General features: G+C 43.1%; 3 protein-coding genes across 5 annotated transcripts; 1 reads left to right on the top strand and 2 right to left on the bottom strand.

Annotated features, from left to right (window-relative positions):
• Window positions 1–10,550: 10,550 nt before the first annotated feature.
• LOC311142423 (uncharacterized protein) lies at window positions 10,551–13,241 on the bottom strand. Of its 3 annotated transcripts, none has more exons than XM_084178069.1 (3): window positions 12,247–13,241; window positions 11,777–12,136; window positions 10,551–11,557 (listed from the first exon to the last, which is right to left on the bottom strand). In XM_084178069.1, exons 1-3 carry the CDS (start codon window positions 12,848–12,850, stop codon window positions 10,977–10,979), a joined length of 1,545 nt encoding a protein of 514 aa, XP_084034195.1. In that variant the 5' UTR covers window positions 12,851–13,241; the 3' UTR covers window positions 10,551–10,976. The 3 variants fall into 3 exon arrangements, with proteins under 3 accessions (XP_084034195.1, XP_084034193.1, XP_084034194.1); XM_084178067.1 differs by having other exon boundaries at window positions 10,615–11,554; window positions 12,247–13,205; XM_084178068.1 differs by having other exon boundaries at window positions 10,615–11,497; window positions 12,247–13,205.
• An 11,942-nt stretch (window positions 13,242–25,183) lies between these two features.
• On the top strand, window positions 25,184–41,007 carry LOC311143103 (insulin receptor substrate 1-B; the record flags this gene model as incomplete). Its single annotated transcript, XM_084178905.1, has 3 exons — window positions 25,184–25,541; window positions 27,286–30,579; window positions 41,000–41,007. The coding sequence occupies 3 exons, from the start codon at window positions 25,184–25,186 to the stop codon at window positions 41,005–41,007; spliced, it is 3,660 nt and encodes a 1,219-aa protein (XP_084035031.1).
• An 11,535-nt stretch (window positions 41,008–52,542) lies between these two features.
• On the bottom strand, window positions 52,543–54,958 carry LOC311142564 (uncharacterized protein). Its single transcript, XM_084178240.1, has 6 exons — window positions 54,799–54,958; window positions 54,552–54,650; window positions 54,227–54,265; window positions 53,739–53,881; window positions 53,481–53,570; window positions 52,543–53,371 (listed from the first exon to the last, which is right to left on the bottom strand). Exons 1-6 carry the CDS (start codon window positions 54,944–54,946, stop codon window positions 53,231–53,233), a joined length of 660 nt encoding a protein of 219 aa, XP_084034366.1. The 5' UTR covers window positions 54,947–54,958; the 3' UTR covers window positions 52,543–53,230.
• Window positions 54,959–71,016: the final 16,058 nt, after the last annotated feature.

Below are 71,016 nucleotides of genomic sequence, written 5' to 3'. Positions count from 1 at the left end.
TTTTGTAAGGACTGCAACGTAGATCTTGTGTTCGTTCAAGAAACACACATTCATGCAAAGAGGACGATAATTTTTGGAAAAATCAGTGGGGCAGTGACATTTTCTTGGCCCAGGGGACTAATCATTCAGCTGGGGTTGCAATTTTAGCACACAATTTCAAAGGGCCAGTTTTGTTTATTCAAATGGACACCAATGGACATTGGCTAGTAGTGGTCATCAACCACATGGACAGATTATTAGTGTTGTGTAATGTATATGGATACTGTTCTAGTCCTCCAAATGACTGACTTCTAGAGGAAATTTAGGAAATTCTTAAAAGTCTACTGAGAAAATATGAATCCAGTCAGATTATAGTTGGTGGGGATTTTAATATGGTTTATTATAATGAGACTGATAGATTGCCCCATAGGCCTAACATTGGTGTGAACAAATTGGTAAATTTCTGCCAAAGCCTGGACTTAATTTATATATGGAGAGTTAAAAACCCTGGAGAGAAACAGTACACATGGAGTAATAGAATAAAGAATTGACTTGTGGCTGATAACCTCTAGTCTTGAGACCAACACTGTAGAGGTAAAAATACTGCCTGCAGTCCTGACGGATCATAAAGTCATATGGCTGACTGTAAGAATGTGCAGTAATGATGATAAGAAATACTCTGGTGGTTATTGGAAATTGAATAACTCATTGTTATTGCATGATGACTTAAAACATTTGATTAAGAATCTAATTTCTGTTTACTGGAATTTAGCTTCCTCTAATGCAGAATATGGGAAATATTGGGAACTTCTGAAATAAAAAATCAGCTCAGCCTATATTACTTTGTGAAACGGCTTGCATTAAGAAGGAGATGTGAGGTAGCTGACCACTCTAAGAAAATTGCTGATACAGTGGGGAGAACAAGTATTTGATACACTGCCGATTTTGCAGGTTTTCCTACTTACAAAGCATGTAGAAGTCTGTCATTTTTAACATAGGTACACTTCAACTGTGAGAGACGGAATCTAAAACAAAAATCAAGAAAATCACATTGTATGATTTTTAAGTAATTAATTTGCATTTTATTGCATGACATAAGTATTTGATACATCAGCAAAGCAGATCTTAATATTTGGTACAGAAACCTTTGTTTGCAATTACAGAGATCATACGTTTCCTGTAGGTCTTGACCAGGTTTGCACACACTGCAGCAGGGATTTTGGCCCACTCCTCCATACAGACCTTCTCCAGATCCTTCAGGTTTCGGGGCTGTCGCTGGGCAATACGGACTTTCAGCTCCCTCCAAATATTTTCTATTGGGTTCAGGTCTGGAGACTAGCTAGGCCACTCCAGGACCTTGAGATGCTTCTTACGGAGCCACTCCTTAGTTGCCCTGGCTGTGTGTTTCGGGTCGTTGTCATTCTGGAAGAACCATCCATGACCCATCTTCAATGCTCTTACTGAGGGAAGGAGGTTGTTGGCCAAGATCTCGCAATACATAGCCCCATCCATCCTCCCCTCAATACGGTGCAGTCGTCCTGTCCCCTTTGCAGAAAAGCATCCCCAAAGAATGATGTTTCCACCTCCATGCTTCACAGTTGGGATGGTGTTCTTGAGGTTGTACTCATCCTTCTTCTTCCTCCAAACACGGCGAGTGGAGTTTAGACCAAAAAGCTCTATTTTTGTCTCATCAGACCACATGACCTTCTCCCATTCCTCCTCTGGATCATCCAGATGGTCATTGGCAAACTTCAGATGGGCCTGGACATGCGCTGGCTTGAGCAGGGGGACCTTGCGTGCGCTGCAGGATTTTAATCCATGACGGCGTAGTGTGTTACTAATGGTTTTCTTTGAGACTGTGGTCCCAGCTCTCTTCAGGTCATTGACCAGGTCCTGCCGTGTAGTTCTGGGCTGATCCCTCACCTTCCTCATGATCATTGATGCCCCACAAGGTGAGATCTTGCATGGAGCCCCAGACAGAGGGTGATTGACCGTCATCTTGAACTTCTTCAATTTTCTAATAATTGCGCCAACAGTTGTTGCCTTCTCACCAAGCTGCTTGCCTATTGTCCTGTAGCCCATCCCAGCCTTGTGCAGGTCTACAATTTTATCCCTGATGTCCTTACACAGCTCTCTGGTCTTGGCCATTGTGGAGAGGTTGGAGTCTGTTTGATTGAGTGTGTGGACAGGTGTCTTTTATACAGGTAACGAGTTCAAACAGGTGCAGTTAATACAGGTAATGAGTGGAGAACAGGAGGGCTTCTTAAAGAAAAACTAACAGGTCTGTGAGAGCCGGAATTCTTACTGGTTGGTAGGTGATCAATTACTTATGTCATGCAATAAAATGCAAATTAATTACTTAAAAATCATACAATGTGATTTTCTGGATTTTTGTTTTAGATTCTGTCTCTCACAGTTGAAGTGTACCTATGATAAAAATTACAGACCTCTACATGCTTTGTAAGTAGGAAAACCTGCAAAATCGGCAGTGTATCAAATACTTGTTCTCCCCACTGTATCACAGAGGTTGAGCATCTTGATCTTAATGAGAAAGCTAAATTGAATGATTTACAGAATCAACTAGATACATTTTATGAGGAAAAGGCTAGAGGAGGCTTCATAAGATCCAGAAAACAATGGCTTCAAAATAGGCGAAAAGAACAGTAGATACTTTTTTAATTTGGAAAAGAGGAGTGGAGAACTCAACACACTTCGGAAATGCAAGATTAATGGGGTAACCTCTGAGGATAGAGAGCTGTTATCAGACTTTACCACTAAGTTTTATGAGAATCTTTGCTCCTTAGATAACAGTTTGAGTGACTCTAAGGATCTCCTTGATTCTATAGAGAATGTTAACTAGGTTAGTGAAGAATTCAATCGGTCTTGTTGTCAAGATTTATCCATTATGGACATACAATATGGGGTTGCTCAATTAAAAAATAACAAATCTCCAGGTTGTGATGTATTAACCTCTGAATTTTACAAAACCTTCTCTGAAACCTTTAAGGAGGCTATAAAGAAGGGAGAACTACCTGCCTCTCTGAAGCAAGGGGTTATTACTCTTATACCTAAACCACACAAGGATCTCTTAATTATTGATAATTGTCGTCCAATCACAGTCCTAAATAACGACTACAAAATTATAGCCTCAATCTTTGCGAAAAGGTTAAAGTCATGCTTGAATGATCTGATTGATGAATGTCAATCAGGTTTTATGAAAGGGCGCCATATATCTAATAATCTGAGGCTGGTGTTAGATTTGGTTGAGTACTGTGATCTATTGGATGACTTGCCTGTTATCCTATTTTTGGATTTTCAGAAAGCATTTGATACCGTAAGTCACAATTCTATCTTTGATTGTCTTAAGCATTTTAAGTTTGGTAATTATTTTGTTGATGCTATTAGAACTCTGTATAATGGTGGCAATAGCTGTATCAAACTCTGTCATGGAACATCTTCAAGGTTTAACATTTACAAAGGAATATGACAAGGTCGTCCAATCTCACCTTTTTTATTTTTGTTAGTATCTCAAACCTTAAGCTCATTAGTTTATCAAAGTCAATTTGAAGGCATTACATTCCAGGCTAGAGAGATCAAGATATCCCAACTGGCGGATGACACCTCACTTTTTTAGAAAAATGTGTCAGAAGCTAGATTAGCATTGGATATTGTGAAGCAGTTCTCCAAAATCTCAGGTTTGGTATTAAATCTTTCCAAATGTGAGATGTTTGTTCTGAAAGGAGCTGTCAATCCAGCATCTCTGAAAAAGATACTGTAACCTACCTCGGTGTAAAGATCACCAAAAATCTTAAGGCTGTGAATTATCTTAATTTGAATCCTGTAACTGGATAAATTATCCTCATGGTTAGGGAGGAATTTAAGTATTCAAGGGAGGGTGCTTTTCTCCAAAGCTGAGGGGCTATCTCGTGTATCCTATCTTTTTTCATCTATTGACATTCCAAAATCCACTTGCTGTACCTTAGATATGCTATTGTACAACTTCATATGGAAAAACAAGCCACATAAGATAAAAAGAGATGTTATCACCAACAGGGTTTGTGATGGCAGTCTAAATGTCTTAGACTTCACTCTCTTTAATCAGATATCAAAAGTGAACTGGGTTAAAAGGTACTTAGAAAACCCTCATCGTTTCTGGAATATTATACCTCATTTTGTTTTTCAGATGCTCGGAGGGCTTAATTTTTTACTACAATGCCCCTATATTGTGGGTAAACTTGTGAAATTGGCGGCTTTTCACAAACAGGCTTTAATGTGCTGGGCTTTGCTGTATAAACACAACTTTTCACCTCATAAATTTTTTATATGGAATAATGGGTCGATATTACATAGAAACAAGATGTTATTTTACCGTAACTGGTTCTCGAAAAACATTGTCCTTGTCAGCCAATTAGTTAGTATTAGTGGGAATCTATTTACGCAGAAAGAATTTATGGACAGATACAACTTTGAGGTTTCAAGCAAGGAATATGACACTGTTATAAAAGCTATACCTAGTGGGATAAAATCTTTACTTCAGAATAATGCATATTTTGGAACATCTCCTATTGTAAGCGATATCCAGGTGAATGGCATAGGTTTACTAGATAAGAAATTCAACAATCGTTTATTAAGGGATATTTTCTACAGGAATTCTATTCATTCTGCTATATTTTGTTGGGCTTCATCGTTTGGTGTAAACTGGCGCCGTGCTTGGCTCACTCCACACAAATTTATGGTGACCAATAAAGTAAAGGAGACACTAACTTTACATGACACAATTCTAGATATAACAATGCACAAACAGTCTATTTTCTGGCAATTTATCTGCTCACTTTACCAGCATTGATTCGCGGAAACGGCAGAAAAATAGACTTCCTTTCTAATTTGATGCGCATGACTCTGTTCTCTCATTCACTACCATGCATTGTAATTCCAGCGTATACACGCTTGTAAAAAATGTGGGCTTAGGCCTACATTACTGCCTCTCCTTTACAGTGGCGACCCATCATTCAGGACAGGTGGGGCAGAGCCCCACATTTTTTGCTTGCCTGTTTTGAATGTTATTTTGGCATTAATACGTGTCACATATCAGTTTGCAAAACATATAAAAAATTTAATAAAATATAATTGAGTTAATAAAGCCACATACAAACATGGTCTATTTTTTGCTTTCTTAAGTAAGGCAGCTCCAAAATGCAGGTGTTTCAGCCTAGCTCAGTGCTTTCTGTGGTGGTGGGGCAGCCAGCGGAAAATACGTAGGTGTTGGTAATGTTCTCAAGTTGCGCCGTGATTGGCTCAGTGTTCTGTCACTCATGGGGACACTACATCACCACCAAGTCTAAGGGTAGAACTCGAAATTTCAAGCCCCTTGGGTGCTGCCATAGAGTTACATTAGAAGTGCCCATCCAAGAAGGCTCAAGGTCATTGGCCACAGATAGAATGACGTCAAATGACGTTATATCTACAGTAGCTTTGATTGGACTGATCATGTCAACGTCATACTTTCAAAATCTTAGCTAGCAGTCATCATCATGAATCAAGTCGATAATCTACTGGCAAATCCTATTTAATCCTTGTCATATGAAGAGAAATAATAAAGAGAAATTATAGATAAAACGTATCAGTGCTCATAAACATTACACAACAGGTTGGAAATCGCAAATTCAACAATGAGTGGTTTGGAAAGAATCAGTGGCTAACTGCAAGCATTGCAAAGCAATCACTAGCCTGCTATTCAGTGGAGTGGCTGTGTAGTCCCAAGTCTGGGATTAAGGGTCTCTTTTCCAAGTTTAAAATGATAAACATTCAACATTGGCCATGCTGTCAATGAAGCATGATTAGTGCCGCACTCAAAACAACTGAAAACTTGACTTCAGTGAGTTCACGACAACTGGGAACTCGGGGAAAAAACTAGTTCCGACTGGGAAAATACGTTTTGAACGGTCATCCAACTCGGAATTGTAAATCCGGAACTCGGGCCTCTTTCTAGAGCTACGACCTGAAGATCATGATTGCACCATAAATCCAGAGAATGACAGACTTTGATGACAAAATTTGCCCACGAAGGACCGCCGCGCCACCTTCCTGTTCAAGTCAGCACAGCACAACAAGGTGATTCCAGAAATGTATTGTATGCTGCTGCATAAATGATGTAATATGCCAGGGAGATATGTATACTGTAGCTAAGAAAGTAATACTAAGTGTATGTTGTGTAGTAAGCTGTTAGTAGCTCATGTGCCTCACCCTAATAATTTGGTATATTTTCCCCTCTTAATTTTGCCTACTGTTCTGACTTGGTGGTGCACATGTATAGCCTATAACCTGTTTTAGAGAAATGTAATCATCAAATATTGTAAGAGCTTTCATTGTCTGCTTATATTCCCCCTTTATTTATCCTACGGTTCTGACTTGGTGTACAGGGAGAACACTGTAAGAAAGGCCCATGTTCTGAATTATGTCGCTGTATGTTTCAAAAGTGCTAAACAAATAGTTATATTGACTCTGTCCGTCCTAGCTCGCTCATTAATGTCTTAATCAAAATTACGGATTGCCTCTTCTCCTTTTGTCTTCCCCTTATGCCATAGTTTGTACATCTCAATTGTCAGTAGAAACCACATTTGTTTAAGCAAGTCAGCCATATCAGCTATGTTTTTCTAAAAGGCAGTAAATTAGGCTGAATGAACTGTTTTGCTGTTAGACAAGGCTCTGCTGATAGCCAGGTGTAGCAGTGGTAAGATGTTGGGACTGCTGTTGGGACTCTGCTGTTGGGACAGCTTTATGTAAGCCATAACAGTTTGTGGGCACGGTTTGTCACCGTTATAGGGCGTTTCATGTATTGTTTAGTGTTGTGGCTTTGCTGGCATGTATCCCACAATTTTATTTTGTTTGCCCCACCAAGATTTACATGCTAAAATCGCCACTGCTCCTTTATCCAACTCTCCCACTTCAGCTACACTACACGCATCGCCATCAATGTGACTTTCTACCTGCTATACAAAACCTAACCAAAATCAACTTTATTTATCTTTATTATTTAAATTCACAAGACAAGATAGAATGTACGCGCGCGTCAGCCATCGAGAATTGAACCTCGGCGATTTCTGCGCTTGGATGCTGCCATTGGACGCACCAAGAGCAGTAGCAACTTTCATTGATTTCAAAGGAAGCATTCCCTAATGGCATAGCTATAGCTGATGGCAATGCGGGACGACCGATGGCTGTAGTCAGAGAGGAAGAGGCGAAGCGAGAGTGGGGTTTCTCCCGTCAAAATCTGTCCACGATAAGCAGACCGCCTGCCTTCCCGCCTTTGGGACATCGACTACCTATAGGGCAGAGACAAACCTATAGGACATCTCGTCAATCTCTGCTGTAGTGTAGCAGGGCCGTCATAAACCACGTTTCCATCCAACCATTTAATGCGGATGAATTATGCCTACGTAACGCATGAAAAAAATCACGACTGGGCTGATGGAAATATAAATGCCGGTACAATTGTATAAATGCCGACAGCCAATTTGTTCGTTCAACATGGAGGATCTTTTTTGTGTCGGTAAAATTAATTATGCGAGAAATGGCGGTGGAAACTCCTTTATGCGCAAATATTGATATAGCCTAGTAACCATCATATCGAAGTAAACTTGGAGTCACGCGATGATATGTTGTGTGGTCTTCCCACTTAGACTCGGGAAAGCATGCAGTTTATTCAACTACAGATTAAATAAATTATGATGAATTTCACAGGGTGATGAATGTGCAAGGTGATGAGCTTGGTGCTCCTCTCCAATACATGTCGAGGGTCTTATTCTGGTGACATGATGATCGATGCTTGGCTGCCTTTGACAAATCCAAATAATATCGCTCTTATCCATAACAATCTCATAATGTAGGTAGCCTACCCTGTTGGTTAACGCACATGTGCCAAGACAAGAGTGGGCACATTTGCTATATAACACAACAGTTGTTGTGACAAAACCATCAGTAGAGTTGATCGAAATCCATTTAACTTGGATTTTTCATTTGGTAATTGGTAATTTAACGGAAAAAGTTATTTTTTATGTCACCACGTCATCACGCACAGTCTTTTAACTGCAAAAAGTCCGTTTCATGGAACCAATCCCTGTTGGAAAATGCGCATATTGTTTTATGCAGTTGTTGAATATTCGCATGAAAATCTGTGGCAAATTGGATGGAAACCTAGCTAGTGACAACATCAAAGCACTTCAGGTAATCATTGAACACATTGCTTCAGGTGGTTCAGAGACATTGCGTTGTGGAGCATCCTGATCTAAACAAGAGGGTAAGCAATAGGCTAATCAGATTTTTGGTAATTTCCCTATTCATATCATGAAAGTTCAAAAAGAGGGTCGGGCAGGGCCAAAAATTACTTTGTTTGTAAAACCTTTCTAACCCTCCCTCCCTGTATTCCAGTGCCTTTCCTGTTCCTCCACTCTGATTCGCCTCCTGGGCAGAGATGGAGTCCCCAGTCAGATCGCCCAGTGTCCCCAGTGCCCTCTCTCCACGGGTCTGCTGGTCCTGCCTATCCCCCTGGGCCTGGCACTCTACTACTGAAGCTACATCTGGGTACTGCAGCAACAGGTCCTGCCAGCTGGTGTCCACCCTCCTCATCTGTGGTCTGGTGACAGACTCCAAGAGCCGTGCTCGGGGCTGCCCAGAGTTCCGTGCCTGCCCCAAGTGCTACAGTCTGATAATGCACACATCTGGATGTAAATACTTGAGCTGTTTCAGCTGCCTTCTGTTACATCTGCTTACAGCCCAGGGAGGAGTGCAGGAAGGATAAGGAGCTGTACTGGTCTCTGTCCTACTCTAAACCCAAAGCAGGCAGGTATTCACCATGTAACACTTGAATTATTGCATTTTAAGAATAAGAATACTTATAATAAACCTTCTGACCCAAATACAACTAGATGATATTGGTGGTGGTCAGTGGCAGTCGGTGCCATTTAAGATGAGGGAAGACGATACTTTTTTTCTCATTAGCATGGCCTTATTTCTATTACTGCATATTCGATGACTACATGATACTCAAATGTTTCCTATACCCATCATGAGGTTGCTACAACCTAGCCTATGAATGAAAGTTTACAACGTAGGTGCACACAGGTCGAGAGACAAATTTGAGGCGACAGACAGTGACATATTCAATACCGCCTTGCACACTCTTGTCTGCATCTAGCTGATCTAGGGTGTAATCATTAGTCCAACAGTTGCAAACGGGAGTTTCTATTGGACAAATTCAGGTATGTTTATCCCCAGTTTCGTTCTGTTTGCTTCCGTTTAAGAAACTATTGTCAACAGAAACGACCGAATGAATACACCCCTGATCACACGTAAACACAGTTCACTTTCATAGCAGCCACGTTGTATTCCTTCTCACATAAATGCGCTCTCCTCCACTCACCTTTTCCCTTCATTTGTGGACTTCAATGCACAACACATCAGCTGTATGTGACAACGTGAAAAAACCTTTCCAAGCCAAACCATATCATAACCGCTACACACAGACTACATAGTTGTCACCATATTAACTAAAGTAACATCATAGTCAACATAGCTAATAGAACTAACACTTTAACACTTTAGTAAACCTGCTCCAATCATTCAGTAACGTTAGTGTACAGTCATTAAGCTTAGCACTTACACCGGCGAGCCTCGGGGGGAATAAACCAAAAGCTTACCTTGACTTGGAAGAGTTCCAGTGTTGTGTTGGATAGTCACAGCCAGCTAGCTAACATAGCATCCCTCTGTTTGAGCAGGGTGTTTGAGTAGGCTAAACTAGCTAGCTGCATTTGCTAGCTAAATAAGTGAAACTGAAACAACTATTGTCTTTCTCTCTCTTTGAGTCAACTACTCAACACATTTTATGCACTGCAGTGCTAGCTAGCTGTAGCTTATACTTTCACTACTAGATTCATTCTCTCATCCTTTGATTGGGTGGACAACATGCTGGAGGACGTCCTCCGGACGTTGTCATAATTACTGTGTAAGTCTATGGAAGCGGGTGAGAACTATGAGCCTTCTAGGTTTTGAATTGAAGTCAATGTACCCAGAGGAGGACTGAAACTAGCTGTTCTCCGGCTATACCATGGTGCTACCCTAAAGAGTGCTGTTGAGACAACTGTAGACCTTCATTGCAAAAAAGTGTGTTTTTATCAATTATTTGGTGACATATGAATATATTTAGTAGTTTTATCAAAAATAAATAACTTTTTTAATGTTTTACAATTTTTACTGTAAAAATCCCCTTCCTCCTCTGAGGAGCCTTCACTGGTGGTGGTATAGCTGGATCCTTTAATTCTCCTGACCTTAATAGATTAAGACCTTTGCCATATACATGCTGAGGCATTTAGATCAACTAAAGCTGAATCATTGAGGAACTCCCAGATCAGTACAGTAGGTGGCAGTAATGCTCCTCTTGACCATGTTATTACATAGCTTAGCCAATGGTGTACATTAAGAAATGTTCAAAAATCATATTTCTGTATTGAAATCTGATTTATGACAGAATACATCTAGCATGAGATAATAAAGACAAAGGATACAAAATCTGTTTTAGACAAAGGATACAAAATCTGTTTTGTGAAGTTTTAATACATAAACATTTCAAGCTCCTTGGAACTCCTTCATTACAGTAAAATAAGCGAGGCCATAGTACAACGCCAGTTGATTTCATGTGTCTGGGAATAGATTGTCATTTAACAGGATATTTCAAGCCCTACATCTGTCTACATCATCAATGATCCATCTCACCTCACCTTGAATGAACCGCACTAACAACTGTGCTCCACTCAAAGTTCTGCCCCCTTTACCCCAATTATTTATGTTCCTTCCAGTAAAAGACAGGATAAATGTATTTTAACATTTACAGTAAGCTGTAATACATAACAGCTTACTAAATGTTTCCCTCTCTCTGTACATATCCCCAGTGCTTTTCTTGCTCCCGGTCTTTCCATCCATTACAGTCTATCATGAAGGCCTTATCAGCCGACCCCTCCCATTGAGTGAGTGCGTTGGTGAAAGCGCAGCCCCCCACAGTTTCGGAAAGTCTTCCCACACTGGCTGCAGGTGTAGGGCTTCTCTCCTGTGTGAATACGGAAGTGTCTCGTGAGAGCCCAAGAGTGACGGAAGCGTGCATTGCACACGGTGCAGGCATAAGGCCTCTCTCCAGTATGAATACGCTGATGGATCTTCAGGTGCTCCATGCGGTTGAAGTCTCGACCACACAGGGAGCAGTGGTATGGGCTCCGCCCAGGGGGGTAGAGGTTGCGCTTGGGGAGCTTGTTCATATCCTTTGGGTGTATAAGACTACGATGTCGCCGCAGCTCCTCAGACAAATGGAACTTCTCTCCACAGATCTTGCAGATATGCTGTGCTGCAGCCACATTCTTCACTTCACCTGTCTGAGGGCTGTACATCTGGTGTGAGTGAGAGGTGGAAGCCCCAGCATTCTCTCTGGGTGGGTACTGCTGCTGCTTACCAAAACCTGCATGGAGACCTGTAGCTGAAGATGACGATAGGATGTCAAAGTCTGGTATGTTTGGGGTGAAGGTGGGGGAGTCTGCTACAAAGTCAAAGAAGAGAAAATGTATTAACACTTGCAATACTATCATCATCACTGACATGAGATCAAAACCAATTTACTACAGAACTCCTTGGGCTGGTTTCCCAGACACAGCTTAAGGCTAATCCGGGACTAAACATTCTCTATTGAAATTGCTTTTTTAGTCCAGGACTAGGCTTAATTTGTGTGCAGGAAAGCGGTCCTTATTGCAGGACTTACATAGAGAGTGGCTGGTGGAGGGGGTGAATGAGTCTGGATCACTGAGTGGGAGCTGCAGTGCCTCTGGCCTCCAATCCTCCAGCAGCCTGGTTTGAGCAAAGGAGAGATCGTCTGGACAGTAATACTCTTCTCCTCCTCCAGTATGGGGACCAGAGTTCCTACTGCATCCCAGGTCTGCAGACTCCACCTTCACCTCAACCAGACACTTCACATCTGCATCCTTCATGGTACCTTCAGGGAAGGGCTGGCCGTCAGCATGGGTTCTTGATGTATCATTTCCTGTGGTTGGCTCTGTGCATGCTCGGTTAAAATCTTCATGGTTGTCTGAGTACATGTTTGAGAGAACCTCTTCTTTAGTCCCTGCGAATAAATATTGATATGGAGAACATGCATCATAGCTTTGCTGAAACAATAAGTTACAAAACATGTTAAATGTGAATGAACAGCAGTGAGTGACAGTCCCAACTTACCAGCTTCATCTTCATGATTTAAAGTCAATAAATCTGGTTTAATATCTTGAGTGCAGACCCGACCATCCTCACGGATCTCACAAAACGATTCGTTAAGAAATGCAGGGTTATCAACAACTTCTGATTCAAATTCTCCATACCTATCCTCAACATTTGTTGAACTAAGAGACTGATTGGATTCATGAACTCTGTGCTCTCCTTCGCATCCTGATTTGATTGTATTTTGTGAGACGTTTAGAGAATTCAGCTGCTGATGAACCTGTTGGATTCTACTATTGGTGCTGGCTTTTTCCCCTATTATTGATTGTACTTGATGTTCCTCTCCTCGCGCTGCACATAATTGAAGTTCGGCTGCTTGCAAGCGAAACTTAAGGGACTTATTGTCCAGCAGCGTCTCGTGCATTTGATCCCGCACGTCCCTCAACACTTGGCCGACTAGTTTTGTAATCTCAACCACCGCTATCTCCACAGCTACTCCTAATGCATTTTGAATAGTAGAAGTCAATTCATCCTGAAACGAGAATGATAATTCCGCTACTAAAGCAGTGTTTGGAGGACTCACGTTTGCCGACATTTTTTTGTTACCCTCGTCAAATTCTGACATCCAAAGTCATGAGTTATGAAAAATACTGATGTCCAGAGATGTTTTCAAACCATGTAAACAAGATAACTAGTATTTAAGTGAGTTAGCTTGGCTAGTTACATAGCTAGGCATGCATGTTAAACACCTGGCTGGCTGTGTGCATCTGGCAGTGAGTGTGCTCAATATTGTTTTGGTGAAAGATAATCACTCCCTCCCCTTGCCTCGGACTAAACCCTGTCCCTTTGCTTGTTCACTTTAATTACCTAGCGAGTAAAGAATTTAGTCTGTACCTAACACTTAGTCACAAAATAATGTAAAACTATAATTTCAAGGTAAATTTAAATAATTGTTGCATGCTTTCCATTTCGTACCTTTCCTCGACTCTAAACGGACGTTTCTTCTTCCTGTTTGCGGTTAGGGCCAACCGGTATCTGTACCTTCAAATTGTAGCCTACACCAGCAATAACTTTCTAGAGGATGTATGATAGATCATGTAACTACAATACGTTTAATAGAAACTCAAAATTTAGAGTATAAACGTTGAATGTTATGTTTTAATCAAGTCGTGTGAAAAGCAACGCAATGTTAAACTCTGGGCTGAGTCTTACTTGGCCATCTATTTCACATTAAATGGCCCTGTTCGAATACGTGTTTGCACAATGCATCCTTCCCTCCTTGAAATTATTACTATTGGCGATTAGTGAGTACACCATTGTTAGTGTGATCATTATGGGGAAAGAGGTAAACAAATGAGGAATTAATGCCCTTTTAAAGGGCGTAGGAATTATCTTTTTACGTACAGCTATGATAAAATAGGCGGTGTTTCTTATGCCTTTGTTAGACAAAATGCTATTATTGACTGTATGATTGATTGATAGATGATGAGGATGATGAGCAATTTATGTATTTGTTGTTGCTGCAAGTAGGCCTAAGGATGTTGTTGTCATTATCTACCTTTGCGTTTTCTTGCACATTTCCTTACAGCTTGCAGTAATGTTATCAAGTATTTTAGTGATTGCAAATAATTTTACAAATCTTAAAGGACATTTTCGTCATCTCCTGCACCACCCCAACGTCAACATATTTGAAAATGCCGCGTTTCTATGTTTTGCAATAAAAAAGATAGAGGAAGATGTGTTTCCAATGACGTCATCAACCAATTAGTAGACAATTAGTAGGCAATGCCTACTCATAATTGGTTAAAATCACACAATGCACACCGATGTCATTGGAAACATGTATCTTCCTCTATCTTTTTTACTACAAAACATAGAAGTGTGCAATTTTCACATATGTTGATGGGGTGGTGCTGGATATGATGAATAAGAAGTAGAACATTTTTGAAATTTCCCTTTAAACATGGAATCTGCAGTAGGCACTGTCCGCACCAAGGCCTTTTTATTGTTTTTGTTTTGTTGATGAAGGAGAGCTGGGGCGCATCAAGGTAAAAAAAGATGTTGTACATATGCTACTGTTCTATCGTGTGTGCAATGATTGTCAGAGAGAAAAAAACAGTGTTCGTTGTTTGCGGTAACTTCTTTGTTTTTGTAATATCACAAATGGACGTGGAAGTTTCACCATTACAGATTCCAGCTTTAAGGAGAAAGGGGAATTCCAAAGAGTCAACAGGCCCCCCACCTGCAGCCACACAACAACACAGGTCATTTAGAGCTGACCACGGTGGTGGTCAAAGAGCCAATAGATGAAGAGGTCCAGAAACTGTTTTTCCAATGGAAATCCCTGAACATGGCATCCCGAGTGGCGCAGCGGTCTAAGGCACTGCATCGCAGTGCTTCAGGCAGCACTACAGACCAGGGTTCGATCCCAGGCTGTGTCGCAGCCGGCCGCGACCGGGAGACCCATGAGGCGCACTATTGGCCCAGCGTCGTCTGGGTTAGGGGATATCCTTGTCCCATCGTGCTCTAGCGACTCCTTGTGGTGGGCCGGGCGCATGGACACTGACTTCGGTCGCCAGTTGTACTGTGTTTCCTCCGACACATTGGTGCGGCTGGCTTCCGGGTTCAGCAAGCAGTGTGTCAAGAAGCAGTGCGGCTTGGCAGGGTCGTGTTTTGGAGGACGTACGGGAGTTGCAGCGATGGGACAAGACTGTAACTACCAATTGGATATCACGAAAAAGGGGTTAAACGTTTGGTATGGAAATCCCTGAACATGCTTGTAGGCGATGTCATGGCAACATGCTAGCTAAGCTCATGCACAGAAAGATGTCATCGGGTCTAATGGTTGTGTTGCACCGAACTGCGCATGTGCAGGCCGTCAAATCAAAGGCACTCCTTCGATATGAAGTTGTTTTTGATGGAAATTCAAATGTGTCGGTTTGTCACTTTTTCACCTGGTTGTAATAATAATATGTTCAGCTACTTAAAGGAAAACTCCACCCTAATGAAACAAATACCAAAAGATAGTTTTGGGGTGGAATATTCCTTTAAGACATTGGCTCAAATCTAGATTGTGCCTTTAGATTTTGAGAAAATGTACAATTTAGGATACATTTTTCACTTCTCCCATTGACTTCCCAAGCCACAGTCTGGTCTGTCGAGTCTGTTGAGATGGCAGGTGGTGAAGGTAGGCAACAACACCTCCGCCACGCTGACCCTCAACACGGTGGCCCACCAGGGGTGTGTGCTCAGTCCTCTCATGTACACCCACGACTGCATGGCCACGCATGACTCCAACACCATCATTAAGTTTGTCGACGACACAACGGTGGTGGGCCTGATCCTCGACAGCGACAAGAGAGCCTACAGCGAGGATGTTAGAGCCCTGGCACAGTAGTACCGGGGAAACAGCCTCTCCCTCTAGGTCAGCAAAACCAAGGTGCTGATTGTGGACTACAGGAAACAGGGGGAGGAGCACGCCCTTATTGTCATCGACAGGGTTGCAGTGGAGAGGGTCAAAGCTTCAAGTTCCTCGGCGTGCACATCACAGAGAACCTGACATGGTCCAATCACACCACCAGCGTGGTGAAGAAGGCACAGCAGCGCCTTCAATCTCAGGCGCCTGAAGAAATTTGGCATGGGCCCTCGGATCCTAAAACAGTTATACAACTGCACAATCGAGAGCATTTTGACCGACTGCATCACTGCCTGGTACGGCAACTGCACTGTCTTCAACCAGAAGACACGGACTGTTCACTCTGTTACCATCTGGCAAGCAGTATCGGAGTATCGGGTCGCGGATCAAAAGGCTCAGAGACAGCTTCTACCACCAGGCCATCAGGCTGCTGAAAAGCTAAACCTAGCTGTCTCTCTGAACAGACCTGCACAGACTATTTGCACCGGAGAGACTATCTGCACCTTAGAAATTATTTGCACTGACTACCCACACATCCAACCCTTACACACAAACTTACACACACACACACAGTCAATGCTGCTGTTCTATTATACTATTGATTCCACTACCCAGTTAATTCACTACATGACCAAAAGTATGCGGACACCTGCGCGTCGAACATCTCATTCCAAAATCATGGGTATTCATATGGAGTTGGTCCCCCGTTTGCTGCTATAACAGCCTCCACTCTTCTGGGAAGGCTTTCCAATAGATGTTGGAACATTGCTGAGGGGACTTTCTTCCATTCAGCCACGAGCATTAGTGAGGTCGGGCACTGATCTTGAGCGATTAGGCCTGGTTCGCAGTCGTCGTTCCAATTCATCCCAAAGGTGTTCGATGGAGTTGAGGTCAGGGCTCTGTGCAGGCCAGTCAAGTTCTTCCACACCGATCTCAACAAACCATTTCTGTATGGACCTCGCTTTGTGAACGAAGGCATTGTCATGCTGAAACAGGGAAGGGCCTTCCCCAAAGTGTTGCCACAAAGTTGGAAGCACAGAACCGTCTAGAATGTATTTGTATGCGGTAGCTTTAAGATTTCCCTTCACTGGAACTAAGGGGCCTAGACTGAACCATGAAAAACAACCCCAGACTATTATTTATCCTCCACCAAACCTTACAGTTGGCACTATGCATTGGGGCAGGTAGCGTTCTCCTGGCGTCCGTCGGACTGCCAGATGGTGAAGCGTGATTCATCACTCCAGAGAACGCGTTTCCAATGCTCCAGAGGCCAATGATGGCGAGCTTTACACCACTCCAGCCGACGCTTGGCATTGCACATGGTGATCTTAGGCTTGTGTGCGGCTGCTCTGCCATGGAAACCCATTTCATGAAGCCCCCAACGAACAGTTCTTGTGCTGACGTTGTTTCCAGAGGCAGTTTGGAACTTGGTAGTGAGTATTGCAACCGAGGACAGACGATTTTTACGCGCTACACGATTCAGCACACGCAGGTCCCGTTCTGTGAGCTTATGTGGCCTACCACTTCATTGCTGAGCCGTTATTGCTCCTAGACGTTTCCACTTCACAATAACAGCACTTACATTTGACCGGGGCAGCTCTAGCAGGGCAGAAATTTAGCTCTAGCAGGACGAACTGACTTGTTGGAAAGATGGCATCCTATGACGATGCCACGCTGAAAGTCACTGAGCTCTTCAGTACAGGCCATTCTACTGCCAATGTTTGTCTATGGAGATTGAATTGCTGTGTGCTCAATTTCATTATGTCAGCAACAGGTATGGCTGATATTGCCGAATCCACTAATTTGAAGGGTTGTCCACATACTTTTGGCCATGTTGTGTAAATACAGTCCATTATTACTATGCATACTACCTGTCAAGGCGTGCTGAAGGTGGGTGTGGTGTATGAATCATGCGCAGGACGCAGAGGCTCAGTCCAAAGGCTTTAGTGCAATATATATCAAAGACGGAAGCACAATAAGCCCGAAGGCGAATACACGGCGCACACAGGCGACAAAACAAACGGCGCACAAACATGTGCAACATAACCTCTCCAAAACACTGGAGGGAAAAAGTAGCTCCAAACACGAAACAGAAGCGCAATCACACACAACGACAAGCACACACAACGAGAACTAAATAGGACACTAACGAGGACTAACAAGACACAGGTGTACAACATCCAGACAAAACCAAACGAACATGAAACATAGATCGGTGGCAGCTAGTACTCCGGGGACGACGACCGCCGAAGCCTGCCCGAACCAGGAGGAGGAGCAGCCTCGGCCGAAACCGTGACAGTACCCCCCCCTTGACGCGCGGCTCCAGCCGTGCGCCGACCCCGGCCTCGGGGACGACCAGGAGGACGCGGAGCAGGGCGCGCGGGATGGTCCCGGTGGAACTCCGACAGGAGAGATGGGTCTAGGATGTCCCTCCGCGGCACCCAGCACCGCTCCTCCGGGCCATACCCCTCCCACTCCACGAGATACTGGAGACCCCCCATCCGGCGTCTAGAGTCCAAGATGGACCGAACGGTGTACGCCGGAGCCCCCTCGATGTCCAGTGGGGGCGGAGGAGTCTCCCCTATCTCATTGTCCTGGAGTGGACCAGCTACCACCGGCCTGAGAAGAGACACATGGAACGAGGGGTTAATATTCTTATACTCAACAGGTAGATGTAACCTATAACACACCTCGTTCAATCTTCTCAGGACTTTAAAGGGCCCCACAAACCGCCGACCCAGCTTCCGGCAGGGCAGGCGGAGGGGCAGGTTCCTGGTAGAGAGCCAGACTCGATCTCCGGGTGCGTACACCGGCCCCTCACTGCGGTGGAGATCGGCGCTCGCCTTGTGACGAAGGACGGCCCGCTGCAGGTGGACGTGGGCAGCGTTCCACGTCTCTTCCGAGCGCCTCATCCAATCATCCACCGCAGGGGCCTCGATCTGGCTCTGCTGCCAAGGTGCCAGAACCGGCTGGTAACCTAACACACATTGGAAGGGGGTTAGGTTAGTAGAGGAGTGGCGGAGAGAGTTCTGGGCCATCTCGGCCCAGGGAATGTACCGTGCCCACTCCTCCGGCCGGTCCTGGCAATACGACCTCAGAAACCTACCCACATCCTGGTTGACACGTTCTACCTGCCCGTTACTCTCCGGGTGGTACCCTGAGGTAAGGCTAACCGAGACCCCCAAACGCTCCATGAACGCTCTCCAAACACGAGAGGTAAACTGGTGGCCTCGATCAGACACTATATCCTCGGGTACCCCGTAATGCCGGAAGACGTGGGTAAATAGGGCCTCAGCGGTCTGTAGGGCAGTAGGAAGACCCGACATAGGGAGAAGACGACAGGCCTTAGAGAACCGATCCACAACAACCAGGATGGTGGTATTCCCCTGAGAGAGGGGAAGGTCTGTCACAAAATCCACCGAGAGGTGGGACCATGGTCGTTGTGGAACGGGCAGGGGTTGCAACTTACCCCTGGGCAGATGTCGGGGCGCCTTACACTGGGCACACACCGAGCAGGAGGAGACATAAACCCTCACATCCCTAGCCAAAGTGGGCCACCAGTATTTAGTGCTAAGGCAATGCACCGTCCGGCCGATACCCGGATGTCCAGAGGAGGGTGACGTGTGAGCCCAGTAAATGAGTCGATCCCGAATCTCGAGCGGAACGTACCTCCGACCCTCAGGACACTGTGGAGGGCTGGGGTCGGTACGCAACGCTCGCTCGATTTCGGCATCGACCTCCCACACCACCGGTGCCACAAGGCAAGACTCCGGTAGTATGGGAGTGGGCTCAACGGACCTCTCCTCCGTGTCATACCGCCGGGACAGCGCATCCGCCTTACCATTCTGGGACCCAGGGATGTACGTGATTTTAAATACGAACCTGGTGAGAAACATACTCCATCGAGCCTGGCGAGGGTTCAGTCTCCTCGCTGCCCGGATGTACTCCAGGTTCCGATGGTCAGTCAAAATGAGGAAAGGGTGTTGAGCCCCCTCAAGCCAATGCCTCCACACCTTAAGGGCTTGAACTACAGCTAACAGCTCCCTGTCCCCAACGTCATAGTTACGCTCCGCCGGGCTGAGCTTCTTTGAGTAAAAAGCACAGGGGCGGAGTTTAGGTGGCGTGCCGGACCGTTGAGAGAGAACGGCCCCTATACCAGCCTCAGACGCGTCTACCTCGACCTGAAAGGGTAATGCGGGATCCGGATGGGCCAGCACCGGAGCCGACGTAAACAGGTCATTCAGTCTCCTAAAGGCCCTGTCCGCATCGGCTGACCACTGCAGGCGCACCGGACCCCCCTTCAGAAGGGACGTGATGGGAGCTGCCACCTGTCCAAAACCCCGGATAAACCTCCGGTAGTAATTCGCAAAGCCCAAAAACTGCTGCACCTCTTTTACAGTAGTTGGGGTTTGCCAATTACGCATAGCGGACACACGATCCACCTCCATTCTCACCCCTGACGCGGACAACCGATAACCCAAAAAGGAGACCGACTCCTGGAAAAACAGACATTTCTCTGCCTTGACATATAGGTTGTGCTCCAACAGCCTCCTCAATACACGACGTACCAGGGTTATATGCTCGGCTCGGGTAGACGAGTACACCAGAATGTCATCAATGTACACGACCACCCCTTGTCCCTGCATAAACCGCGCTCCATGCAATGACTCCGTCATGGTCGCAATCAGAGGGAGTGGATAACTGTATTTCACAGTAATCTGATTGAGACCACGGTAATCAATGCACGGGCGCAACCCTCCATCTTTCTTTTTCACAAAAAAGAAGCTCGAGGAGGCGGGAGAAGTGGAGGGCCGAATGTATCCCTGTCTCAAAGATTCGGCTATGTAAGTCTCCATAGCTTTTCTCTCCTCTTGAGACAAAGGATACACATGGCTCCGTGGGAGCGCTGCTCCTGACTGGAGATCAATCGCGCAATCCCTAGTTTTGCTAAACACGAGAGCTAAATCCCCATATTCAGGCGGAATGTGCAGTGCGGGCACTTGGTTTGGACTTTCCACCGAAGTCGCCCCCACGGAAACACCCAGACATCGCCCCTCGCACTGAGCAGACCACCCATCGAGAGCCCTCTGTTGCCACGAAATAGCAGGGTTATGGGTGCTTAACCAGGGAATCCCCAGCACCACTGGGTACGCAGGAGAGTCGATCAGATACAGCTGTATAGTTTCCTCATGACCCCCCTGCGCACACATCCGAAATGGCGCTGTGATCTCCCTGATCAACCCCGACCCCAACGGGCGGCTATCTAAGGCATGAACGGGAAAAGGTTTGTCGACAGGTAGGAGAGGGATCCCTAACTCAAAACAAAAACTTTCGATCAACAAAATTCCCAGCTGCGCCTGAATCTACTAGCGCCTTATGCTGGGAATGAGGTGCAACCTGTGGAAAACAAACAGGTATACAAAAGTGCGCAACAGAAAGCTCTGGGTAAGTGGGACGTCTACTCACCTGGGAGGCCCCCCCAGTGCGTGGCCTGTTGTCTTCTCCCCTGGAGAACCCTCCCCAGCACCTGGCCGCAGTGTGCCCTCCACGACCGCACTTGGTGCAGGAGACAGACCCCTTCGGGCTCCTCCTCCTCCGTTCTCTAGCGCCGGCACCCCCGAGCTCCATAGGGCTCGGCTCGGAGGTGCCGGAGGGCGGAATGGACGGACTCCCCTCGGGACGTCCACGGGTGGCCAGCAGGGTGTCCAGATGGATGGACATATCGACCAACTGGTCGAAGGTAAGATGGGTATCCCTGCAGGCCAACTCACGTTGAACGTCCTCTCGTATGCTACATCGAAAATGGTCAATGAGAGCCCGTGCATTCCACCCTGCATCCGCCGCTAGAGTCCGGTACTCTAGAGCGAACACCTGAGCGCTCCTCCTCCCCTGTCTCAAATGAACTAGACGCTCCCCCGCCGCTTTGCCCTCAGGTGGATGGTCGAACACGGCCTTGAAGCGGCGGGAGAACTCGGCGTAGGTGACAGTGCTGGCGTCAATTTTCCTCCACTCGGCGTTAGCCCACTCCAACGCCTTGCCCGTGAGACAGGAGATGAGGGCGGAAACGCTCTCGTATCCCGAGGGCACCGGGTGTACAGTGGCCAGGTAGAGCTCCACCTGCAGGAGGAACCCCTGACACCCGGCAGCTGTTCCGTCATACGCCCTCGGGAGCGAGAGCCGAATCCCCCTGGGTTCCGAACCTGGGACTGGTGGACCAACCGATGGGGTGGGCAGGGTAGGTGGAGGTGTGGGTACCCTGCTGGCCTCCCATCGGTGCAAGGTGTTGATTACCTCCTGTAGAGCGGTCTCCAGTTGTCTTATCTGGCCCTCTTGCCCACGGAGATGCTCCTCGAGCGACACAGGCGTCACTGCCGATCCTGCTGATTCCATTATTGGTGTGTGATTCTGTCAAGGCGTGCTGAAGGTGGGTGTGGTGTATGAATCATGCGCAGGACGCAGAGGCTCAGTCCAAAGGCTTTAGTGCAATATATATCAAAGACGGAAGCACAATAAGCCCGAAGGCGAATACACGGCGCACACAGGCGACAAAACAAACGGCGCACAAACATGTGCAACATAACCTCTCCAAAACACTGGAGGGAAAAAGTAGCTCCAAACACGAAACAGAAGCGCAATCACACACAACGACAAGCACACACAACGAGAACTAAATAGGACACTAACAAGGACTAACAAGACAAAGGTGTACAATATCCAGACAAAACCAAACGAACATGAAACATAGATCGGTGGCAGCTAGTACTCCGGGGACGACGACCGCCGAAGCCTGCCCGAACCAGGAGGAGGAGCAGCCTCGGCCGAAACCGTGACACTACCTCTTCTATTACTTCTACTACTTATTATTTTTTACTTGACTCTTTTTATTGTTGATTATTGATGAATGTACTGACTTGTTGAGTAAGCTAGCACATCAGCATTTCGCCGTACATTTTATACCTGCTGTAAACTGTGTATGTGGTTTGAAAACTCTGTGGCATGCATGGGGCTGAATAGTTGACTGTGGCCCTGTCCCTGGATGTAGTGCTGAAGCGCTGACCACGGCGCTGTTCACAGTCATGGTGCTGAAAAGCTGACTGTGGCGCTGTTCACGGCTGTGGTTGCTGAATCAGCGTCAATCTTTTGGCTTTCAGTGCTGTCCATGGTGCTGAATGTTTACTTATCCGCCCAAAAAGGTATACTGTTGGTGTTGCCTGTGGCTTCTCCCAAGCAGATCAATGCAGGCTGCTTGCTGTATAGCCCACAAAATTTGCAAAAATATAAACCCATATAGGGAGTGACCAACGGGTGTCGCAAACGCTCTGATGAAAGCATGATTGGATAAATATGTCAATGCTCAGGAGAAGGGATTCCTCATTGAATAATTTAATAAAAAATGTTGGCATAGAAATTCAGTGATATGGCTAACAAAAATATAATCTGTAGATGACTGATCTTGTTTTCTATTTCTGACTAGTTAAGAGGTGTATTTCTGTAAGCACATACAGTGGGGAGAACAAGTATTTGATACACTGCCGATTTTGCAGGTTTTCCTACTTACAAAGCATGTAGAGGTCTGTCATTTTTATCATAGGTACACTTCAACTGTGAGAGACGGAATCTAAAACAAAAATCCAGAAAATCACATTGTATGATTTTTAAGTAATTAATTTGCATTTTATTGCATGACATAAGTATTTGATCACCTACCAACCAGTAAGAATTCCGGCTCTCACACCTGTTAGTTTTTCTTTAAGAAGCCCTCATGTTCTCCACTCATTACCTGTATTAACTGCACCTGTTTGAACTCGTTACCTGTATAAAAGACACCTGTCCACACACTCAATCAAACAGACTCCAACCTCTCCACAATGGCCAAGACCAGAGAGCTGTGTAAGGACATCAGGGATAAAATTGTAGACCTGCACAAGGCTGGGATGGGCTACAGGACAATAGGCAAGGAGCTTGGTGAGAAGGCAACAACTGTTGGCGCAATTATTAGAAAATTGAAGAAGTTCAAGATGACGGTCAATCACCCTCGGTCTGGGGCTCCATGCAAGATCTCACCTTGTGGGGCATCAAGGATCATGAGGAAGGTGAGGGATCAGCCCAGAACTACATGGCAGGACCTGGTCAATGACCTGAAGAGAGCTGAGACCACAGTCTCATTAGTAACACACTACGGCGTCATGGATTAAAATCCTGCAGCGCACGTAAGGTCCCCCTGCTCAAGCCAGCGCATGTCCAGGCCCGTCTGAAGTTTGCCAATGACCATCTGGATGATCCAGAGGAGGAATAGGAGAAGGTAATGTGGTCTGATGAGACAAAAATAGAGCTTTTTGGTCTAAACTCCACTCGCCGTGTTTGGAGGAAGAAGAAGGATGAGTACAACCCCAAGAACACCATCCCAACCGTGAAGCACGGAGGTGGAAACATCATTCTTTGGGGATGCTTTTCTGCAAAGGGGACAGGATGACTGCACCGTATTGAGGGGAGGATGGATGGGGCCATGTATCGCGAGATCTTGGCCAACAACCTCCTTCCCTCAGTAAGAGCATTGAAGATGGGTCGTGGCTGGGCCTTCCAGCATGACAACGACCCGAAACACACAGCCAGGGCAACTAAGGAGTGGCTCCGTAAGAAGCATCTCAAGGTCCTGGAGTGGCCTAGCCAGTCTCCAGACCTGAACCCAATAGAAAATCTTTGGAGGGAGCTGAAAGTCCGTATTGCCCAGCGACAGCCCCGAAACCTGAAGGATCTGGAGAAGGTCTGTATGGAGGAGTGGGCCAAAATCCCTGCTGCAGTGTGTGCAAACCTGGTCAAGACCTACAGGAAACGTATGATCTCTGTAATTGCAAACAAAGGTTTCTGTACCAAATATTAAGTTCTTAATTAAATTAATTAAATAAATTAAATTAATTAAAAATCATACAATGTGATTTTCCGGATTTTTGTTTTAGATTCTGTCTCACAGTTGAAGTGTACCTATGATAAAAATTACAGACCTCTACATGCTTTGTAAGTAGGAAAACCTGCAAAATCGACAGTGAATCAAATACTTGTTCTCCCCACTGTAAATAGGCTAATTTATAGAAGGACTTAGCCTATTGGCCAACGTATGGGATATTTATTGATCAGTCCATCGATGGTAAAACATGCGATCACTGGCTTTCACTGTGCAGTAGATGAACATGCATAGAGGCGCATCAATGTGAGTCAATGCAGAGTAGTAGGTCAGGCTACAGTAAACAGACTGTGTAGGAGTAGTCCTAGTACTCCAGCAAGCAGCATAGGTTGACTATAGGGAGCAGTGTGCAGACGTCGCTCGCCGCATGTGCACGCCAGTGTGTGCGCGCAGACGGGGGAAAAGCTGATTTATAGAAATAACACATGCTCAAATTAGCTCGCTTATTCCGAAGGCTTATTGGATGCTTCACTCTATGGATACGATGAGAAGGAGAAGAGGAATGTGGCTATAATGAATTAATGGCCTGCTCGTTTTAGTGGGGAGATTTTAAGCAAGCAAAACAGGAGACCTGTCTAGTAATGGAGAACCAGGCAGCGGAGCTGCTACAACAGCAGAGCTACGAGGACGTTCGGAAAAGCGGGTATCTCCGTAAGCAGAAATCTATGCACCGGCGATTCTTCGTTTTGAGGGAAGCCTCGGAACAGGGCCCTGCCCGTCTAGAATATTATGAGAACGAGAAGAAATTCCGAAGCAAGTCACCTATCCCGAAAAAAGCACTGAATCTGGAGACTTGCTTCAACATCAACAAGCGGGCAGATTCCAAGAACAAGCACATGATAGTACTGTATACCCGCGGGGAGAGCTTTGCCATTGCAGCAGACAGTGAGGATGTCCAGAATGAATGGTACCAGGCCATGCTGGACCTTCAGTGGAAATGTAAGAGTTTACTATGCCCAATATTCCCCTTGCACGTTTAGTCTGCATTGGCCAATGTTGGTCTAGCTAGCCATTCTGGATTGACATCCATTTGACATTCAGATCTGTATCGCGACATCATGTTATTTTTTATAGCCCATCACACGTGCGATGCTCTTTGTAGAAATTATGCATATAGTAAATTAAATACAGGATATTCCTATTATAAATCAACATATAGGCCTATCCAATGAACAGTTGCATAGCAGTTCAAGAGGGGTGGTGGACCACTGCTGCATGCGCTGTGTCTGTGTGTGTCTGAGCAGTACCTTATCTGAATCATTTATTGGTACATTAACCAATATTTTTGACCATTTTCATTTTGCTGCATGTTAGCCTACACAATTATTGCAACGTGGATGAACCAATATGATTTTCTAATCGTATTCGCGACCAAATAGGCTGCACCACACCATCATTCAAAGCGCATACTGCAGAGGACGCAGCCAAGTACCGGAGTGCTCTCTGTTTTTGTTTTTCAACACGTCCCTCTGCATGTCGTGCGCGTAACCTACATTTCTGTGCTATGGCGTTGCCTGGCAGGGAGGAGAGCCGCAGCGTCTGCGTGCTTTCATTGGAAAACTGGTTTCTATCGGTTTCTCTGGTGTTTAGGTTGTTATTCTGTAACACTAACCTTAACCCTGCTATCGTTTCAGTAGTAATATGGTATCAACAATCCTAATAATGATTGTAATAATGTGGCTATATTTTATTGCATAAATATGATTTGTATTATATGCACAACATTTCCTCAACATTACATCTTCTTTATTTTACACCTCTAGTTATGGTATTTTCCATTTCTATAGGCCAATGTAATTAACATCTAGACTATAGCCTTTACACAAATGAAACAGTAGGCCTAGGTTTCTTCAGTAGAGCAACAATGTTGTTACATGAAACACATCTGGAGTTACAATGTGATGGTCTGTATTTCACATTTACATTTGACATTTTAGTCATTTAGTTGTCTGTCTGCTTACAGGAGCAATTAGGGTTAAGTACCTTGCTCAAGGGCACATAGACATGTTTTTCACCTAGTGGGCTCAGGGATTCGAACCAGCAACCTTTCGGTTACTGTCCCAACGCTCTTAACCGCTAGGCTTCCATTTGTATTAACCTGTAGTTACAGAGTATTTACACATTAGGTTATTAATAGGTTATAAAGATTGATCATTTTCATGATTATTAACAGTCTTGATTGTACCAACCCAATAATATTTTATAAAGAAATGGTGTTGAAGAAAGGCCTTATTTACACAATATCAAATGTCAATCCACCACACGCTCTAAAGCATCATGCAGCAGGATGTTTGTTTGTTACATGAGTGTTTTCGTCTTCAATTAATGTTTATTATGAATGCATTCATGAAACAAAACCTGTCGTCACGTGTCTCTCACATGGACAGGGATTTTTAAGCCAGTCAGAGTGCAGAGTTTTTAAATGTGCTGAATGTGCTACAACTGACGTTCACTCTGACCTTGATAATATAAGAATATTGTATAGAATATTTTTGTCTCCTGACTGTCAACCCTCGTCTTGTGCTACCCCATGATTCCTCCAAATATTTTCAATTCTATTTTCAACATATGTCTTTCTCCACTCTTTCTCGGTCTTCTGTCTCTCTCTACGTCTCTATATCTCTTTGCATAGCTTTCTGTCTTGCTGTTTATTGAGATGTGTCTTCGTTGTGATTATCTGCAGGTAAAAGCCCAGAGGACTGTGGTAGTGGTGGAGAGTGTGGACTCCCCTCTCCTCCAGGCCCCGCCTTCAAGGAGGTGTGGCAGGTCAAGGTGTGGCCTAAAGGGCTTGGCCAGGCCCGAAACCTAGTGGGCATCTACCGGCTGTGCCTGACCGACAAGACAGTCAACTTCGTCAAGCTCAACTCTGACGTGGCCGCCGTGGTCCTACAACTGATGAACGTGCGTCGCTGCGGCCACTCAGAGAACTTCTTCTTCATCGAGGTGGGCCGCTCGGCCATGACGGGGCCTGGGGAGTTCTGGATGCAGGTGGAGGACTCGGTGGTGGCCCAGAACATGCATGAGACCCTGCTGGAGGCCATGAAGGCTCTGAGCGAGGAGTTCCGCCAGCGCAGTAAGTCTCAGTCTGTGGGCGCTACAGGCGGTGGGGGCACCGCCTCCAACCCCATCAGTGTCCCCACCCGCCGCCACCACCCCAATCTGCCCCCCAGCCAGGTGGGCTTTGGCAGACGAGCCCGGACCGAGACCCCTGGAGCAGGTGGGGCCAACTGCACCAGCACTTCACCCACGCCACGCCACGGGTTCCCCAGGGCACGCACAGCCAGCATCGGGGGAAGGACAGAGGAGGGTGGAGGTGGAGCCAGAGGGGCATGGGCAAGCTCCAGTCCCAGCCTGAACGGATCCTGTTCCACTACACCCACCCTGAGACCCAAGCCCACCAGAGCTCCAACCCCAGCTAAGATCACTCTCAGCCTGGCCCGCTACACCCCCAACCCAGCCCCCTCCCCAGCCCCAAGCCTCTCCTCCAGCTCTGGTCATGGCTCAGAGTGTGGACTAGTCGGAGGGGCAATGGGAGGTGTAGCGATCTGCTCTTACACCCGTGTCCCTCAGAGAGTCTCTGTGTCGGGCTCCCCTAGTGATTACGGCTCCTCAGACGAGTATGGCTCCAGCCCTGGAGAGCACTCCCTGCTGGTCCCCAGTCTACCTGGAGGGTCCAATGGTGGGATTGGACACCATGCTCATGGAGAGGGATCTTCCAGCTACATAGTGATGGGCCAGAGAGAGAGCCTCCCTGGGTCCCATCAGCGTCCTCAGGGCCGGAGGATGCTGCGGCGCTCCTCTAGCAGGGAGTGTGAGGCAGAGCGCAGACTCCTCAGCAAGAGGGCCTCCCTGCCCCTGACTGCCCACGAACGCCTGGCCCCTCGTAGGAAGGAGGAAGAGGAGGATGAGGACCAAGAGTACGCCGTCATGTCACGGAGTGTTAGCAGGGACGCCTTTGTGTCGCGGCGGCGTGGATCAGGGGGCTCCGCAGCAGGGGGCTTGGAAGCGGGGGCCATGGTTGGGGAGACCCAGGCGAGGGTTGATGTGGTCCGAGGAGACGCGGGAGGAGGAGGAGGAGGAGGAGGAGGGGGACATATGGACAGTGGCTACATGTCCATGTTACCTGGAGTGACTGCTCCTCCTGTTTCCCTCTCCCTGTCTGTGGCCGTGTCTGACGTCAGCACCAAGCCTGGGGCTGATGATGAGTACATGGCCATGACCCCCAACAACAGCATGTCCCCCCCCCAGCACATTCGCCTGCCTGTCTCTGAGGGCTACATGGTCATGTCCCCCAACAGCAGCTGCTCCCCAGACATGCTTGGAATGGCCATGTGGGGGAGCAGGGGCAGCATGGAGAGCCGGGCTGGCAGTGACTACATGAACATGTCTCCTATCAGCATCCGCTCGGCTTGCAGCACACCCCCCTCACAACCTGAACAGAACCCGCTACAACCCAAGATGATCTACTCTTACTTCTCTCTGCCACGATCCTACAAACACACGCTCTCCACACGCTTCAAGGATGACTTGGATCAAGGGAAAAGGAAGGAGGGTGGTCATCACGACCAAGACAGTGCTGGAAATCGGGGTGGACAAGTGGGCTACAGCAAGAGGGACACAGCCACAGTTGGCCCTGCAGGAGGCTGTCAACTCTGCCTCTCCTCTTCCTCCTTCTCTTCCAGCTCAGCTAGCAGTGAGAGCCTGGAGGACCGGCCCATGTCAGTGGCAGCTGGGGGAGGGCTACGACTAACAAGAACGGGGCCAGGGTTCAGGAATGGGGGAGCACGCTCTAAGGACGGATCCTACCAGCAGAAACGTGCATCGCATGGTCCAGGGGGTCAGCAGAGGAAGGCTCGTCCCCTCAGTGTGTCTGTGGACATGTCTAAAGCTAACACCTTGCCCAGGGTTAAGGAGAACCTCTTCCCCACAGTGCCTCAGAGCCCTGGGGAGTACGTCAGCATAGTGTTCAGGGGTGGTGACGTGGGGGGCAGGAGAGGGGGCCAGTGGGGGCCAGAGCACGGACTGTCTGTGACCCATGGAACCCCGAGGCCCCTGCACCATCCAGCCCTCTGCCATGGTGGCTCCACCAACCTCCCCCGCAGCTTCTCTGCACCGCTGGCCACCTCCGCTGCCTTGGCTGCCTCTGCTGAGTACGTCAACATGGACTTGGGGATGGGAAACTCCCGTTGCACCTCCCCTGGGACCCCTGTTAAATCACCTTTCTGCCTGCCCCCAGCCATTGCCCCCAAGCCCCGAGTTGTGGCCCGTAGTAGGCCCTCTCCTAGGGCAGCAGAGGACAATGTAGGTGGGCATTTGGCAGCAGTGCCAACAGACTTACCCACTTCATATACAGACTACACAGAGATGGCCTTCAGCATGGGTTCAGAGCCTAACCCTGCACCGCCCACCATGCACACTGCCCAAGCTTCATCAATGGAGCAGGAATCAGGCTTGGACTTCCCCTCAGTAAAGTCCTACTCATCTCCTGATCAGAACCAGAGCAGCAGGCTGGCCAGAGACAGGGTTGATAGGGGCGACCAACTGGGACGGAGACGCCACCGCTCTGAGACATTCATCATGACTCCTCCCTCTCTCCCCCTCCACCTGTCCTCCTCAGGCTCCTTGTTCTTGGAGAGCGCCCAGGCAGCAGCGCCTCATCGGCACGGAGGGCTGGAGAGGGGTTCACCATGGGAGAATGCACCCGCAGCCCAGGCTTCATCCTCTGGGTCTGCTAAACAAGGCCTTAACTACATTGATCTTGACCTGGCCATTAATAAGGACAGCTCTCAGACTGAAATGGAGGGGGGAGCCACTGCCCCCCACAACATCTTCTCTCCAGTCCACAATGGGGCAGGTGGGGGAGTCATGATGGGAGACATGACTGGTTTGGGGAACAACCCTGGCTACGCCAGTATTGATTTCTACAAGTCAGAGGAGCTGAGAGCACATCATCAGAGCAGCAGGAAAGATGGAAAAGGTAAAGGTACTGTTCTCTATCTGTTTTATCACTCAAAGCACACAGAAATGGGTATGTTAGTAATCAAAATTACTAGTAGAAAATCTTTGTTCTTCTTCTGTAGTAGAAATCTTGGTTTTGTTTTGTTTTAAAGTTTGTTTCTTAAATCCTTTTGTTGTTGTTTTTTTCATCATATTTTAAATAACTTGTAGAAAATACACTTTATGACACTGTCATGAAGCATTATGACCATCCGGTGTCACTTTACTTGGACTAAGAAAATACACTTTATGACACTGTCAAGAAGCATTATGACCATCATAATCATATAAGCCAGATAGGCCTATCACGTACACGCCCTTATGTCAGTCATCAGTCACAAAGAGGGTGTCTTGTCCTGCTCCTGAAATCTGCTCCTGCATGTATCCCAGTCATCAGCAACAGAGCATTGGGGTAGGTACATGTCTGACATCAATGTGTGCACAATTACATTATATTTTATATATATATATAAAAATATATATATATACAGTGAGGGGAAAAAAGTATTTGATCCCCTGCTGATTTTGTACGTTTGCCCACTGACAAAGACATGATCAGTCTATAATTTTAATGGTAGGTTTATTTGAACAGTGAGAGACAGAATAACAACAACAAAATCCAGAAAAACACGTCAAAAATTTTATAAATTGATTTGCATTTTAATGAGGGAAATAAGTATTTGACCCCTCTGCAAAACATGACTTAGTACTTGGTGGCAAAACCCTTGTTGGCAATCACAGAGGTCAGACGTTTCTTGTAGTTGGCCACCAGGTTTGCACACATCTCAGGAGGGATTTTGTCCCACTCCTCTTTGCAGATCTTCTCCAAGTCATTAAAGTTTCGAGCCTGACGTTTAGCAACTCGAACCTTCAGCTCCCTCCACAGATTTTCTATGGGATTAAGGTCTGGAGACTGGCTAGGCCACTCCAGGACCTTAATGTGCTTCTTCTTGAGCCACTCCTTTGTTTCCTTGGCCATGTGTTTTGTGTCATTGTCATGCTGGAATACCCATCTACGACCCATTTTCAATGCCCTGGCTGAGGGAAGCAGGTTCTCACCCAAGATTTGACAGTACATGGCGCCGTCCATCGTCCCTTTGATGCAGTGAAGTTGTCCTGTCCCCTTAGCAGAAAACCCCCCCCAAAGCATAATGTTTCCACCTCCATGTTTAACGGTGGGGATGGTGTTCTTGGGGTCATAGGCAGGATTCCTCCTCCTCCAAACACGGCGAGTTGAGTTGATGCCAAAGAGCTCGATTTTGGTCTCATCTGACCACAACACTTTCACCCAGTTCTCCTCTGAATCATTCAGATGTTCATTGGCAAACTTCAGACGGGCCTGCATATGTGCTTTCTTGAGCAGGGGGACCTTGCGGGCGCTGCAGGATTTCAGTCCTTCACGGCGTAGTGTGTTACCAATTGTTTTCTTGGTGACTATGGTCCCAGCTGCCTTGAGATCATTGACAAGATCCTCCTGTGTAGTTCTGAGCTGATTCCTCACCATTCTCATGATCATTGCAACTCCACGAGGTGAGATGTTGCATGGAGCCCCAGGCCGAGGGAGATTGACAGTTATTTTGTGTTTCTTCCATTTGCGAATAATCGCACCAACTGTTGTCACCTTCTCACCAAGCTGCTTGGCGATGGTCTTGTAGCCCATTCCAGCCTTGTGTAGGTCTACAATCTTGTCCCTGACATCCTTGGAGCGCTCTTTGGTCTTGGCCATGGTGGAGAGTTTGGAATCTGATTGATTGATTGCTTCTGTGGACAGGTGTCTTTTATACAGGTAACAAGCTGAGATTAGGAGCACTCCCTTTAAGAGTGTGCTCCTAATCTCAGCTTGTTACCTGTATAAAAAACACCTGGGAGCCAGAAATCTTTCTGATTGAGAGGGGGTCAAATAATTATTTCCCTCATTTAAAATGCAAATCAATTTATAATATTTTTGACATGCGTTCTTCTGGATTTTTGTTGTTGTTATTCTGTCTCTCACTGTTCAAATAAACCTAGCATTAAAATTATAGACTGATCATTTTTTTGTCAGTGGGCAAATGTACAAAATCAGCAGGGGATCAAATACTTTTTTCCCTCACTTTATATATAACATAAACATACTGTTGACACGGAGGCTGTGGTGTAATGGAATGTTTTGCCTTGTGTGGTAGGATTTGTCACTCTTATGTAGGTGTCATAACCAGCCATAAAATAACGCAAAATATGTCACAACAAAGTGTTACCGGAATCTTTGTTATTCTGTGTGATGGAGTAAATTTCCTGCACACAATTGCTTCAAATCAAATTTATACATGCGCCGTGAAATGCTTACTTACAAGCCCTTAAACAACAATGCAGTTTTAAGAAAAATAAGAGTTAAGAAAATATTTACTAAATAAACTAAATAAAAAAATATACAATGCCAGTCAAAAGTTTGGAAACACCTGCTCATTCAAGGGTTTTTCTTTATTTTTACTGTTTTCTACATTGTAGAATAATAGTGAAGACATCAAAACTATGAAATAACACATTTGGAATCATGTAGTAACCAAAAAAGTGTTAAACAAATATTTTAGATTCTTCAAACTAGCCACCCTTTACCTTGATGACAGCTTTGCACACTCTTGGCATTCTCTCAACCAGCTTCATGAGGTAGTCACCTGGAATGCATTTCAATTAACAGGTGTGCCTTCTTAAAAGTTAATTTGTAGAATTTCTTTCCTTCTTAATGCGTTTGAGCCAATCAGTTGTGTTGTGACAAGGTAGGGGTGGTATACAGAAGATAGCCCTATTTGGTAAAATACCAAGTCCATATTATGGCAAGAACAGCTCAAATAAGCAAAGAGAAACGACAGTCCATCATTACGTTAAGACATGAAGGTCAGTCAATTCGGAAAATTTCAAGAACTTTTAAAGTTTCTTCAAGTGCAGTTGCAAAACCCATCAAGCGCTATGATGAAACTGGCTCTCATGAGGACCGCCACAGGAAAGGAAGATCGAGAGTTACCTCTGCTGCAGAGGATAAGTTCATTAGAGTTAACTGCACCTCAGATCAGATTGCAGCCCAAATAATTGCTTCACAGAGTTCAAGTAACAGACACATCTCGACATCAACTGTTCAGAGGAGACTGCATGAATCAGGCCTTCATGGTTGAATTGCTGCAAAGAAACCATTACTAAAAGGACACCAATAATAAGAAGAGACTTGCTTGGGCCAAGAAACACGAGCAATGGACATTAGATCGGTGGAAATCTGTCCTTTGGTCTGATGAATCCAAATTTGAGATTTTTGGTTCCATCCGCCGTGTCTTTGTGAGACGCAGAGTAGGTGAACGGATGATCTCCGCATATGTGGTTCCCACCATGAAGCATGGAGGAGGAGGTGTGATGGTGTGAGGGTGCTTTGCTGGTGACACTGTCTGTGATGTATTTAGAATTCAAGGAACACTTAACCAGCATGGCAACCACAGCATTCTGCAGCGATATGCCATCCCATCTGGTTAGCGGTTGGTGGGACTATCATTTGGTTTTCAACAGGACAATGACCCATAACACACCTCCAGGCTGTGTAAGGGCTATTTGACCAAGAAGGAGAGTGATGGAGTGCTGCATCAGATGACCTGGCCTCCACAATCACCTGACCTCAACCAAATTGAGATGGTTTGGAATGAGTTGGACCACAGAGTGAAGGAAAAGCAGCCAACAAGTGCTCAGCATATGTGGGAACTCCTTCAATACTTTTGGAAAAAACATTCCTCATGAAGCTGGTTGAGAGAATGCCAAGAGTGTGCAAAGCTGTCATCAAGGTAAAGGGTGGCTAGTTTGAAGAATCTAAAATATTTGTTTAACACTTTTTTGGTTACTACATGATTCCAAATGTGTTATTTCATAGTTTTGATATCTTCACTATTATTCTACAATGTAGAAAATAGTACAAATAAAGAAAACCCTTGAATGAGTAGGTGTGTCCAAACTTTTGACTGCTACTGTATATATATATATATATATATATATATATATATATATATATACAGTGAGGGGAAAAAAGTATTTGATCCCCTGCTGATTTTGTACGTTTGCCCACTGACAAAGAAATGATCAGTCTATAATTTGAATGGTAGGTTTATTTGAACAGTGAGAGACAGAATAAATAAAAAAAATCCTGAAAAACGCATTCTGCTTTCTTGAGCAGGGGGACCTTGCGGGCGCTGCAGGATTTCAGTCCTTCACGCCGTAGTGTGTTACCAATTGTTTTCTTGGTGACTATGGTCCCAGCTGCCTTGAGATCATTGACAAGATCCTCCTGTGTAGTTCTGAGCTGATTCCTCACCATTCTCATGTTCATTGCAACTCCACGAGGTGAGATCTTGCATGGAGCCCCAGGCCGAGGGAGATTGACAGTTCTTTTGTGTTTCTTCCATTTGCGAATAATCGCACCAACTGTTATCACCTTCTCACCAAGCTGCTTGGCGATGGTCTTGTAGCCCATTCCAGCCTTGTGTAGGTCTACAATCTTGTCCCTGACATCCTTGGAGCGCTCTTTGGTCTTGGCCATGGTGGAGAGTTTGTAATCTGATTGATTGATTGCTTCTGTGGACAGGTATCTTTTATACAGGTAACAAGCTGAGATTAGGAGCACTCCCTTTAAGAGTGTGCTCCTAATCTCAGCTTGTTACCTGTATAAAAAACACCTGGGAGCCAGAAATCTTTCTGATAGAGAGGGGGTCAAATCATTATTTTCCTCATTTAAAATGCAGGTTTATTTGGACAGTGAGGGACAGAATAACAACAAAAAAATCCTGAAAAACGCAAGTCAAAAATATTATAAATTGATTTACATTTTAATGAGGGAAATAAGTATTTGACCCCTCTGCAAAACATGACTTAGTACTTGTTGGCAAAACCCTTGTTGGCAATCACAGAGGTCAGACGTTTTTTGTAGTTGGCCACCAGGTTTGCACACATCTCAGGAGGGATTTTGTCCCACTCCTCTTTGCAGATCTTCTCCAAGTCATTATGGTTTCAAGGCTGACGTTTGGCAACTCCAACCTTCAGCTCCCTCCACAGATTTTCTATGGGATTAAGGTCTGGAGAATGGCTAGGCCACTCCAGGACCTTAATGTGCTTCTTCTTGAGCCACTGTTTCCTTGGCCGTGTGTTTTGGGTCATTGTCATGCTGGAATACCCATCCTCAACCCATTTTCAATGCCCTGGCTGAGGGAAGGAGGTTCTCACCCAAGATTTGAAGGTACATGGCCCCGTCCATCTTCCCTTTGATGCAGTGAAGTTGTCCTGTCCCCTTAGCAGAAAAACACCCCCAAAGCATAATGTTTCCACCTCCATGTTTGACGGTGGGGATGGTGTTCTTGGGGTCATAGGCAGCATTCCTCCTCCTCCAAACACGGCGAGTTGAGTTGATGCCAAAGAGCTCGATATTGGTCTCATCTGACCACAACACTTTCACCCAGTTCTCCTCTGAATCATTCAGATGTTCATTGGCAAACTTCAGACAGCCCTGTATATGTGCTTTCTTGAACAGGGGGACCTTGCGGGCACTGCAGGATTTCAGTCCTTCACGGCGTAATGTGTTACCAATTGTTTTCTTGGTGACTGTGGTCCCAGCTGCCTTGAGATCATTGACAAGATCCTCCCGTGTAGTTCTGGGCTGATTCCTCACCATTCTCATGATCATTGCAACTCCACGAGGTGAGGTCTTGCATGGAGCCCCAGGCTGAGGGCAATCTTTTGTGTTTATTCGATTTGCGAATAATCGCACCAACTGTTGTCACCTTCTCACCAATCTGCTTGGCGATGGTCTTGTAGCCCATTCCAGCCTTGTGTAGGTCCACAATCTTGTCTCTGACATCCTTGGAGAGCTCTTTGGTCTTGGCCATGGTGGAGAGTTTGGAATCTGATTGATTGATTGCTTCTGTGGACAGGTGTAACAAGCTGAGATTAGGAGCACTCCCTTTTAAGAGTGTGCTCCTAATCTCAGCTCGTTACCTGTATAAAAGACACCTAGGAGCCAGAAATCTTTCTGATTGAGAGGGGGTCAAATACTTATTTCCCTCATTAAAATGCAAATCAATTTATAACATTTTTGACATTTTTCCTACTTACAAAGCATGTAGAGGTCTGTCATTTTTATCATAGGTACACTTCAACTGTGAGAGACGGAATCTAAAAAAAAAATCCAGAAAATCACATTGTATGATTTTTAAGTAATTAATTTGCATTTTATTGCGTGACATAAGTATTTGATACATCAGAAAATCAGAACTTAATATTTGGTACAGAAACCTTTGTTTGCAATTACAGAGATCATACGTTTCCTGTAGGTCTTGACCAGGTTTGCACACACTGCAGCAGGGATTTTGGCCCACTCCTCCATATAGACCTTCTCCAGATCCTTCAAGTTTCGGGGCTGTCGCTGGGCAATACGGACTTTCAGCTCCCTCCAAAGATGTTATATTGGGTTCAGGTCTGGAGAATGGCTAGGCCACTCCAGGACCTTGAGATGCTTCTTACGGAGCCACTCCTTAGTTGCCCTGGCTGTGTGTTTCGGTTCGTTGTCATGCTGGAAGACCCAGCCACGACCCATCTTCAATGCTCTTACTGAGGGAAGGAGGTTGTTGGCCAAGATCTCGCGATACATGGCCCCATCCATCCTCCCCTCAATACAGTGCAGTCGTCCTGTCCCCTTTGCAGAAAAGCATCCCCAAAGAATGATGTTTCCACCTCCATGCTTCACGGTTGGGATGGTGTTCTTGGGGTTGTACTCATCCTTCTTCTTCCTCCAAACACGGCGAGTGGAGTTTAGACCAAAAAGCTATATTTTTGTCTCATCAGACCACATGACCTTCTCCCATTCCTCCTCTGGATCATCCAGATGGTCATTGGCAAACTTCAGACGGGCCTGGACATGCGCTGGCTTGAGCAGGGGGACCTTGCGTGCGCTGCAGGATTTTAATCCATGACGGCGTAGTGTGTTACTAATGGTTTTCTTTGAGACTGTGGTCCCAGCTCTCTTCAGGTCATTGACCAGGTCCTGCCGTGTAGTTCTGGGCTGATCCCTCACCTTCCTCATGATCATTGATGCCCCACGAGGTGAGATCTTGCATGGAGCCCCAGACCGAGGGTGATTGACCGTCATCTTGAACTTCTTCCATTTTCTAATAATTGCGCCAACAGTTGTTGCCTTCTTCTTGTCTGTGAGAGCCGGAATTCTTACTGGTTGGTAGGTGATCAAATACTTATGTCATGCAATAAAATGCAAATTAATTACTTAAAAATCATACAATGTGATTTTCTGGATTTTTGTTTTAGATTCCGTCTCTCACAGTTGAAGTGTACCTATGATAAAAATTACAGACCTCTACATGCTTTGTAAGTAGGAAAACCTGCAAAATCGGCAGTGTATCAAATACTTAATCTCTCCACTGTGTGTATATATATATATATATATATATATATATATAATTTTTATTTTATTTTATTTTTTATTTTTTTTAAATACAGGGTTGAGGTTCAGAGTTGAGGTGTTGGCTGGCATCCTTGCTTAAAATGACTTATTATATCACCATCAGAGTTTGCAATGCAAAGTCAATTTACACAGAGGGCAGCATGTTACACCAATACTCCTTTCTCAAATGACCTCAAACAAACCCTGTCACCTTTCTGGCCCTCTCTGAGCAGCCTGGTCTCCTAGAATAGACAAAAACATACAGTAGTAAACTTAAATCCGGGACACTCAAACTAGTATGATATGTTACGTTTGATATGGTCACATAAAACAGATGGTTACTTAAAGAAAAAACAAAAGTGGGGTGGATGGGTGGGCTTATAACGCAAATGTCTAGCAACCCAAAGGTTGCGAGTTCAAATCTCATCGTGGACAACTTTAGCATTTTAGCTCAGTAGCAACTTTTGAACTACTTACTACTTTGCAGCTACTTAGCATGTTAGCTAACCCTTCCCCTTCTCCTAACCTTAACCCTTTTAACTAACCCTTCCCCTAACCCTAACCTTAACCCTTTAATCTAACTCCTAAACTTAACCCTAACCCATAGCCTAGCTACCATTAGCCATCTAGCTAACGTTAGCCACCTAGCTAGAATTCGTAACATATGATACATTTTGCAAATTCATAACATATAATACGAATTGTAATTCATAACATATCATATGAAATGGGTGATGGACATCCACAAAGTAATACATATCATACGAAACGTAACATAGCATACTAAATGGATTTACTTACAGAATAATACGAAATGCTCTGAGACGTTGTCTAGCCAATGGATTGTGCTGGGTTATGAAAGCTAAAATCTAACCCATTGATGGCTGGAGAAATAATGGCTTCCATTGTATAGGGGTTGCAGTAGATCTGAGTGGCACTGGCACCCAACTATTATGTAGAATTAAAAGCATTAATAGCCTAATAACGTAGCAGATGCTGTGTGTGGTAAACTAGGACTGTTTTAGTTTATGCAACCTGATAAAGGCCTACCCTGGATTACACAGAGATTGGGGAGGGGGAGAAATACACACAATATTGACTTCCCCCTTAATTCTACCCAAATCCAATTAATTTATTCTTAATTCTGGAGCAACACACAGAAAAAAAGTTTAAGACTGTTTGTTTTGTTGTAACCTTTACCCTCTTAGCTGTTTTACATGATGATTGCCTTTATAAATGCTTTTGTTACTGTTGCAAGGACACACTTTTCTAGAGTGTTTACTGCTGGTATAATGAATGACTACTTCTCAGGTCAAGGAGACCCTTTAGGGTGATGTACCGTAAGCCATGTATAAAGAAATGTGAAATACAGGTTAGGTTACATGATCCTTTAGGACATATCATCCTTTAGAACCGTATGACTGAAGTTGAACCATAAACTATGACATGTCTGGTGGTCAGCAGGCTGTACGTAGAACCATGTCATCCCTTGGGCCCAGACCAGTGTCAGTGATCTTCATTACCTGTGGTAGAGATTGTTTGCTGTCAATGAATGTCAAATAATTACTCCTGAGCCCTGTGTCAGCAGCATGTACAGTGTGTTACAGAGCCTGGAGAAAGGAGCCAGGTATTTTTGGTTCTTTGATTTTGCTTACGTCAAAGGAAGTCTTATTCGCTTCGTTTCCTTAGTGATGCCACTGAAAGTGTTGTTGTTTTGATTCTGATCCTTCTGCATCCCCCCCCTTCCCCATTGCGCTGTTCCACCCAGCCTGTTTTCACCATCACAACCTATTTTCACTCTCTCTTCTTCATCTCCTCCTTGTTATGAAACCATTTAATCAACCCCAAGGTGCTTATCCTTCAGTGTGTGATTAAACAGGCCACACAGCTCTTGTGTGGTAACAACAATCACCCAACATAAAGTGGTTACTCCTCTTAGTGCAACATTCAACTCCTCAGCCAGCCAGACACACTTGATCTATGGATCCTTGTTTTCTCCCTAAAGCTTTCAGCCATGTCTGATGTGTACCTTGGATTCCAGTCTGTGAGAAGTGTTGAGCTGCCTGCCAGGCTGAGGGTTGAATATAGAGAGTCTCTCATTTTCACAAGTGGGCATTCTGAGAGCAAAGCCAATTGATTTGTCTGCTGGTAATGAGCCATTTCACATGGGTGTAGGTGGAGGGGTCAGGCCTGTTGCCAGGTGTTTGTGTTAATGTGTGGGTGTCTTGTTGGATATAGGCTTTCACATGGCAAAACCGTAAGATATTGTGTGTGTCTATGTTTTATAGAGATGGAAGCCAGAGTACATGATCCATTGACTGGATGTGTTTTTCAAAAGGAACAAAACCTGCATTGGAATAGAGGATGATGCAGGAGATGAGAGAGGGTTATGGATTGTCATTGACATTGACATTTTCTTTACTGCCGGCAAACTTGAGATATGAATAGTTGGGGCTGAATGATTTGTATTTAGTTGTGGATGTTGAAATATTGAATTTTTATGACAACAGAATGCAGATGATTTTGTAGTGGGGATGAGTTGGTCATGGTCACGTGTTGAGGTAGCTACGCCTGCAAACTTCAGAACCAGTGTCTGCCCTCAGGCTAATAGGGAATTTCCTCTTGGTCTAATGGTCTAAGAAGTTGGTTGCTCCTGTGGGAGACTTGGGCTCATATCCCATGTATTACACTTTGTTATCAAAAGGAATAAGAGAGAAGAGTGCTGAGAACTCTTGAGGAGTGAGGTAAGAAGGAAGGAGAAGTCCTTGTTTCAGCTCTTTACAAGAGTGCTTGTGTTGAGTTTCCAGCGCTGACTGAGGTCACTACAGAAGCAGTAACCGTAACAGTGGAGAAGACAGATGTGGCTGCTGGGCAGAACAGACCAGAATCACTCCAATCTGAGGTGGATTCATCAGGTCTTTTGTCTGTGCTTCTTGTGCTGTAGACGAGTAGTGAGGGACCGTAGGCTACTCATGCTGGTGGAGGCCCAATGCCATGCTTATAAACCGCTTTGAAAACTGTTTCTTCAGACTACAAATATGTATAATTCTTTGATTTGACCACATTATAAGGGGTCTGCTGTTGTTTATTGTTGACTCATATATAGTGTAGCAGGAGTGGAATGTGTTTTGTTGTTGCTGCCACGACTGAAACACTGCCGAAGCAAGCCAAGCGCCCCTTGTTTTGTCTTTGGGCTTAGTGTTTACTCCCCTTTGCCCTCTTTGGCTCCAATCCTCATCCCCAAGCTGGTTGTTCCCAAGCAGAACCCTGATATCCTTCTGTGCTATTCTACTACTCTACAGTGATGCCCACAAACATCCACTCAAACACTTCCATGCGAGATCATTAATCATAATTGCCCTATGAAGATTTTATTTTCTTCCTGAATTTTCTATTGTACTGTGTGCAGTTTGTGTGTCAATTGAAACTGCGTTGTTTCAGTGATACACTCACAGATGCAATGTTACTTTAGCTTTCAAAACCTGTACTTTTGTAATGCTAAAACCAAGACAAAAATAGAATTATTTGATGCGGCTTTCAAAAAGATCACATTATGAAATGGGTGGGGGAGAGGGGGGATGCAGTCTAGCTCACTCTCTAACAGACTGAAGGGTATTCTAGTGGCATTGTTAAATGACCTGTGTACAGACAGCGAGGAAGAAAATAAACCCATTCTATTGATTGACATTACAGTTACAGCTAAATGGGAGAGAGATAGAGACAAAGAAAGAGATTTTCAACCATTTTTCCATTAGGCTTCGGAGGTGTAAATCCTAGATCCTAGACCACTCTTTGTCGGTTTTGTTATGATTTGTTTGTTTACACATATATTTCTTCTTCCTTTCTTTCAGAATGTTAATGATCCATCTTCATCTGGACATTGCTCCTGGGGTTGAGCAGCACTGTCCAACACTCCTCCTAACTAACCCGTGGTGGGATTGGTTGGCAACAGTATACACAGCTATATAGTTTCCTTACTGACCTTTTTCACTGGAAGATGAGTATCAGAGGTGAAGGCATACCCATCAAATCATCATGAACTCTTTGTCATTGCTATCCAATACTAATGTGTGCCAAAAGACTACTGGTCATAACCAACACAACAATCAAGATTACATTTGTTTCTTTTTCCTTAACATAAACTTATGGAAATTGTTATACAAGTGTGAAATAGTAGAAAGGTACATACTAAAAAGTATATAGTATACATATGTTGATGAAAGCTACATAAATAAATAAATCTATATATATTATACTTTTTAAAAAGTGCCTAATGTTTTGTTTGTAGACATTTTTACACAGGGAATCTGGAACTGGTCTGTGAGAGGGAAAACTATGTTTATGTCTTGAATATAATGTTGTGTTAAGAATATATGTTGAAAATGACAGAAAACATAATAGAGAGTTTTAGTTATATAGTAAGCATAATCAAACTGCCTTACTGTGTTTGTGAAACATACTAAAAGAATAGCCTCTTTTTACTTTATGCTGTGCCTCACGCTTCAGCCACAATGAAAGCTCTCGTTTCCTCACTCTCCTGCCTGAACCCTACCAGTACCAGCTGGAGCTAAGCCAAAAACCAGCGCTGTATAATGCCAACCACACACACACACACACATTTTAATAGTCTTACATGTGGTTCAGCTGAGTAGGTGAGGTTGATAGTCGTCACATTTACTGCTGTGACGACTATTGCTGTGACATTTACTACTTGTGTTTGCCAGAACATTATTACACTAACAGGCTGAGAATGGTATTGAATGTCTGATCAATGTGATTATAGAATGCTGTGCGTGCAGGCGCGAGAGAAAGAGCATGATTACAGTGGTGATGGATATCAATTAATTAAGATATTTCCAGACCACATTATGGCCTCCCACAATGATCAACAGGGTAATTTTTATTTATGTAATAATAATAATAATAATATTAATTCCTTTCACTGACTTGTTAAGGTTCCCTCCCGCTTTATAACACAGTGACTGAAAATCATATCTCACACACATCCCCTGTAGCCTGGTCCCAGACCTGTTTGTTATTTCTTGCCAACTCCGACTGACCATAGGAGTTGGCAAGACAGCACAAACAGATCAGGCACCAGGCTACGTCCTCTGTGCATCCGAAAAAGACACTCAAGTGCCTGGCTGCCTGTGTTCTTTGGTGTCCACACACTAACGGTTACCCTCACTCATTCTCACTAGGTCCCCCCCTTCCCTTATATCCCCCCCTTTCCCGTACCAGTTAGATTTTCTTGCAGAAAAAAACAAGTGGTATTTTTGATGTGGTGATTCAGTTTTATGAAATCCCTTTAGTGATTTGAACATAGCCCATTACTGCCAGTATCTTGTGCTTTAATGCAGAGAACTTTAGTGCCAAAATCCTGTATTACATAGGCTATGTTCACACAGGCAGCCCAATTCTGATCTATTTTTCAGTAATTGGTATTTAGACCAATCAGATCAACTCTGAAAAAAATATGATGTGAAAAGATCTGATGTAGTGGAAAAAATATCAGAATTGGGCTACCTGTGTAATCACAGCCATAGATCAATGGATTACTCATGCTTCACTATGGTAGACTTACTCTGTTTTTAATCTTAAGTTTGTCTCACCATACAGGCCAATGGCATTGCTTGATGTGACTTTTATAATATACCTTTCTTTCTTATTCCCTTAAAATGATTATTCTTAATTGGGGATTTTCATTAATGAGCTTCTTTTACCTCATAATCATGTCTAAAGAATTTGAACAGACGTGACAGTTGGTCTTAAATCCCAAGGACTGTCTGGGAAAGGTTTAGGATTCACCTTAAATCCCCTACATTTTGGTTCACTTAACTACCGTAGCTATGGCCAAGTCCAGTTAAGAGTCTTTGTGTTTGACTGGGTTTCGTTCTACCATCTTTTAATGCCTTATTATTTTCAATATTAACTCTCACATAATACAACACAGTAGCTGTATAAAGGCGCTTTGCATTCTAGAATAACCAGAATTCTGTCAAGTCTGAAGATTCTTAGTTTGGTGAACTGCAGAGACATGTGTTCTCTGTGGCTGTAGTGTGTTCAGCATAACACGGTACAAAGTGATGTAGAAATTAGACATATATACTGAGACCCCTCACCGTATCAAAGGTCCTACCTGTAATTGTGGGAAAAAGGTATGATATGTACAATCAGGGTAATGGATCCTGTTAGGAGAGAGCTGTATACTTATTTTTATGCTATTAATAATACATTGACTGACAATTATGTATAATGTATTCTATTGTAAAGAGAAGGAGCAGGATCTATGGGTATGTACAGTATTCTGTGTATACGGGAGTAGGCTTCAGGAGAGGGATATGGGCATGGGGTTCATGAAAATGTTATGGAAAAGATTTCTGTTCAAAATAGAATAATGCTGATGATTCTTGCCTGTGATGTAAACAATGTCACTTTGTTTCTTTGAAAAACTGAGAAATGAAATGGAACGAACAAACTTTGTTGTGTGTCATGTGTCTGTTTCCTAGATCTATGACAATGTTATTCAGATCTAATTAATGATAGAATTCACTAAAGTGGTGCAACGTGTCAACAAACAAACCAGTCAGTCTAGCCCAGGGGTGCCAAACTCATTCCATGGAGGGCCTAGTGTCTGCTGGTTTTTGGTTTTTCCTTTAAATTACGACCTAGACAACCAGGTGAGGGGGGTTCCTTACTAATTAGTGACCTTAATTCATCAATCAAGTAAGGGACGAGTGAAAGCCCGCAGACACTCGGCACTCCGTGGAATGAGTTTGACAAGTGCCTAGACTAATAAGCCATCAGTGAGTAGACCGTGAAGGAAGTATAAAAGGCGCCGAATGATCAATCTGATGTCTGCATTGGCCGTGCAGCATTTACAGTGATATGGCCTCTGCAGAAGTCAGGGCATTCATACTTTTTGCGCTTTGCGAGTAGCGCAGAGTTGTTGTGAAGGAAGTTGTCAAGGAAGTAGGTTTGTGTTTATACAGGACCTTCCGCCCCCACCTACCATCAACCAATCATGTCAATGCGGAGCTATACGGAGCCCTCCGCATTGTTACAACATTTGAGAGGCACACAGCGATGCGGTACCGAGCTCAATTTGGCCTCTGCATCCCTCCAGAGGCTCCGCAATTGCCTCACACCATCCATACTGCGCCTCCGACCACATTTGCAGATCAAGCATAAATTGGCTTTAAGCCTGGGGGACAGAGCTGGTTGGCTGTATGTGTGTATAATTCCAGTCTCCCTAAACACAGCCAGTCACAGTCCTCCCTCCACCTTACACACATACAGTATGCCACCTCATGGCATCAGAGGCTTCTGAATCATCACAACATACACACACTGTTGGTAAGGACTATGTAAGGGTTGTAACATACATATACACAGCTATTTCTTCCCAAACCTACAGAATAATAACACTATCTGAGTGGAACTTAATGTGATTAAGAATAAAATATAAACAGTGATTATGGATGAAGTTGTACAATAGGAAAAATAATTAGAAGAGATATAATTGAGACTGTTTAATGTTGATGTTTCAGCTCTCAGGTCTTTCGCAAGACAAGTCACAAAGTCACATTTTTATATAAAGTGTGTTTGGCTAAACTCATTTGAGTAAATGTCTCAACATTTACAGTTATATTTCTTCATACAGTCCTTATCGTGGTTTGGACTAAAATAAAAGTAAATCTTTCGTTGAGAATATATATGAAGTGTTGGGATGTTGTTAGTGAATTTCTATCTCTAATTCAACCTAAGCTTGTATCATTACCAGAGGTTGTAAGGCTCTGGTTTTAATCATAAATGATTCAAGGTCCACAACCAACAAGAATGATCTGTCTTTTTATTCATGGAGAGCTCTGGCGCCAAAACCCATACACTCCTGTTTTATACCTCTTGACACACAAAGGCACTTTGCTCCGCCCACCTTTAGGAGGCTTTCTTAAACAGTCTCCACCTTTCTCCTTCACCCTGGAATGTTTAGTCTCCCCCCCCCCCCCCCCCTCTGTTAGTGGGTTGATAATTGTAACACAGTTTACACATTTATACTGTATTTGGGGTGAAATCCTTTAGTCATTATTCTTAAAATACAAATTAATATAACAATCCACCCCTTTGACTAAAGGTCTTCACATTCAGGATAAATGTATTTTACAAGCATGATTAATCTCAGAGATCACGTCAGAACTAATAAACATTTCATCCAATTGCGGTCTTTCAGGGTCCAAATCCTCGTCATCCACCAAGCCTGGAGGATCGTTTTTCACATTCCCCTGGTCAGAGTCCGGAGTCAGTCCATCTCTCATCATTGTTTAGATACTGCATTTCACCAACGCCTGACTCCCCAATCCTCGGACACAGGGAACAAGACAACAACCACATAATACAAGAATACCCATACAAACACTGACCGCTCCTAAGATGGTGGCTGCTATGGTTTTCCATTTACCAAATATTTCCTCAAACCACCCTATCCATGATGTACTAACTTCTGAGTTCTCAGTTCATTCTTCACTTAGTGCAGTTAATTCTGTAAGAGCTCTGGTGACTGTCCCATCCAGTGTGGTGTTGGTAGGGATAAATGTGCAACAATGGTTTATCATTCTATAGACACCGGCCCTTTCTGCCTGATCTAGAACCAACCTCTACTAAGTTATGAGTGGGATGGCGGATAATCGCTCGGAGATCCCCTTTACTGCATCTCTAGTCTGGTCAATAAATCGTTGTTGGTTGTAATAGATATAATTTATCCAATCCATATTTTTGTTTATTGTCACCCACCAGAAAAATGTTGTGGTAAAACCCTCCCACATTTGATTCATAGCTTTGTATTCGTCTGGAACACCCCTGGGGATGCCTATACCATCTTTCCAAATTGGGCTATTTCCTTCCTGACCTATGTTTCTCCTCCTCCTGATTATTCTTCCTGTCACTGGTCTTTGATGACTAATTCTTACAGGTTTGGACCAACAATACTGGTGCACAAGTACCCACCCGTCGTTCTGGTAATGTCTGTCGAATGCTCCCTTTGTTAGTGCATGCCCACCACACATCAGTCAGAGGGACGGTAAGGTTCCTAATTTTTCCCCTCCCTTCCTTATCTAAATCAGTCACATTAATTATCTCTTTACAGCCATCAAAATCATCAAAGTTACGGGTGCCATTTCTATGTCTGTAACACTGGTATTCGCCAGGAGTTAAAGTGAATCTAGGTGGGCTGGCCGAGTATGTCAATTTTGCCAGCCCAATCCCTGTGCAATTTGGCTCTTTTTGATTGGACCCCAGGTCTAATACACAGGGAAACATTGCTTTTGGCATTGGGGCGGTCAACATTGTCGGTCATAACCAAGTATCCCATCCGTATTCGTCCGCGCAAGCCCAGTAAGTTATTTTCATGTCCTCTTTAGTGACCTTTACTATTGTTACTACCATCTCCGTGGGGATGTCGTTATACCTTCTCATCCTCCATCTGGACGTCTAGCCCCCCCCCCCCCCTCTCATATCTCCGTCCCCCAATATGTCTAAATACCGGAGCCCAGGAACAATCCGCCGAGGGAGCTGAACATAAATACAATGGGATCTTATAATCCCACGTTGCTTGCTTATCCGTCCTGATAAGATCCCTAATCCTAATTTTGAATCTTACTCCCCACCCTTCTCTGACTCCTATTTTGTAGATCACTCGTCCTTGACGGTCAGTATGTCGGGTCGCTTCCCTTTTATTTCTTAATAATGGTAAGGCCATGGTGGATCTTGACATACCAAGACTATTGCCGAGACTATGATGCAGCTCAGGGTCACCCATATTCCCAAAAACCGCCAACCCTCTGCTGCCTTTAGTCCTTCTGCTTGGTACCACCCCATACTCACACCCTAAGAACACACTACAGTGATGATAGGTCGGGGTAGTAGATCTTCGTTGACAGAGGTGATCCCCGGACCCTATTGGTCTAGTTCTGCTCTCCAACTCTGTGTGTGTTTCAGTGGTGCTTATATGTGGTCTTACCTCTTGCAGTGGGTAACATGGACCCAGGTTCCTCTCTCTGCTATTCTAATGGCAAAGGCGGTGACCAATATAACCTGATAGGGCCCTTCCCAACAGGCCTGCTTCCAGTTTCCCTTCTTTTAGGTACTGGATTCTCACCAGTCACCTGGTTAGATAGAGTGGGTCACCTTCTCCTTTAGTTCACCTGTGGGGCACAAAACCTCTGACATACGGGTGTGGTTAATAAACTATCTTCACACATGTTCAGATTAATCTAACAATTTCTGACTGCATTCTCTTTCTAGACTGTATCTAAAAAAATGTTTTTTTTTTAAAGTATTTTGTCCTCTCCTTCGTATATTATTTAATCCTACAATTAGCCTCTTCCCCCTCTTGACACATAGTTCTGCTCATGTGTCAATATTACCACCTACCTAAACATTCCCTTAGGTAATTTATCAACCAATTGCCATGCCTTTCATTTTTGAGATTGTCTTTTGCTTCTTTATTGCTCCTCCCACTTCCTTTGTCTTTATGGCGGCTAAATTCGACTTTCATTCAGTTCAGAATCAATTAGTAATCCAATCAATCAATCTCTTATCTTGTAAAAACACTTATGTTTAGTTCAAACTCTGTTCTACCCCGGCTCTCCCGGGCTTGACCTGAAGACTGATTGTTGGACATGACAAGTCCATATTTAGGTCACCTAAGTCTTCTGCCTAGCAACAAAGAATAAAAACCTCTATGTTCGTGATTAACCCAGTTATCTCTAATAGCCCACCAAAAAAAAAACTCATCATCTTTAAATCACGACCAATGTCATATCCCTCTTTACTCTCTACCATTTGGGTAACATCCCTGATATATGTATAAAAAGCTAAGACTGTTTGGGAAGAGAGCAACAACATAAACTGTTCTTCCTTCTTAGAGTTCCAAATTATGTTACCATGGGCTGCCATTGCCTTCCCATAGATAAGATCACTTAATTTACCAGTATGCAGTACATAATGGAGTACCCAAGCTTTACAGCAGTCCATCATCACCAAAAAGCTCATCATTCTTCATCTATTTTTTTTTTCTTTCTAGTCCCTATCTACCTGATCCTATTGCTAAATCAATGATCTAGGCAATAGCTGTCTCGCCTTAGATTGTACATTCCTCTGATTACTGCAGCTTATTGCATTAATTTAGGTTCAAATATCCCCCAACAAACCGTTCCATCCCACAGCATAGTAAATACCACCTATGAACTGTTGAAAATCCCCTAAATTCAACATAACAACCCTTTATAAACATCATGCTGGGTGTGTTGTTTTTTTATTTGAAAAACCCAATTGAAAAACAACAATCAAAGATAGCCAGGCTCAACTTAATTTGGTAGCTCCCTTCTATGTCCTAAATACTGCCTAACTTCACTACTGCTCCCCCTTAGCAACATTCCAATGAGATAAGCTAATCTCTTTCTCCTGGTTATACATTTTGTTAACCTTCAATTACCATCAGTAATCTAAAGATGGTAGTACACACAAAACATGATACAGATATCCCCAGTCCTAACCCATCAATAATGTTTGTATCAATCTAATTCCTCATAACTAATCCATAAAACCACTCAAAATTCCTCGAGTATCCAATGATTATTTAATTGATTACCCTAAATCTGCTACATGTGATCTCATTTCAAATGATCCATTATCAATTATTTGTTCAACCCCCTAGGAAAATCTGTCTCCCCTTCTATTGTTCCTGTCCCCCTTGTAAATGTCATATTTCAGTTTTTAGCCAATACAATCACGGTTACATCAAATGTTCCCTCAGTTAATGGTATTTTCTCCCTAATATTTCATACTCTTCTTATTTCCCTAAATGAGATTTAATCCCTTGCCTTTCCTCTACTTTCCTTCTATCATTCCTGAATCAATGATAATAACTGTAATAACTATCAATAATAATTGTAATAACTATTACAAATTATATTGTGCCCTTTTTCTGATGTTATAATTGTAGCCTATTCCATCACTTTAGTTTAAAATATAAGTTTCTTTATAACAACTCCAGAACCCACCACAGGCTGGCGCTATTCCCCCAGCACAACAGCCAATGCCACTTGCTTCCCCGTAACGAAAATAAATTATTGTTCTAAAATGTACCAACTATTTGTATTTTCCCGCTAACCCATTTCAGTTCGCTATTCAATCTCATTAACCGTTCTCTCTGATTCGGCCCCAATCAATAAAACAAATACTTGATATCGTTGATAAGCATACACTTAATGACATTCCTACCATCTGAACTATGTACTGTCTCTCACCTCTCCCCCCCTCTCCTGCTCCTTCCTACATTATGGGGGAGGCGTGGGAATTTCCCTACAAATCTTCCTTCTTAGGAAATAATTTCATTCGTACTTGTAACATATTTTCATAGACCTATCTAGAATACTACTAAAGCTTTCTAATGCAACTTTTAATACACGTAAAAACTCTCTCTCCCTACACCCATTCCCCATTGAATAAGAGTGTCTTCCTAGTTACCCCCCAACCACGCCTCAAATCTTTTATTCAGCATTTAACCAACCAAATACTAAGTAGTATCCGGTTATCATTCATACCCGCCGTTGAATTCCCTCATACACACAGATTTCACCTTATGCCATTCAAATGCCCAACACAACATAATAGTTCAATGGAACCCTCTATTGGCTCTCTACTATTTATACATTACTTCTATAACCACTTTAGTTATGGTCCGATTACCCATTAAACCTTATCACATAACCTTATCACCTAATCAAACAACGGCACAACCTTAAACTCATCCCCGCCGGCTGGTAGCCCAGTAACCAAGAGCACCGTCTCAGTAACCGAGGTCGCCTGCTCCAACTCCCGAGCCGACCAGGCGAAAAATCTGCCGATGTGCCCCCAAGCAAGGCACCCAACCCCCACTGCTCCTGCAAGTCGCTCCGGACCAGAGCGTCTGCCAAATGACCAAAAATGCAAATGTAAATATTCTCTACTTTCTCACTCATGACGTACGTCTACGTTTGAGTGAGAAAGTTCATACATATGCATCGTTGGAATTTTATAGGTACCTCTCAAATAATCGCTTCGTGGTGTTTTTAGCCAATTCTTAATCGACACGTATCATTTTTTCAAACCTTTTACCCGTTGAACCAAAAAAAATAGACTGTCCTATCTCCGACACTGCCCTTTCCTTTACCCCTTCAGTCACGATGGTTAAATATTCCTTTGTTACCGTTAAAGCACTTTCGCACTTAAAAAAGACCCTCGCTGTCTCTAGCCCCTCCCCTCGCTGTTTTTTCAAATCCGTTCCACAGTTTACATGCATCTGCTTAATCATAACTTCTAACTTTTAATCTAGATGCCCAATAAATCCATACCTCTTCTTCCAAATGGATCCATAAAACATATTTCTTCGATCTCTTCCTAACATATATCTTTCATCCCCCGTTAATTCTCGGACCTCTTTAGAAGATTTATTTCCCATGGTGGAAAAATAAGAAATCCCCCCGTTTAGTAATAATTCAATCCAGAATTATTCTCCTAGGAGCTATTATTTAGTGCGTCTCTTGAGCCAATGTATGATCTGCTTTTGTAATTAACCATTTAAAATTATCCACCCGTAACCCAGAGTTTTTTCCATTCTCCAGTTTCATGAAAGGGGTCGATAACCATTTTTTCTCACGCAACTTATTTTTAGCTCCTTCCTTGAAACAATTATCACGTATTCCGACGGATTCTCAAGTCTCACACGTACACAACATTATACAATCATTTGCCAAACCTATTTGTAACCTAGAGGTCGTAACTGCTCCAGTTTCATGAAACAGACAGAGTTATAGCAAATCCCCAGTTGTTTACGCGACTTTTGACCTGTTTAATGTATCCATAGCACACGACGAAAAATTATCCCCCTCCCTGTTTATCGTAACACTGTACCCAGTACAATCTCAATAAAAACTAGTTTACATTGGTGATGGCCATTCACCCCGTGTCATTTCGGACTAGATTATTTTGGTAATAGCTATTTACCTAGGGTCAATTACGGACCCTCCCCATTTAGTAATAATTATTACTTCCGTTGAGATTTTGGTAACTATTCTCTGCCCTCCACAAGAATTACTATTCTTATACAAGTTCAAATCATTTCACCAAAATCCATGAATAAAAATTACTGACCTTTTCCTTGCAGTTTGGATTTAAATGCTTTTTCAAACTCGTTAACGTCTTTATCGTTCATAAGAGTAATCACCGGCCTGTTTATAACCTTAACGTCGAAGGCCAGGACTATTCTCCACGGATGCAATCATCCGCCCGTGCACGGTTTCGGTGTTCTTAGAACGACAAAGACGTATTTAAGCTCTGCTCAAAGGACCACTCTGTTAGTGAATTTCTATCTCTAATTCAGCTTGTATCATTACCAGAGGTTGTAAGGCTCTGGTTTTAATCATAAATGATTCAAGGTCCACAACCAACAAGAATGATCTGTCTTTTTATTCATGGAGAGCTCTGGCGCCAAAACCCATACACTCCTGTTTTATACCTCTTGACACACAAAGGCACTTTGCTCCGCCCACCTTTAGGAGGCTTTCTTAAACAGTTTTCACCTTTCTCCTTCACCCTGGAATGTTTAGTCCCCCCCCCCCCATTAGTGGGTTGATAATTGTAACACAGTTTACACATTTATACTGTATTTGGGGTGAAATCCTTTAGTCATTATTCTTAAAATACAAATTAACCTAACAGATGTAAACAGATGTTTCAGCTACATTTTGTAGTGCTTCAGCCATCCTTTGAATGGTGATGAGAGGCCTAGCAAGCTTATGGTTTGATCTACAGGTCAGTGACTCCTTCTGCATGTAAAGAAAACGTGTGCATGTTTCAGTAATGTTCTCCTGTGAACAACATTTTTGGCTCTTTCTTTGCAGACTTTACTGAATCTTTACAATTACATAGCGCCCTCTTGTGTACACTGACACAAGCAATTGCCCTGCAATGCAGGATAGAATCAAACAATGTAACTCCCCAAATTAAGCAATACATTTTGGTCATTAAAACGAGGACATTGTTCAGGGAATTAAAAAAAACAATTAACATCGTGACTAAAAAGTGAAAAAAATTCAAGGAAAAGTTGATATCCTCCCTGAATGGAATAGGTTGGATCTTATTGATTTCCAGATACATGTGGTGGAGAGGCCTTCCTCTCACACACCCACCCCTTGCTCTTCCTGTGGCCCGGGCTCATTGAGGCCTGGGTGGGGTCACCAGTCAGGAGGGCACAATCATCACCATATTCACCATCCTCCTGAGGAAGATCAAACAAAGGTTAAAAAGGAACTTATCACAAAACATTTTCTTAATGAAGTACTGTACATAATATAAAAAGGATTATGAAAGATTGTATTATTCTGAACCTCTGTGGCACCATCTGCAGACAACTCGGTCATATCCCTCAGCTCAAGGACCCAAAGCTGCTGTCCTCTGGCCCTGGCCAACAACCAAACCTATGTATTCAAACTCATGCTTTTAATCTTTATGCATTTTACACCTTTAGCTCAGAATAAATATTTTTGAACTGAAAATGTATGACCTGACACTGAAAGTTAATTATATTCTATATAGACACTGCAAGTGTATAATATTTCACAGACAGAGTATACAAGCTGACATACCCTGTTATGTGGCTGTAATGTGGTCAGAGTGGCGTTTCTCTGCTGACAGAAGCTATCAGCAGTTAGGCAATCCCCCACACTTTGCCAGAATAGATAGAACCCATTGTGATAGAGATGCCACATTTCTTCATTCTGTCTGAAATCTGAATGTAACATACTAGTATTGGTTCCTCCATGCGTGAAAGTGTGACCACATCAAATGTGCTGAATCTATAATGTTAGTGGTGAATCATAACTTCCAGTGAAGTCAAATGTGTTACATCATGCATTAGTCATGCATTGATGTCAATGAGAGACGAAGTGGAAATTTGACTTGGAAGTTGGGATTTTCCGGTAATGAAATAGAACACAGTACTTTCTAATTAAACAACTAAACAAACTACAGCAAGACATTCCACAGGTTGTGTTTAATCTTTATCTACTAAATAGAGGTAATTTGTGTGATTTATATAACTTATACAGTACAGTAGCCATATGAAGTCACCCACCTCCATTTTCAGATGATATTGCCCCGGTGAAATGGGAATCTGGCAAAAAATAATAAGAAAGCTGCTCTTTTAAAAATATATTTAATCCTGAGATGTCTAATAGGTTGAACAGGTTTGCGTCTTGCACTGGTTGAACCAACTAATAGTATTTAGGTTTTAGAGTATGAACTACAAGAGTAGAACACTTGGTTAGGAACAGTGGTTGGTGACAGACAGAGCTGTCTTTTACACTCAAACCCCAGCTATTCTTCATTTTTAGAACCTCACATAATAATCATCACAACAATCAAATATTCAGTAGTGCATTGTTGATTAAATTACTTACAGTGAACTCCAACAATTACCAGAATGATCATCAGTAAAAGTGCATTGAAGAGGAGCAGAGGGGACACAAATGTTTTCCATTGTATCCTGTCATGTGGCCCTGAAATGCACAAGTTACTAAATTAGATTAATACGGTCTTCTCAATCATACTTGATTATCAGTCATGCAGGCCTACATATTTATTAATTTAAAGTCACAACTGACCGATTTATTTGAGTGTACTAGAAAATATGAACCAAATACTCACTGGCCTCTCTCTGTCTATATGTTATGTTTGGAGACTGAAGAGACTGGTAGATGTCCTCTGTTCTAGGTGTCCTTGCACCTCGGGTCTGTAACCCTGTGGCATCCTCATAGTCATTCATTGGAATGCTGTACCTTTCAGCCAGCTCCATTGAGCCCCAATCGAAGTCATATACTCAACAGAGAAAGCAGAAGCATGGGATTTCTTTCACATTCTGCACCACAACCACAAAACTGAGACATAATTTCCTCTCTGCACTTGCAATATTGTGACAAAAGCACGGTTGCTATGTCCGCATTTTTTAAAACTCTTTAGATAAATTCGCTCAGAGGTGATTTAAAGTAAAGGGTTTTACTCATGCGCAGTTCTAGGATCTGGAGTGCTGCAAGTGTGGAAATTGGAAATGGAAGTTATGGAACTCCCTAGCATGCTTCTGTTATGGGAAAACGTCCACAATGAAAATTACATTAAATGTGGAAAATGATAGGCTACATTTGCATCGGTTGGCCATCAAGTAGGCTATTAATTTATATGCCATTGTAGGCTACTGTAGCCCAGCTAACAAGGAACTTAACTGAGACATTTGTAACATTCCCCTTAAGTCTTCCAGAGGTACTGAATGTCATAGCCCGTTTGGGACATTATAGGCACATTCATAACGTTTCTAATAAGTATTATAGAGGTTATAAATATCCCTTCGCTATACAGACATCATGGGAACATTAAAAACGTTCCTTGGTAGTCCATGAAAGGTTCTGAATATCATGTTATTTTGGAGATATCCTAGGAATATTTCATAACGTTACATTTAGAGCTATGGTTTGTCTTCATATAACGTTACAATCAGAATGATAGAAATACATTTTGGAACGTCGTCTGTAAGTCAAGTGGCGGTACACTTGTAACATTGTCTTTCTAAGTGTGTAGGAACATTTGTTACCTTCTAAATAAGTACTTTAGATCACAAGATATTGGGGCCAGCATCAGTGTTGCCAACTTAGCAACTTTGTCGCTATATTTAGCGAGTTTTCAGACCCCTCTAGCGACACATTTTTTAAAAAGCGACTAGCGACAAATCTAGCGACTTTTTCTGGTGTTATTGGAGACTTTTGGAGACTCTGACGTGAAAGCACGTATCGTTCTTACTCTTCTCAACGAGCAGCGGGTGCTTTGTTACCCCTGTCCCAAAGCACTCACAGGCGGCCCAGTCCTCGCGCAGCAGTCCCTCCCAGCTGCAGTCAGAGCAGGAGATGTTCACCCCTCCGCGTCCAGACTGGCTTACATTCAGGGCGGGATGTAAATGTAGGGTGTTTTTTACTCACTTTTTGTCTCTCCCACAACGTTATTCCTCTCTCCTACAGCCTCCATCACAATTACATGAACATGGGCAATTATGCAAATGAGGTGATGACGTCATTTAGCGACATCTAGCAACTTTTAGGACACCCAATAGCTACTTTCCTTACTGAGGAGTTGGCAACACTGGCCAGCATACTTGTGCTTGGAGTAAAGGAAGTGGATCCAGCTCTTCCCCTCCTCAATTTATTTTTCCATAATTCTACCGATTTAATAAATGTATGGAAATTCATAATGTAATTTTGACCTCAGTATAGGCCTATGGAAGAGGGAACGATACCTAAAAATAGTATTTTTGTATTATATTCATTTATGAATGTGTCAGAGGAAGGCCCTCAAAATTGTCAAAGACTCCAGCCACCCTAGTCATAGACTGTTCTCTCTACTACCGCACGGCAAGTGGTACCGGAGTGCCAAGTCTAGGTCCAAAAGACTTCTCAACAGCTTCTACCCCCAAGCCATAAGACTCCTGAACAGCTAATCATGGCTACCCAAACTATTTGCATTTTAAAAAATCAGCAGTAGTGGTGGCCTGACGACGGTTGATCCTGAATATTCCCTTTGACTCCATTATCCGTCATTGCAAATATAAAATACTGCAACTATAAATACTGCAACTAACAATACTGAGGCTGGAGCCAGAAAGAAACACCTACGGTACTAATTGGTAAAAGTGAAACAACACAGCTGAACAGCGAAGACACCATCGACTCCGACTGCCCGAACACAGTTCACCTCTTGGAAGTTTTTACGAAAGGTAAGTTATCCAGCGTGTGCTATTTAAACCAAGTACGTTAGTGTACTCCCAGCTCCCCATATAAAGACATTTTGATGATGTCAGGCTATCTAACTAGCGAGGAAGCTTGCAAGTTAGCTAATTAACCAGTTGGCTAATAGATAGTTTAGCCCAGCTACGTTATTTGGATAGTGCCGCGTGTAACCACAGCCTGTGTTACAGGGTTCAGTAATCGTGTTCTTAGGTCCTGATGAAGAACAACATTGACCTCTGCAGGGTGTTTCAGCATCTGGAATCTTACACGCTGAGTCCTTGTGACTCAAGACTGTATTGGACTTTACGCACGACTACAAGGAGCACACAAATGCATCTCATTGCAAAGAGCAGTCTTGCTAAGCAAGCTATTATTCTTGAGGAGGACCATGGCACTCGTGTTGGCTACAGCCAAGTTCACAAGCTGTATTAGTTTTGCAAACTATCTTGGCTGGTAAATCAAGAGACTGAACAGTGTGGAATTGGTGTTTTGTTTTTCTGCACAGGGCACACAGCGTTATTATGTTGTACATTTTGTAAAAGAGAACACTGTTGAAGTTGTACCAGAGCAGTGGGTGGAGAAGAGAGATGGGGTGAGTTGATCAGTTAAATGGTTTACCCCTTTCAGGCAAAGAGATGGATAAATAGTTAACTTTAAACAGAGTCTCATATCTTGCAGGTCCTGTGTTGCTACTGGCCAAGAAATGCCAGCGCAACAATGATTAAGAGAGGAGACCGGCCTGACAAATTATTATGTGAGAAGTACAGAATTTCCATCTTTTCATCCACTGGTAAAATAATATTTTACTGTATCCATCCACTACCGTTTATATTGCAATGTATGCTTGTTTGTGTGGCTCTGGAGCAGGTTGCATCAGTTGAACATACTCCTATACGTAAGGCTAGTTCTAACGTAGAATATGTTCTAAGCCAGGTGTAAACCTGTGTCACCACCTGGTTGTAAGTAATAGCTTTTGCTACGCCAGGGTGTAAAAACTAAGTGTAATGTACGTATAGTATAGTATAACTCTATAACTAGTTTCCAAGGTAAGTGTTTCATGACTAGTCATGTCGCATCTTGTTCAATTTTCTAAATCATTATGTCGGGTGTAGGTAGGCCCAACTTATCTCTTACACCTTATTAGCGTCTAACTGGTGCAACCCACTCCTGGTCAGTAGAGTCAGTAACTTCCCCCTCTTAAGTACTATATGTATTTGCTGAAAGTATTACTATGTGAGTTACAAATACTCAATACCCTGTTTTGCCAGTGTTACAGTGTGGGAAAAAGGTATTTAGTCAGCCACCAATTGTGCAAGTTCTCCCACTTAAAAAGATGAGGCCTGTAATTTTCATCATAGGTACGTCAACTATGACAGAGAAATTGAGATTTTTTTTCTCCAGAAAATCACATTGTAGGATTTTTAATGAATTTATTTGCAAATTATGGTGGAAAATAAGTATTTGGTCACCTACAAACAAGCAAGATTTCTGGCTCTCACAGACCTGTAACTTCTTCTTTAAGAGGCTCCTCTGTCCTCCACTCGTTACCTGTATTAATGGCACCTGTTTGAACTTGTTATCAGTATAAAAGACACCTGTCCACACCCTCAAACAGTCACACTCCAAACTCCACTATGGCCAAGACCAAAGAGCTGTCAAAGGACACCAGAAACAAAATTGTAGACCTGCACCAGGCTGGGAAGACTGAATCTGCAATAGGTAAGCAGCTTGGTTTGAAGAAATCAACTGTGGGAGCAATTATTAGGAAATGGAAGACATACAAGACCACTGATAATCTCCCTCGATCTGGGGCTCCACGCAAGATCTCACCCCGTGGGGTCAAAATGATCACAAGAACGGTGAGCAAAAATCCCAGAACCACACGGGGGGACCTAGTGAATGACCTGCAGAGAGCTGGGACCAAAGTAACAAAGCCTACCATCAGTAACACACTACGCCGCCAGGGACTCAAATCCTGCAGTGCCAGACGTGTCCCCCTGCTTAAGCCAGTACATGTCCAGGCCCGTCTGAAGTTTGCTAGAGTGCATTTGGATGATCCAGAAGAGGATTGGGAGAATGTCATATGGTCAGATGAAACCAAAATATAACTTTTTGGTAAAAACTCAACTCGTCGTGTTATGAGGACAAAGATGCTGAGTTGCATCCAAAGAACACCATACCTACTGTGAAGCATGGGGGTGGAAACATCATGCTTTAGGGCTGTTTGTCTGCAAATGGACCAGGACGACTGATCCGTGTAAAGGAAAGAATGAATGGGGCCATGTATCGTGATATTTTGAGTGAAAACCTCCTTCCATCAGCAAGGGCATTGAAGATGAAACGTGGCTGGGTCTTTCAGCATGACAATGATCCCAAACACACCGCCCGGGCAACGAAGGAGTGGCTTCGTAAGAAGCATTTCAAGGTCCTGGAGTGGCCTAGCCAGTCTCCAGATCTCAACCCCATAGAACATCTTTGGAGGGAGTTGAAAGTCCGTGTTGCCCAGCGACAGCCCCAAAACATCACTGCTCTAGAGGAGATCTGCATGGAGGAATGGGCCAAAATACCAGCAACAGTGTGTGAAAACCTTGTGAAGACTTACAGAAAACATTTGACCTGTGTCATTGCCAACAAAAGGTATATAACAAAGTATTGAGAAACTTTTGTTATTGACCAAATACTTATTTTCCACCATAATTTGCAAATAAATTCATAAAAAATCCTACAATGTGATTTTCTGTATTTTTTTTCCTCATTTTGTTTGTCATAGTTGACGTGTACCTATGATGAAAATTACAGGCCTCTCTCATCTTTTTAAGTGGGAGAACTTGCACAATTGGTGGCTGACTAAATACTTTTTTCCTCCACTGTAATAGGAAAGTATTTATGACTATGTTTATTGCACGTACAGACAATTTCTCTGTGGCAGAGCAACGAGCCAAACGGGGGGTTGACACCTCCAATGTTGAATCTGACGAGGAACCAGCAAAGAGGGCGGTGACTAAACCAATCAGATTCCATGTAGAGCCACCTGTTGAGGATTTCTTAACTAGTCTTATTCCATTGTGTGTATTACATGCATCAGGAAGTAGATGAAATAAATTTTTAAAAAATTGTATTGTGCTTCGTAAGATGTTGATGGAAGTGAAGTACTCCAGAAAAAGACTAATGAACCCAAACAAGCCCAGCTTACAGTGCCCCAGCTTCCACCAGCCCCTAGTGGTAAGATCCTGCATTAGGCTACTAGGTCATTAAATGTATAATCAGCAAGTTGATGGTAAGTTTGACACACATTCAAGTATGTGGGTGAAGAAAAGCTTACAGTTAATGCAAGTACTAGTCTTAAATTGTGACGGCATGAAATTATAACCTAATGACAGTTGATATGACAAGAAATTACCACACCCATCTGATCTTGACATACCTGATTATTAGTCACATTACCATAGTGTAACAGTTCTTCTTCTTTTTTATTATTAGTGTGGTATCTAAATAATAATGCTAATTTTGCTGTGAGAACAAGGAGTCCGCTTACACTGTACTTTGATTATAAAGGTTTATTTATATCACAAGATTTCAGTGTAAGTTTACAGACATCTGCAGGCATCTGGAGAACAACGACCCAAAATAATATGTTGTTCTGTCCTCCTTTGTCCCCACCAAGTATTTATAATCTTTACCATGATATGGCTGGTTTCCCCTAGAGACCAATCCCATGACTCCACACAACAGACTTCCTCTGTTCTAGATTGCCCCTATAAAACTGCTCCCCAGATGCTTCCCTAAGCAGAATCAACATCCTCCAAGATACCATTTGCAAACGTTAGCAAAGTCATAAATTCCTTAGACACCACATATTTCCCCCCTTCGAGACTGATTAAGTCTCGAAAACAAAAAGAATAGAATTATGACAAATAACAAGTTCTCTTATTGAGTATCTTTAACAATAAACCAAAAACACATTTTTCTATGGAGTGTAAATACATTTCTATGAAATATGAACAAATCTTTATGGAGTGTGAGAGCGAAAAACCTGTCTGGCAGCTTTCTTTCCAAATATCCATCAATCAATCAAGACAGTAAAATTCTCTCACGGCCCCTCTGCCCCAGGCAACCACCTAAGTACTCCAGATCAATTCATAAATGTTTATCAATGCATTTTAAACTATGATGCAATTTTAATACACATGAGAGCCTCAGCAAACAAAATACAATCAAAAATGTCCACATTCAGGCTGGTCGACCCATCGGACCCTCCTGTGGATTCTCTCTATCCCTGCCTAGACCCAATATCCCTAAGCATCCACAAAATAAACAAAAACATCTGAGATCCCCACATGTACCCAATAACAGCAAATATCATTCTACAAAAATTAATACAGAAAGAATATGACACAAATTATGTATTACACATGCAAATATGTCTATATATCATTGCAGACACTGGAATGTAGTCCACTATACTTAATCTCCTCAGCAGTGTCGACTTCCAATGCAACGTCGATGATGGAATCTGAACATTTCCACACCTTCCTTGTTCCACTTCCTCCAGTCCATTCATATTGTTCATGTTTGAGTATTTGAATCCCCTCTACACATTCCCCCATATGCTTCTGGAAGAAAAGAAAAGACCAAACAGTATATTTTGCAAAACAACACATTCAAATTAAAACATCAATATCAACTAAAAATATAAAAATGATATATAAAATGAATCTCATTCAATTTCCCCCATTGGATTCATCACAAAATACTACAATCATACTAATATTTAAAAACATTTGAAAAATGATCGGATATTCAAAATGGATATCTATCCATCAATACTCCATCCAGTCCCACTTGTTCATCTTCATCTAGATCAGTAACAGGTAACAACGGCATCTGAGTGTTTTCTCCAGGCATCACAACTCCAACCCATCTCAATATCATAGCCTTCGCAAAAGTCAATAACAAAGTACAAAAGCAAAACATCACACACAGCGCTATCAGAGCTGCTACTAAAATCTGAACTATCACTGCTCCCACTGGGCCTAACTGATCTTGCAACCAAGCCTTCGCTGACCATCCAGCTCCTTCAGATCTACCAAACGCATCCCTTATATTCTTCAATGCATCTATAACACTAGTGATATTATCGGAACTATCTGGGATCAAAGTATAACAAAGTATAACAATCATCCCCCGTTTCAACAGCGTCAGTCTGTGACTTCTTTGAGTATTCGACAGAAGGTTAAACCCTCTTATCGTTTCATTTGCAAAACCCTGCAAAGTATAGGTATTATTATCAATGTGATCTGCCAAAAATTTTACACCATACCATGGAAAAAGTCCCAGTCCCCACTTCTCTCCTAGACTTATCCTCCAATGGTAGGCTTCCAGACTATGAAATTCCGCCATGTCCCTTTATCACCCTATTTCCAAACCTAGACTCAGATTTATCTGTGTCCGGTGCTTCCCCTCTTTTAATGGTAAAAACCTCATATGGAAGCTTCAAAGTTGACATGTAACAACATCCTGTCCATCCATAGGGTAAGAATATATACACTTTATCACCACAAACCCACCAAATATCTCTAAAATTCCCAATAGTCACATTACCAGGCAAAAGCTGATCTTTCACCATCAAAGTCCTGCTCTTCTTACTAACTGGAACATAAAAAGTTACATTATATTTCTCATTACTAACCTTATGTTCATGCTTACCCAAAGTCATCATATAATCATCACAATCTGATATTCCCATAAACATACCCTTTCCCTCATATGTTTTATTAGAACAAAAACAGCTTTTAACCCTCACTGGTTTCACCTCCAATGCTTCATGAAGCGCTGTTAACTGATTTTCCTTCCCATCTAACAAATTCACATAGGGTAATTCATTTAACCAATTACACTTAAACCTAGGCCTAAACAAATGTTTCGACAACGACATTATTGTATCTGTTAATGATTGTTGCTGATACAACAGCCATGATAAAGCATAAGATTGACACGTACTTGATAGAGGTTTAGCCACCGTCTCTAAGATAGAACCCCATGTGCCTGGTGCTGGAATTCTCAACAGGCATGGACCCTCAAGATTCCTCACTGATCTTACAGAATGAGTTAACTGCTGGAACCAAAGATTCTTACCTGCCCATCCATCTTTAATTTGCAAAACAGAAGAATCAAATCCATATGCCTTCCATTTAGTTTCTCTCTTCCCTAACGAGCGGTATTGATCAGATATATCTTCTTGTCTTCCATTAAAATCAAAGAACTCATCCTGTACCTCCATGATAGTATTCTGCACTATTTCTGATGAATCTACATCATTCTCTACTACCATCTGCTCTCCTATTTCAACACTATCCTTACTACCATTGACAGCACTCTCCATCCGTATCATAAACTCCTGAGTCACTCTTGCTACATCCTTTAGTTTCAGAAAAGTTGTTGTTGGTGTCTGTGTCATATTTCCTACATTTGTTATTGCCGTCGTACCATTAATCTCTTTCAAAGTTACTATTAAAATAGTTGCTTTAGTTGATTTATTAACACTCTTAACTATTTCCAGTGGGAAAGTTACAGATATCCTCTGTGTATTATTTATTGTTGGAGTGGCTACTTTAATGTACTTCTCTTGAACTCCTTTGGTGACTGTGGAAGCTTCAACAGACTTCAAATCTTCCATCATAAGCGTCACCTTACGAGTTACATAGCCTTTTAACCAATAATTCTTAGCCGGAACAAATTTTAATGCTTGCACTAAATAAGTACACATATATTCTCCCTGATCTTTCCATGTAACATTACGCAAAATAAGTGAGCAATCACTCATAACCCTCTTCCACTTCATATCGTTGTACAAAATATACTTCCTTTGACTAGGGGTCACAGCTTCTACTTCTGGTCCTGATAACAACACTTCTTCTCCATAATTATCTCTCCATGTGGGAGGAACGTCACCACCCCCACTCCATCTCTCACATCTACAAGGAAGATGAGCTGTACCACCCATCCTAACCCTAATGACAGTCTTTTCCTCTAAAATTGGTGCTGGAGCGATTGGCACCCTTGTAATCAAATGTGATATATTTATAGCTTTAATAACTGTCAATGTTGAAAGAGTTGAATTGCTTCTCACTGTTGTTATAATAGGCTGAAGTGTTGATGTCATTGTTGTTGATTCATCGATTCTCCCTAAAGCTTTGAACTCTTTACTTGTATTTCCATCTATCACCACTAGTGTCACTACATTAACTCTCAGTCCCAACTCTAATCCCTCACTTTCAAACTGTTGATTATAAAAAATACATTTATAATCACCTTGATCTTCCTGCTGGGAATTGTAAATATAGATACTGCAATCACCCTCAATCTGCATTCTTCTCTTATCATTCAGCAACGCATACTTTCTCAATGCAACTGCTCCTAACAGATCTAAACTCCTGCCATATCTATCACTGTCGTTTTCCAAGATGGCAGCATGTCAAGTCGTTTGTTTGTGACTAGTACATTTTAACCTACTAATAATCTATTTATTTATGGTTGCGTAACTTCGTTGTTGCGTAGTGCAAACTATTTTATTTTTGCTGGTGTAAAGATCACGGGTCCTCCTCAACTCGGAACTTCATTACTTGAAGTTTACCAAAGTAACCCTATCTCTGGCTGGCCTGAGTTCCTCGTTAGTCCGCGGAGTGTCTTGTCCGAGCTGCTCCTTGCTCTTCGCCTGGCTGTCAGTGGCAGCTCAACCCGTTCTCTCTATCGCCCTCAACACCCAATCTACTCACACGCGCAAACACTCACATTGACTCACATACACGCTGTCCCTCTCTCCACTTACCTTCGTTGGCCTCTTGTTTTTTGGTCAGAGAAAATGACAATTTACGTGGTATTGCTTTGTGCACTGACTTTATTGAACTGTGGAGAAAACGAACATTGTCGCAGGGTGAGTACATCTGACAATGTACTCTCGCGTCCATTAGACATTTTGTCTGCAGGAACTCGCTCTTTTTCACTCGGTCCACTCGTCCAAGTGCCGATGCATTTGTGGCATGATGTGAACAGTACGAATTTGTGTCACTACCAAAGTCTAATGGTTTTAAATGACTGTTTTGTATTGTCTGGAAACTCACTTGTAGAATTCGCTTGCAGTAGGTCTCTTAAAAAAGAGAAGCCGTGCAAGGTTATTAAACAGAGGTGCCTAGTTATTCTTCTGTTGTTGATATCAGGTAACGTGCAACCTAACCCTGGCCCTGATATGCAATGTCTCCAAACCCCCTCTGATTTTAAATCAAGATCTGGTTTTGGTATTTTTCATTTAAATGTACGCAGCCTGTTGTCAAAAATTGATGGGGTTAGGATTTGGGCTAAATCAACTGATGCTGATGTAATTGTGTTTTCGGAAACCTGGCTCAGCAAGTCTATTTTTGATAAGGATATTTGTATAAGTGGTTACAATGTTTATCGTGCAGATCGGGTTAAGAAAGGTGGGGGTGTGGCTATATATGTAAAATCTAAATTCCATGTAAGTGTGGCAAAGTCTGAAACTATTTGTAAACAGTTGGAATTTCTTGCCTTGAATATTGAGGTTTCAAAGGGCCTCTCTATAACTGTGATTGGCTGTTATAGACCCCCCTCTGCTCTTGGTGATGCATTTTCTTCTTTGACGCACCTTATGTCTAAACTTCTTTACAGTGAAATGATCTTGATTGGTGATCTCAACTGGTGTTGGTTAAAGCCGGTGTCTGATGATTTAAAAATGTTTTGTAATTCTATGAATCTTACCCAGTTGATTAATTCACCTACTCGCCCAAATCTTAAATGCCCTGATAAATCTACCCTGATTGATTTGATATTGACAAATGTTCCACATAAATATTCTGCGGTTGGTGTTTTTTGTAATGATTTAAGTGACCATTGTGCTGTTGTTGCTGTTAGAAATACTAAGGTTCCAAAGACAAATCCACGTTTTATTCGTAAGAGAAATTTGAAGTGTTTTAATGAGCAGGCTTTCTTTCATGATTTGTTTTATTTTGACTGGAGCAAGATTGAGCTTATCCCTGATGTGGAAACTGCCTGGATATTCTTTCATGATGGTTTTTTCCAAATAGTAAACAAACATGCACCATTCCGCAGGTTCAGGGTTAAAGGGCGGGATAATCCATGGTTTTCTTCTGAGCTGTCTTGTATTATTCACGACCGTAATCTAGCCTGGGCTAAAGCAAGGAAATCTTGTTCTGATGCTGATTGGCTTATTTTTAGGCAGTTAAGAAACAAGTGTTCTTTTCTTCTCAGGAAGGCCAAGTCTGAATATTTTATGTCTGTTACCACTGATAACCTGAATGACCCTAGAAAGTTTTGGAATGCTATTAAGTCTATGTCTGGTAACAGTAATGTTAATGAATTACCGTCATGTGTTTTGAAGGACTCTGTTGCTATATATGACAAAACTGAAATGCTGAATTGTTTCAATGAGCACTTTGTATCATCTGGTAGGCTGTTTGATTCAGTGTCCTCTGTCTCTGTACAACCCTGTGTGGATGAACCAGTGAGAGCTGGTCAAACATTTAGTTTTCTGCCATTCTCAGTGCAGGTGGTACATAAAGCCCTGAAATCCTTAGATCAAAGAAAGCCTGCAGGTCCTGATCTTTTGGATCCCTGCTTTTTAAATCTGGCAGCTGATTTCATAGCTGAACCACTTACATATCTGTTCAATCTAACCCTGGAATGTAATGAAATTCCAAAGATCTGGAAGTCAGCATTTGTCCTACCACTTTTAAAGGGGGGAGATCCAACTCTTTTAAATAATTATAGGCCAATCTCAAAGCTGTCACCCCTGGTGAAAATACTTGAAACCCTTGTAAGTGAACAGCTAAAAGAGTTTTTATTTACTAACTCTATTTTATCAATGTATCAATCGGGCTTCAGGAAGAAGCATAGCACAATTACAGCGGCCATGAAGGTTTTAAATGATATCACTGAAGCCCTTGACAAAAAACAGCACTGTGTCTCACTTTTTATTGATCTCTCTAAGGCTTTTGATACAGTTGATCATGCTATACTAAGGCAGAGATTGTTGAGTGTAGGTCTTTTGGAGCATGCAGTTGCATGGTTTGCTAACTATCTGTCTGATAGAACTCAGTGCACTCAATTTGATGGGCTTATGTCTGTTAAATTGTCTGTCCTGAATGGTGTGCCCCAGGGCTCTGTACTTGGTCCTCTCTTATTCACTATTTATATTAATGATTTAGACAAAAATGTCCAAAATGCACAACTTCATTTTTATGCTGATGATACTGTTATTTACTGTTGTGCCTCATCTCTTACAAAAGCTTTCCAGAACTTGCAAACTGCTTTTTATACTGTTCAACATACCTTGTGTCAATTGAAGCTTATCCTCAATACTGACAAAACTAAACTAATGGTGTTTTCTAATGCAAGAAATAGACCTCTGAACCTTTCACCTGTTACTACCTGTCAGGGCAAGGAGATTGAGGTTGTAACCTCATATAAATATCTTGGAATTCTAATTGATGACTGCCTCTCTTTTAAATTGCATATTCAACAACTTACAAAAAAATTGAAGCTGAAATTGGGATTTTATTTTAGGAATAAGGCCTGTTTTTCTTTTGAAGCCAGAAGGAGGCTAGTATCAGCTACATTTATGCCTTTACTAGACTATGGGGATATTTTATATATGAATGCTTCCGCTCAGTGTTTGAGATCAATTGACACTCTTTATCATGGTACTTTGAGATTTATTTTAAACTGCAAAACCCTTACGCACCACTGTACTTTGTATACCAGGGTTGGCTGGCCTTCTCTAGTCACTCGTAGGCTCAGTCACTGGTATACTTTTATTTACAAAGCCATTTTGGGTTTACTACCTTTTTATTTGGGCATTTTTATTGTTCAGAAATGTGGTGGGTACTCTCTTCGTTCACTGGACTTTATCCTGCTAACTGTTCCAAATGTCCGAACTGAATTTGGTAAAAGGTCTTTTATGTACTCTGCGCCATCGTCTTGGAACACCTTACAAAATAATTTTAAACTGGAAGAACTTGTCCCGATTGGTGTTTTTAAATCTCTGATGAAGGATTTTGAGGCTGATTCCCTGACCTGTCAATGTTTTTAATTTGCTATTTTTGATATTGTTATACTCTTGTGAATTCATGAATGGTTTTTACTAGATTACTTGTAGTTTTTCATGTTGTCTGTCTGTAATTTTTTGTAATGACTTGGTGCTGCCTATCTTGGCCAGGACGCTCTTGAAAAAGAGATTTTAAATCTCAATGAGCCCTTCCTGGTTAAATAAAGGTTAAATAAAAATAAATAAAAATCTTCCCACTGAACTCTAAATTTCCCTTCACCACTGTTCTCTCTCGTGCACTTACATGGGAGCTGAGCTGACTGTCCCAGAGTTACTTCAATTCTAATTTTCATAACTTTTTAGTCTGACTTTTCCCCTAATTTTTCAAAAACCATTTCACTGATTTAGCCACAAATTCCTTTCCCACTAATTTTAGGATATGTGATCGGGTAGTCCCCACCTGCTTATGACTTCTTTACACAAGAACTTGGCAACCGATTGAGCATCTTTTCGCTTGGTTGGACAGGCCTCCGGCCATCGTGAAAATCTATCTACAACCACCAACATGTATCTTTTCCCATCAACTGGTTTTATCATATCAACAAAGTCGATAACCAACTCACGCATAGGACCTCTCGGTGTAGGAATGTAACCAGGAAGAACCATCACACCCCTGCGAACATTATTTTTCAGACAGATTGTGCACCTTCCTATGATATAATCAATCTGTTCAAGCAAATATGGTGCCCAAAAACCCTACTCCTTTGTAATCTTTCTCCTAACCTTAGCCTTCTTTAAAGAATCTTCACTGAGATTTCCAATCCAGAATACTTAAGACAAATCCATCTCTGTCATCATCAACAATTGGTAAACCTTTTCCTTTGGCACTTCTACCAGACAGCCGTCTGGTGTATATCTTATTGTACAGTTCAACTTACACAATGCATCTCTTCCCAACAATGCAATAGGTGTATGTTCTGATACCAGTATGGGTATTGTAATTTTTTGATTTTTATAGCAGAGCTCAATTGGTTCCGTAGGAGGAATCAGCTGTTTTACTCCCTCGAATCCGATTGTCCTAATTAGTTGATTGGACATAGGGAGATGTGTAGAATCTTCAGGCCGAACGCAGGTAAAAGCAGCTCCGCTATCCGCCATCACTTCCAATGGTCGGTTGTTTATTTTCACCTCAATTGTTGGATCTTTTTCCGGTCCTGATGCTACCAGCTGACACCCCCCTTTCGGATCTTCTGGGCACCCCTAGAATCCTTGCTCCGGGCCCCTATAGGGGTTCACTGGTCCTCCAGATGATCTTGACTGACCCCTGTATCTTCCTCTGAAATTCCCTCTGATGTTTCCTCCTGGCCCATTGCACTCACGGGCAAAGTGACCAACCTGTCCACAATTATAACACACTTCTGGAGATTGCTGGAAGTATGGCTTGAATCTTCCTCCTCTTCCTCTTTCTAAGCCTTCTCGTCCTCTTCCTCTCCAATTCTGTGTCTGTCCAGAAACTGGCTGTGGATATGAAACAACTGGTACCGCTATTGGTGGCTGGTACAATTGCGGTTGGAACTGGTCCGGTTGAAGCTGTGGCAGTGATTGTTGATTTGGTGCACACTGATTCTGCATAACCAAAGCTTGTTTCTTCTCCTTCTTATTCTCCACCAGTTGTATTTGATTGAGTTTTCTGAGAGTTTCTTGGTCCTGTTCTTTCTGGTTGTGTTCCTTTTTCCTGTACAGATCCACTTGATGGGCTATATGATCTGTATAGACGCCTTTTGTCATGCTTCCAAGTCCAACCACCTGCCAGTTTGCTCCTTACTGGTGAGGGCAGTCCCATCTGCAGTTTAGCTCTCAAAATTGATTGCTCAATTTGACTCAAATCTGGATCATTTCCAGTAATATTTCTCCACACTTGATGAACTCTTGACACATAGGCTCTCGGATTTTCTTGTTGTCCTAGTGGGTCAATCAGAATGTTGTCAGGATGCACATTTGTTGGAAACATATCTTTCAGTGCTCCCCACAGCCGATTTCTACTTGCAGCCAACAATTCAGGGTCGTTCACTGCAGTCCCCACATATCTATTGAGTCCAGCTCTCTGAAATATTTCTTCCATATCTGGAATCCCAAGGAGATTAGCCCAAAGTCTCTTAATGTCTCCTATGGCTGACTGTGTTCCCACCGTAATTTCTTCCAATTTTGAAATCCAAGGATATGCTCCATCTTGAAGAGTAGGCAGCTTCTCAAGTATGTCTGACATATCGGTATTTTGCAAAGGCTTATATTCTAGGTTTTGTCCTCGAATGATCACTGGCATCATCTTCTTACTGGTGCCCTCTTTCCTTGGCCTCAATGTATACTTTTTCTCCAATTCTTGGGGTCCTTTTCTCAGCAGTTTTTTCTTCTGTATCTTCAGCTTCTTGAGTTGTTGTTCCAGTTCTCTTACTTCTTCTAAATTATTCGCTTTATCCAGGCATGATACGCATCAGTCTATATCTCTTTCTATTTCTTCTGTGCTAGTCATTGTAGGATAAAATCCTCTTGAATATGAAGCACCTTTAATCTCCAAATCTTTATCGCTGTCTTCATCTTCACTTTCATCAGAACTAGAATATCTTGTATTCTTCTTCTTCAAACATCCATCACCCCTTCTTTCCGCTCTGGCCAACCTCCGTCAGATCACAGGGTCATACCCACCCATGATCTCTTCTGAATCACTCTGATCATCATCATCATCATCTTCAAGTTCCATCCTCCTGAACCTCACTCTACCCTTAGTTTCCAGACATCTCGTTTTCTTCTTACTTTTGGAGTTTGGATTAATTTTTATGGTCGTTTCTGCTTGTCCTCTCTCTATTATTCATTCATCTTCATCTCTGATGCAATAATCACCCTCCTGAATGATCACTGGAAGCTGAGGATAGACGTCCTTAAACTCTTCTCTTCTACTTCTTTCTCATAAGGTGGGGGTCTTTTTGCTGAATCCGTATGTGAGAAAGGTGTACTGACTTC

This window comes from Coregonus lavaretus, assembly GCF_964263955.1.
Source record: "Coregonus lavaretus genome assembly, chromosome: 15".
Lineage (NCBI taxonomy): Eukaryota > Metazoa > Chordata > Actinopteri > Salmoniformes > Salmonidae > Coregonus > Coregonus lavaretus.
The sequence above is the reverse complement of the archived record's forward strand: the minus strand, read 5'-3'. Positions and strand labels throughout refer to the sequence as shown.

Bases quoted from the DNA above. Each gene is read 5' to 3' on its own strand.
- LOC311142423 (XM_084178069.1), bottom strand. From the start codon at position 12,850: ATGTCAGAATTTGACGAGGGTAACAAAAAAATGTCGGCAAACGTGAGT. The intron at 12,137-12,246 runs GTAAGTTGGGAC...ATTTATTCGCAG, and splicing joins AAATCATGAAGATGAAGCTG to GGACTAAAGAAGAGGTTCTC. The intron at 11,558-11,776 runs GTAAGTCCTGCA...TTGACTTTGTAG, and splicing joins CTCCACCAGCCACTCTCTAT to CAGACTCCCCCACCTTCACC.
- LOC311142564 (XM_084178240.1), bottom strand. From the start codon at position 54,946: ATGGAGCTGGCTGAAAGGTACAGCATTCCAATGAATGACTATGAGGAT. The intron at 54,266-54,551 runs GTAAGTAATTTA...ATTTTTTGCCAG, and splicing joins GGTAATTGTTGGAGTTCACT to ATTCCCATTTCACCGGGGCA. The intron at 53,882-54,226 runs GTGGGTGACTTC...TGTTACATTCAG, and splicing joins AATATCATCTGAAAATGGAG to ATTTCAGACAGAATGAAGAA.